Source organism: Adiantum capillus-veneris, chromosome 15 (genome assembly GCF_014529385.1).
Source record: "Adiantum capillus-veneris isolate H3 chromosome 15, ASM1452938v2, whole genome shotgun sequence".
Taxonomy (NCBI): domain Eukaryota; kingdom Viridiplantae; phylum Streptophyta; class Polypodiopsida; order Polypodiales; family Pteridaceae; genus Adiantum; species Adiantum capillus-veneris.
The window spans coordinates 18,038,807-18,110,895 of record NC_140945.1 but is presented as its reverse complement, the minus strand read 5'-3'; the positions used below and the strand labels follow the sequence as shown (position 1 = coordinate 18,110,895).

Genomic DNA, 72,089 nt, shown 5'->3' with positions numbered 1-72,089 from the left:
GTGTCAATTTCTGAAGTTACTCCACCACATATCAGCTTATGGTATGATTTGGCATACATGTCAATCAAAGCTTTGTCAAGTATTATGTTGATTTTCATCAGATCTTGAATCTTTTGCCTTGGTCGACTTCTTGTTTCCTTGGTTGATTTCTTGTATGATGCCACATTCCTTCCAAATGCAAGGATTAGTGATTAGGAGAGATGTTTGCCATTGCTTTTTTTTTTTTTTTAAAGACTAGGGCTTTCACTCTGGCCTTGCATATACCTTGAGATAAGTAGAGTCCAAGAGATAGCATTGCAAACATAAAGCTTACCAAGGACGTATGTGCTGTCAAAAGTATATCACATGCCACATGTGTCAATCAAAGCTTTACCAAAATTGGTCAAGCATTGTTCTCTTATCATTCCTTTGGTAATTAGCATCAAATTATATATAACTCTATATTCTAACTTCTTAAGTTTTACCATTTGCTAGTTTACAAGAAGCTCTTCAACATCTACAAAGCAACTTAACATTTGACTATAACACAAGGTATGTCATATTTAAGAATATTTTAAACACACATATAAAAACAGATTTTAATATTAATATTTTGATAACCACAATAAGATCAAAAAGATTTTCTTTCCAAATTAGAATATTAGTCTAAGCTCAATACAAATAATATACATATCGATATAAATATTATGAAATCTTAAGGTCACCAAATATACAAAATAATAATAAACAATACGTAATTGAAGATGAAAACAAATAAACTATTACCCATGAAGAAAGCATCCAAACTAAAACAAAAAGCAAAGCATACCAAGATTATAAGACATTTACGTAGAAAAACAAACTTACTTCCAACTTTTGACATTTTTAATTTAGATTTTGATTCATGGGTAAATATTTGTTCTAATTCGATAAAATCATATAAATATTGTTCCAATTGTGGAAACTTATTTTTTAAGTATGAAAAACAAAACTTTAAATATATAGAAAAAATAAATACCTATTTACGAAGATATGAATTATCTAATCCATATCTAACATCATTTCAAAATAACAAACAAGACAATATATAAATTTATAATTGCTCCAAATGTTTTCAAAACAACATTAGAGGAAAATATTGGGTAACTTATCACCCGACTTATATAAAAAAAATACTAACAATAAACGTACATGAAGTACAAATGCGTTCTACTTTAGATATCTCTTTAAATATCAGTAAAAAGATAACATCTATAGCCATAGGTAATATAGAACAAAGATCATTATTAGATAATCCTCTATTTTCATATCAAAATAGTAATGATTTATTAAATATTCTAACAAAAACCTCACATGACATAAACACACTATTGCTCTTTTTAGTAAATAATAATCCATTAGTAAAAAAATTATATACTATATATGAACAACCACAAAAAACTTTAGCAATTCCTATAATTCCTTCTAATGCAATTACTACTTTACTAAACAAACATGCATCATCTTCTCCTTATGCCTTAATGATAGTAGCACACAATACAAATTATGTAGGTATCTTAAATCAAGTAAACAACACACAACTAAAATCACAATACAAAATAGATAAGTTATCTCATGGTGGGGTTATGTATGAAAGATTAAATATAAAAAAAATCATTAACTTATATGCAAGTTTAGATGGAGTATCTAATTTAGAAGATATTACAATAGAGAAAGCCCTATTTCCATTTCTATTTCCATTAGGATATGGAGCTCATGATGGAGCTTTAAAATTTCATACATATCTAAAAATGAGAATAGCCTCATTCTTCTCAATATTCACTTTATACAAGCCATACTTATTGATGATGTACCAACTACGTCAAGCTTTGATAATAGCAAATTCAACAAATTTAACAATGCTACAATCAGATATAGATAAATTCAAACTAAAAAATCCACATGTATCTAAGCTAAATACCGTTATATCATAAAACACAATATCTCTTATTCAATTCCAGACTCTCCGTCATGGTATCATAAGAATTTAAAAGATTTATTATGCATGGTAGAGTCATTTGGTTTACCTAACTTCTTCTTAACCTTAACTTGTGATGAAGTATCCTCTAGTAGATGGGTAGAAATACAAGATTTAGAAAAAATTATCCAAAAGATAGACTTAAAACTCAATTGGACAGATTGTCCAGCCGAGTGCATGATGATTTTTCGCAAACGATTACATACATTTTTAAACAAATACATATTTATTCCTAATGGTCTAATACGATATGAGATACAAAATAGAGGTTCACCACATGCACATATAATGCTATGGGTAGATTCAAACGATATCGATCGAATATCTTTAGAGATAGATAGCCATATACCTTATTTACATACAATAAATAAATTTGATCCAACATCAATTGAATATAAATTGCATAACTTAGTTATCAAAAAACAAATACATAATTGTAGAGAATCTTGTAAAATAGAATTACAAAATAAAAAAATCAAATGTAAATATGGATTTCCATACGATATTCAAAGTAATCCTAAGCCAATTATTCATGAACAAACTCAATGATGGCTTTATTATAGACCAACATTAGAACAGAGAAATGTGGTCCCTTATCATGCAGGAGTATTATTGTTATGGCAAGCCCATATGAATATTCAAAAAGTAACCAATACAGGATTATCATATTACTTACTAAAATATGCATTGAAATCAGAACCTATAGAAAAAATAGATATCGATTTAGAAACAGCGAAAACATTAGGAAAAAATAATATTGATGATACAAAACTCGAACTAATATCTTCTTATGTATTAACAAAACCAATATCAGCAACCGAAGCAGCCATGGTGTGTTTAGAGATACCAATCATAAAAAAATCAAAAAAGGTAACTTATATAGATTGTTCACCTCCTAAAAAAAGACAAAAATATATACATAATTTTTTAGCCTCTATACTACATCCAATTGATCTATATACAGCAAGACCATTAGAATTGGAGAGCTTAACATTTTATTCATACTTTCGTCACTATAGAATTAACAAAATACTCAAGCATACAACAAAGAAGATATGTAAAATGCATGATTTATTTGGAAATGAAATACAAGAGTATAAACAATCAGTAAGATTTACCGATTTTCACCCTGTCCATCAAATGGAAGGTTTTGTTTTACTATTCTATCAAAACATATACATTCTTGTAATGAAAAATAATTAATCTCAATTAACAACACAGAAAAATCTTACTTTTTAGAATGTCAAATACGACAAATAATAAATAATGAACAAGACATAGAGAATCTAGTTGGAAATTATTCTCAATTACATCTATTAATCGATGAATCTAGACAACAAATTACAAATCAAATACTTCAAATGAATCCCATATATAATTTAGAAGAACATTTAACATCAAATGATTTTATAGAAAAACAGACCAATATTAAAACTGTAGGAGAGAATCAATATGATCCACTAATACATCTACAAGAGCTTAAACACATAGAAAATACAACTTTGACTAAAGAGCAAAAACTAATATACAATAAAAATTTTGAAAAATCGGGTGGGTTACATATAATAAATGGAACACCTGGATCTGGGAAAACGTTTCTAATTCAATATATCACATTTCAATGTATAACCAAAAACATAGAAGTCCTCCTTACAGCAACCACAGGAGTAGCAGCTACAAGACTTAGTCGATTAGCACGTACTTCACATTATTTTTTTGTTTACCTAATAAAAATCAATTATTTCGTTGTAATTTAGAACCAAATGATATTCGTTCAATTAAAATAAGATCTTCTGATGTAATTATAATTGATGAATTCTCAATGATGACATCACAAATATTACATACCATTATACTCCAAATTCCAGAAGCTTGTAATTTATCTATGCTAGAAATATTTAACACTAAAAAACTACTTCTATTTGGAGATATAGCGCAATTGCCTGCAATATGTAATTGTAAAAATAAAGACTTGATATGCCAAAAATGTGTAATAACAAATTTTATATTTTGGAAATTAGCTATACACCACATATTAAATACCTCAATCCGTCATTGTTCAGATCCGGACTTCATTGAATTCTTAAATATAATCAGACAAAGTAAACCATCTAAATCACAATTAGATAAATACTTAAAAGATACATTTATACAAGAGAAAGATTTAGAACAATATATAGATAAAGACACAACTATATTATGTACACATAATAAAGATGTCATATACTATAATAACTTCATATTATTAAAGATATTCAACCATTCCAATATATTCAATATAGATATTTCTACAACAGCACATCATATACCAGAACTACAACATTGGATAAATGATACAGAATTTCATACCCTATCCAAAGTAGCAATAGGGGCATTAGTAATGTTTACACAAAACATAGATCTAGCAATAGGTATAGCTAATGGAACTTTTGGGACAGTCATAGATATTAAATATATCAATATAACAAAACTTATAATATGTGTAAATCATACACAACAAAATGTAACTATTAGAATATCTAAATATCAAAAAAAGACATACAATGGAACATGGTATCATAAAACATCTTTTCCACTAACACTAGCATATGCAATGACTGGACATAAATCCAAGGAATGTACTATCTTTGGTAAGTCATTGTTAATAATTTGAAAATGTTTTTCTCATGGACTATTATATGTCATGGTGTCTCAATCGACTAATCGAAAGAACATAAAAATATTGAATTCAATGACAATCGATGATTTCTAAATACAAGTAATAAACCACTATATATATGAAGATTATTGACTTACAAAAGTATACTTCAAAGATTAAAACAAAGGTATGTTTAATTATTTTATATCAAACTTAACGTGCTATAATTTATTACTAGATTGATTAAAAAAACTATTAATAAATTCATTTTTATATTTTTCATATTGAAAGCTAAACAATATGGAGGTAAGCTTTTATCTCTAATCACATACTTCAATATTTATAACCTTAAATGTATAAATTGTGTTAAAATATATTAGGTCTTCAATTCTATCAAAGCTAAAGCAAAAGCCACAATAGACTTACAAGAAAAAGAACAAGAAGAGCAACAAAAATCAAAAAGGCAACATAGAGAAAACTTCTTCTTAAGAATCAAACAACTTAAATATGCAAATATCTCGGGACGTGATCCAATAAATTACATTTATGGCTGGCCATCTTATGATGAGCTAAAACAATATATGGACGCAGCCGACAATATGTTTCAAACATGGAAAAAAACACATACTACTAAAGAACTCCCCGCACATGGTAAATAATTCAACTTATGTTTTAAAAAAATTACTTCTATTATTCATAATTTCAAATATAATTAATTCAAATATAATTACTTTGCAGGTAGAACAATACAAATTCTTAAGATATTCAAAGAAGATTTACCAAATGAAGATATAATGCTTGAGCGATACGAAGCTCAAGCTTTACTAGATAAACACACGAATGGAATTTCAGCATATGCTATGAACTTATTGCATTTTGGCTACAACACTCCATTAGACTCTTTGAAAACTCTTGATAATAGACTAGCTTCAATCATTCTAAAAGAGTATGAGCAACTATACAACGTAAAAAACAAACAAGATCCAATCACTTTGGAGAGCATTACAGCATCACTAGATATGGAATTTACATGAAGACAATACGGCACTACTTGCAACTTCTTCATTACTATGAATCAAAGCAATGGTATAAAATCATAATTTCTTCTCTATTTATAAATTATTATATTCTTCAAACTAAACAAAAAATTACATACCATTGTTTATAGATATGGATATAGCTAATAAAGGAGAATCATCTTTGCAATCAACTTCAATACCTATAGATATTCTATCCACCAGTCAAGGTACAATTATTACTTCAAAAATTCACATTTTACTCAAATACCAACAGGTTCAATAATATTTTAAATAAATTATCAACATAGTCAAATAATACATTCTCACATCTCTCTCTCTCTCTCTCTCTCTCTCTCTCTCTCCACCCAAATGTGAATCCATTGTTTACTTTAAAATAACAATCTATATTTAAAAAAATTTAAATATATTTTAAATACCTTATATATTTATACTAAAACTCATAAAAGTTTATACAAAATCATTTTAAAAGAATCTAATTGTTTTTTTTACAAAAACAAAGTCTCCCCGAAAATCAACAACTCCAGAAAATAAAATAAGATTTTTCTTTATAAATTACAATGTATAATAAAATATATATATATTGGACAAACGACTAATCTAAAAAGAAGGATTTTACAACATAAAAAACAACCTACTAAATTGACGATAACTGACATTAGCAGATACAAGCCGTTCAACAAAAAGTTCACGATCAAAATTATAGATTCAACGACAATAAAGGACAAAGCAAATCACTTAGAAACACTTTATATTAAGAAATTTAGATCCATTACTCCAAATGGATACAATATTTTTTCCGGAAATCCTTCTTCTTTTAATAAATACTATTACCTAAAAAAAAGAGATCTTATATAATTTAAAGGGTTGTTATCTCTTTCCAACTCTCTCTCTCTCTCTCTCTCTCTCTCTCTCTCTCTCTCTCTCTCTAATACTAAAGCTGCCCTAAAGATACACAACAAAAATACTTCTAATAAACGTAAAGTGTTGATTTTAAAAATATTTATTAAAAAAAATACATTATAGATGTAATCTATTGCAAAAATATATACATTTCACATTAAATCTAACCCTACACAATAACTTCACACTCAACCATTAGCTAACTGCCCCATACTAGTTTCTTCCTGTATAGGAGTCACATATGCTCAGGGAGTGCACTATGTAATCACATTAATGTATAACGTGAGTTCAAAAGGAGGGGTTTTAAAATACAAAAAATTTAGGCAATTTAAGAGAGGTTTATTAAAATAAAGGGTCTTATATTCAATTCTGGAAAAAAAAATCCTAAAATAGGGGTCATTTATTCATTCAAACATGTTAAAAGAGGGGTTTTTTTAATACCCTGCGAACGTACATTATATAGGGGGTAGTGGATGGTGAACCCCTCAAGCACATATATATGAGGATGCTTGTTGCAGTTGTGTCACCATTGGGGATTTTGGAATCCACTTATAATGCACTTTATTCTTGTAGCGGTGACATTTGTTCTTAGGTCTTTGATTTGGATAATAATAAAACTATGCATTAATTAAAGTGTCGTGCATATCACATGCTGGGTTGTCCGGTTTTTTGTTGTCGACAACTTCTTGAAGCTCCAGTTGTTCTACGAAGTCATAGAACTTGTCTTCTTCTTCGTCTTTTGATTCGCAACATTCCTTTGTTTACTCTTCATTTTGAGAACTTGTTGATGCCTAGTTCTCTTCATTTTCCTAGATCACACTCACTGCAAAATAAGGAATGATATCTTAACCATCTTTATCAAAAACCTTCATTATTGGACCAGCTTGAATAGCACACACATCCAGAGTAGCCAAGATGTGCTCCCATTCTAGTGGCTCTAGTGCTTTGTAATGGAATTGGCCTATTTAACTTGAGAGTAGCGGAAATTAATGAGAGTACTTTTGAGAAATGACTTTGTGAGCATAGCAAGTGAACATAATTGAAGATAGAAATATAATCATAGCAATTAGTTAACTTGGCATGAACAATACTTTTGCAAGAGAGAGAATTTAAAGAACATGATAACAGTTGAGGACCGGATTTATGTGGAGCCGGTCCCCCCTCCAATAGGCATTTGTATTATGATTTCTCCCATTAAGAGAGACTTGTTACAATACAATCTTAGTGTTCCTTGTGACCTAGGTGATGCAATGACGATGGAAAGCTTCATGCATCACAAGCATAACATAAACTCGAAAGCTTTAACTATCCCAAGCCTCAGTCCCAAGACCTCAAACACCTTCAAAGGTGGAGAGAGCTAGCAAGAATGAGGGTAGGGAAGAGGAAGAAGAAAAATTTCATAGGAGAAAGAATTAGTTCCTCACTTATCATACTCTTCTTACTAGCATACATAATAGCATAGTAATGAAGATGGGGAAGATGACAAGCTTAAACATTGAAGCATGGCTTTTGGTTGGATTTGCACTCCATAGCCAAGAGTGTTGGTGTAGGCTCTCAACCTCTACTTTCTTGTAGAAGGAGAGGGAGCTCTTGCACTTTGCACATTGCATAATGAGAGTGTGTGAATGTGTGTGGGTGAGTATACCCCCTAAGCAACCCCCTAGCTTGCTTGGGTCGATCCCCCCTTGTAGCTCATGCTTGAAGTTCATTGGACCCCTCCAGGCCTAGCCAATCATAAGCAGGAGTCATATCAAGCAACAAGGGTAGCCTTGGGACAAGTGTCCCCCTTTCCCCTTTGAGAGAGAGGACTTGATAAATGCAAAATCAATTAATTAAATCTCCTAAATTATCATTGGACCCCTTGGGTGGCCAACCAATAGGCTTCAGGCACACCATGAGGGCAACATGAGGAGGAACTTGCTTAGTGTCCCTTATGCTTTCTTTGTACCAAGTAGGCCTTGTGTGAGTGTGTGGGTGTTCTCTCTCATCCCCCCTCTTGTAGGGCTCGCCCCCTCCTTGTAGGGGATTGGATTTGACTTTTTGACACCTCAAGCCCCTCATGCATAGGCCCAGTTCCCACCACAAGCTTGGCCCTTAAGCACTTTAAGCTTGGGTTGGGTTCTCACCTCAAGTACAGCCCTAGCATCTCAAGCATGTCAAGCACCTCAATCATCAAGCACCTTAGTCATCAAGCATGACAAGCAGGACAAGCACCTCGAGCTAGATTGGGTTCCCGCCTCAAGCTCAACCCTAGCTTACCTAAGGTCAAAGGACACAAAAAATCTTATAGTGGAGATGCAAGAGGACATTTCTCTACTAACATCACTCTAATAAGATTCTACAATAAGTTTTTGGTGGTAGAGTATGATGGTTGATGTTAGAGAATTTTCTAAAACTTGTGACATGTTTCAACGGATGAGAAGTTCGATAGCAGCTAATATGACACCCTTGACTCTAGTATTGACATTCGATGTATTCATGAAATGGGGACTAAACTTCATGGGTCCATTTAAGAAATTTACTCCCAAAAAGAATAGATATATCATAATGGCTACATGTTATGTCACCAAGTGGATGGACGAAAAGGCACTGCCAAATAATAGTGCTAAAGTCATTCGATGTGTTTCTTTATGAGAGCATCATTTGCAGATATGGTTGTCCTATTGAGATAGTTTTTTATCACGGCAATGATATTGTTCAAATACTGATGGAACTATTTTTAGTCAAGTATAGGAAATCAACATCATATTATCCTCGGTGCAATGGTCAACAAATCGAGATAGCAACAAGATGATTAAGACCATTCTAACAAAGATAGTGTAGAAGGAACCACATTAATGGATGTAAATCTCCCTATAGCACGTTATAGGCATAGAGAATTGCCTACAAAGTAACCACTAGAATGACACACTTCAAACTAATATATGGCGCAGAGGTAGTAGTCCCAATGGAGTTTGTCATCCCAAGCCTTAGACTGGCAATAGAGCACAACATGGAATTTAATGAAAATTTGAAGAAAAGGTTGGATGAGTTACTAAAGCTGGACAAGATCAAGCAAAGAGCAATGCTTGAGTAAGAGGAAGTTTAGCAGAGAAGGAAAACTTGCACGACAGTAAAATCAAAGTCAAAGAATTTAGAAAAGGGGATTTGATACTATATATCAATCAAAGCTAGGACCCAAAACCTAATTTGAAAATAGCATGGTCTAGACCCTAAGAAGTTGATAGTGTATTCTGTAATGGTACAATTAGGATAAGAAATTTATTACGACTACTTGTGAGGTCCCCACCCCATCAACATAACTACTCAACAACACGAGGGTACTTGGTAGGTCACTAGGACCTAATCAATGAAAAAGACCATAGTCAAGATAGATTCCATTCCAATGGATAGGCTCTCATACCTTCCGACAGAGTACATGGGGTTCAAAGTTGCCTCCTTTTGTGCTTCAAACTTACCAAATATTTGTTGACCTGTGAACGCTCTCCAAAGCTCACAAAATCAAAGAAAGTGAGTAGGGGTATGTTGGAGTTGATGGCCACTAAGCCTGGGAGGATGCAACCTACTCTGATACCAATTGATGAATTTATGGTTGTAGGAAAAGTGAGTAGGCGTATGTTGGAGCTGCTGGCCACTAAGCCTGGGAGGACGCAACCTGCTTTGATACCAATTGTTGGAAGTAGGGTTGTAGGAAAACACACACAGCTTGGAGAAGATGAAGGAAGCTCAAGGCACACAACAGAGAGTATATTACTTAGTGTGCAACGGAAATATTACATAGCCCTAGAGTGATGGGCGTATATACAATGTACGGGGGGAAAAAACCTCCTAGTGAGGGAAAAAATGCCTTGGTAGTCCTAAGTGTGTTCACACACATCACTACCACATGTATATGGTACACCACATGTAACCCCATGCTTAGATCCATTCTTTTCAAAACAGATGGGTCCATGCCAATGGGTCATTCTATGGACATGCATACACATCCACATACATGCCCATGATGCACATGCATATGTATACATACCTTTGAATTATGAATCAAATGTATTAGCTTTAGAATAAGGATTAATTGACTAAAGTGATCTTAGCTTATCAAAATTCAATTTTGAAAATTTCTTTTAAAAGAAAAACTTGAGGATGACAAGCTAATGCATCATAGATGCACACAATTTTTGAAGCAGCTAGCTATTTTTATGGAAATTCAAGAAGGTGGGGTAGATCTAGATGAGACAATCACATCTAGATAGATGCAAACACCTCAAAACATACTAATTTTGAAAAAAGTGACAAAGAAGTTAAAATTTCATTTTTAAAAGGATTGCATAAATATATACATCAATAGCTCATCAATGGTGGAAAAAAGCTACTAAAAATAGAAAATTTATGTATATGATCGAAATGGCCTGATAATTTTACTTTGCATGGAGACCCTCTCTCCTAGGGTAGTGGAAACCTTACATTCTCCCCAGCTTGAAGAATTGAGATGTCCTTATCTCAAAGGTAAATCTAGGTGATCTTTGTGGAGAGAAGTTTCGTCTTCCCATGTTGTGTCTTCTTTCAGAGCATCTTTCTACTCAACCAAGTGCTCAATGATGCTTCTATTTCTAAGCTTCCTTTGTCAAGTGTCAAGATTGCAAAGTCCCTCTCTCATTAGCTTGGTCTTTTATAGTTGTCTCTTCCTAATAACACCATGAGCTTGAGCCACATCTTCTCTTCCACGGCCTCTTTTTGCATTCCTTCATGCACGACGAATAGGTTGACCTCTACCATTTGGTGCTACAAGGATTGCATTTGCGATTGTTGCTATATTTCTTCTAGGGCACTGATTCTCGTAGTGACCTAACTCATTACACTCGTAGAAACAAACATCTAGATGTTGGGGTTGAGTTACTATAGTGGTGAGGTTGATAAGCTTGATTAGCAAGTCTAGGGTTCTAATTATCAAGATTGACTATCTGATTCCTAAAGTTGTTTGTCCCTTGATTCTTGACCATTTCTTTAGCCAAAGGTGTTGCCCATAAGAGAGCATTCTAGAGTGATATGGGTCTCATTGCTTCAAGATGGGTATCCAAGGGTTGATTTAATCCTTAACACTAGTTTGGTAACCTAACACGACATAAAAGTGTTCTTTCAGGGTTTTGGAAAAAAAGTCAATACTACTATCATATGTGTTTTAAGAAGTCTTTACATAAACTCAAAGCTAAGACCACACTTTAAGTGGCAAAAATAAGAAACACTCACAACTCTTGATTATATGTTCATGAGGAGATTTCAAAGCCAAAGGAGTGCTCAAATTGACCAAAAACAGCATATTTGCTAGGAGAACCCCATTTTACACAATATACAAACTTCTCTAACGATCAATTTTAGTTTTTCTATAAACAGCAAAGGGTTCTTGACCAATGTATTTGGTTATTGTAGGCTCAAAAAAATTTGTTTGGACATAGAATTAAGTATAAAACAATTGCATCTTCCTAATTGTGTTGATCTATCATCGGTGTGTCTATGCCTACATCTATCATTACCATTATAAATGCTTCCATCTTACATATTTTTTTCTTTACTTTTATATTCATGTAGAGAAAGTATCAAAAGCATCAAAACCTATCTTCATAAGACAATTTGGAACACACTTATGAAGTACAAAAACTGCACATATGAAAAAAACTGGCATCCACGATGTGGCCTTCTCTATCTCCTATAAACCTATTAAGCTCGTGTCAAATTGAGACTGTATCCTTATATTTGGACCTAAGATTCAAACGCACCATGTTGATTGAGTGAAATTTTGAAATTTGAAGATAGCATGAGCATAACTCAAAATGAGTCCCATTCTGGTAAAAAGCAAAGTCACTCCCACCTCTGTGTTGTTTGCTATTTAGGGTCTTAGGAGCCCCAAAACTTAAGAAAGAAAATTTACATAGTAATCACTTCATGACCACACTCAAAATTGCTTGATTATTTTAAAAACACATCCAAAAATATTCATCAAAATGTGATTTTTAGTAATAAATTAGCATAAAGAATTTTTCATAAATGGGCCATAGCTTCCAATACATAGTCTTTCTAGCTATTAGAAGCATGGTAACATCTGGAGAATTACCCATGCTATCTTTGTAGCACTTTAAAGGTTATTAACTTGTGTTTTAGGATGGTTTAATGCCATTGAAAAATGGCAAAAATAGCACATGTTTTTCAAATCAAGTTAGGTTTAAAAATGCTATTCAAACCAAACTCTAAATATGAGGTCTCTGATCACTAGCCCAAAAAAATTCCAAGTTTTTTTCAAGTCATAAGCTAGCTTTGTGGATATAAACCACTTCACAATTTACTTGGTATCTCAAGCAATAGTTCTTGGAAGTTGCTGAGCTAAAAGGACACAAAAGTGTTCAATGACATAAAAGTGTCATGTTACCAATCTATGTTAACAAAATCTAGCTACCTATTGTTCAATGGACATCTTGGGTGCATATCTTCGTAGGGTTACAAATTTGGAGTACTACTTGCCTATGGATAAGAATAGTTGTTTTAAAGAAAAGAACTCATTCATCTTGATGGCCCGATGAGCTGATGGAAGATATCACTCTGTAACTGATCTTTTAATATCCTCTCAAGACTGGGAAGATCCTAGGATACCCAAGTCCTTGCAATGCTTCTTCCACCATATCGTCGCATCACCAGTGAGGCAAAACATTACATACATAGTTTGATGGCTCGATGAGCTGATGGAAGATATCACTCTGTAACTGATCTTTTAATATCCTCTCAAGACTGGGAAGATCCTAGGATACCCAAGCCCTTGCAATGCTTCTTCCACCATATCGTCGCATCACCGGTGAGGCAAAACATTACGTACATAGTTTGATTTTTGGGTTGGGTCCCGGCAGCTTCAAAATAGTCTTCCATAGCCTCAATCCAAGCTTTCTGCATAATGCTCAATATGGGCTCCCTCGCCTTTCAATGTGGGAGGATGGGCTTGTTTTAGGAGAAGTTTTTTCTCATGTATAGTAGTGTACAATGCAATGGATGGTACCTATGCAACAATACACCTATCGACGGTTTGATATAAGACTCAAGACAATATGGTCAAGGAATTTAACTTTTAATGACTCAAGGCAAAACTTAAGACATGAATTGAAGACTAGAACAAAAGTATTTTATAATTGTCATAAAGTATTTACAAGAGTTTTCTTATCATATCAAGCTACAAGATTCTATGAGCAGGCTATCCATGTACATAGTAATACAGGCGATACTCGTTTGTGAGCACCACTTACAATCACTACCTCATCAATATGATAATCCTTATATACATCATTCTTAGGTTCATAAATCACAAGACTACTTTTGATTAAAGAAAAATTCATGATAAGTGGGAAAGTCTTCACTCGCTACGATGAAGCAACTTTGATAACTCTATTGTAGACCCACTCAATTTTAGTGACTACATGCTTATCGATAAGGAAGTTTCCACTCTTCTTCTTGGTGGTCACAAAATATTATAACTAAACCACTCACAACTCCTCTTCCCAACCTTCTTGAGATCCGTCTTGATGCATGCAATCCTTGAAGCATAAATGGATAGGGTTCCACTATGACCGCTCCAAGCCATCTCCCAACCTCTATCAATACTTGAGGAAGGCGGTGGAAAATCTTTTATCAACATGATCATTAAGTCCCGTCAAAATGTATATTCATGCGACTTGCAAGCCACAACATACATCAAATGACTTCTATTATTTGAAAATGGGATCCTCCTAGAACATCAGGTTTCACGTTAGGCTAACCTAGCTAACCCATACATAACATATTTCTTTATGTTGGGGTATAAAGCCCAATGTGGTCGCCCAGGTAAGTGGGCGGGCCGCCAGGTATGTACACATATTCTTTTGTAAAAACCTAATAAGAACTCACTATGCTCTACACATTACAGTAGAGCGAGTTCACCATATCGTCGTGCTCTTCTTCTCGCACTCTCTCTCGCGTCGCACTTCCGCTCGTACTCCTTCAACTGGTATCAGAGCTCAGATCGAGGCTCGGGGTAGCACTGCAGGAGGCTAGAGTCACCAGCTCAGATTGGAGTGAAATTCGACAAGCGAAGACATGGCCCCAAATCTCGTGGGTAAGCCCAAAGGGCTTGGTGTGCTCAGAATTTCATTCTGAGGTCATCTCGGTCACCGTTCGGCTTCGAACAAAGGTTTGCGCAGGCGATTTTCGACTACGTGGTCTCGGCGGGTGCAGATCCGACTCTGCAAATTTGGGGTTTTCGGCCTACGACTGCAGGTGCTGAGGATATCGACACTCCCAGAGTGTTGATTTGTGGCTGTCTACACATCGAAGGACGGCTCACAGTTCTTGGAGGCGTGTCACATACGACACGGGCGTATCTACACACAGACTGTAGGCGACATCCACTAGTTCATCAGGTAGCTTGTGTTTGCTGCTTGATATTCCAGATTTCATCCTGACATTGCAGGTACTTCCACATGGGATGTATTGTCAGAGATGATGTATGTCTGTTGAGGGTTTGCTGGCTGTGAGTCACGCAGCAAACAACCGCCGCAGCGGTTACAGCATACAGTGGGAAATTTGTGGATGTATGACTTTGTGGGAAGTCTATGTACTGTCAGATTTACTGCAGCCTTTGTTGAGGGTCGAGTGAGGTTTTATTGAGCTGGGGGATTCTCGAATGTTGAGATCCTTTCGGTGATACAGGTCTTGGAGCGATCCCTCGAGCACCCTTAGATAGGCAGCTAGGATGTATTGTCTATGAGTTAGACAGTTGGGATTGCATCTTTGCTTTACTGCCGTTGAGGCATTGTCGCAGCCTATGCTTATAGGACAGTGAGAGACAGTACAGGTGCAGGATAGGTTTACCCGCATCTTACAGTGTCAGAGAGACAGTGTTTTTTGAGCTGTTTTTTGGTCTGTTTTTTAGTACACCAAAGCCATTTTACAAAGGAGACTCTGCCGAAATTTATGCAGAATCTGAAGCTTTCTTGGTTCATTTGACAGGTTGATATTGGTTCAGAGGTCAGTTTACAGGGGAAACTCTGCCGAATTTTTCCCAGGAAAATAAACCACTGTGAAGCGTAGCTATGGCTGGATCACAGGACACTGCTCTTTACAATATCAAGAAGCTGGATGGAACCAATTTCCCATTGTGGAAGAAGCAGATTTGTCACGTGTTGGTACAAAAGAAGCAGATAAAACCTATAAAGCTCAAGGAGATAAAACCAGAAGATATGGACGAAGATAAATGGAGCGAAATGGATGAATTGGCACTTTCTACCATCATGCTGACTTTGGCAGAAAGCGTTTACTTCAATGTAGCAGACGAGATGTCGGCTTATCAAGCATGGTTAAAGCTCAGTGATCTTTATGAGAAGCAGAGTGCAGCTTCACAGGTATACTGGCTTAAGAAGCTTGTTGACTTGAAGATGAAAGAAGGGACACCTATGTCCAATCATCTGAATGAATTCAACACAATCTATAGTCAGTTGTCAACTCAAGGTGTCAAGTTTGATGAACCTGTTAGAGCTATGTTCCTGTTGATCACATTGCCGGAAAGTTGGGACACTTTTCGCACAGCTTTGAGTAATTCTGCACCTCCAGATGGTTTGAACATAGCAGGTGTAGAAGGAAGTCTGCTTACTGAAGAAACCAATAGAAAGACAATGGACAAAGGCAAAGGAACAGCCTTAGTTATCAGGGGAAGGACCAAAGAAAAGTACAAAGGTGGAAAGAAGAATCAGTCTCGTAGCAAGTCCCGCAGTGCTAAAGGCAAGAATGACATAGAATGCTACCATTGTGGCAAGAAGGGTCACATGAAAAGAGACTGCAGAGAATGGAAAGCAGAAAAAGGCAAAGAGAAAGCTGAAGACCATAGTGAGAAGAACAAGTCCTCAGTGAAGATTCAAGAAATAAATGTGACAAACACAGTTGCAGAGGATGACAGTCTAGTGTCAAGAGACATCTACTTCTTGAAGAATACAATGGACTCAGCTCTTCTTACAGCATCTGATGGAAATGCACTGAGTGACTGGATTATAGACTCAGGGGCATCACTTCATGTGTCTCCAAACAAGGAGTGGTTTACCTCTTATGTGACCACTAAAGATCATGTTCGGCTAGGCAATGGGCAGACATGTGAGATCTTAGGTGTTGGAGATGTTCAATTGAAGTTTCAGAATGGCTCTTCTTTCACGCTGAAGAATGTGAGACATGTTCCCGCAATTACAAAGAGCTTGATCAGCACAGGTTTACTTGATGATGCTGGCTACGTCACCACTTTTGGACAGAACATGTGGAAGATATCCAAGGGTTCTATGACAGTAGCACATGGAGTAAAGTCTGGAGGACTTTACATGATTTATGTATCAAATGTCTCTAAAAATGTAATCAATGTAACCGAGCAGCCGAACGTTTCTTTGTGGCATAGCCGGTTAGGACATATGTCCAAGAAGGGAATGGAAATCTTGTCTCGTTCTGGTTATTTGCCTGGCTTTTCATTTAATGATTTTGAATTCTGTGAACATTGTCTGTATGGTAAGCAAACACAGCACCCACATAAGCATAGAAGCAGTAGAAGAGATACACAGTTGGCACTTGTTCATAGTGATTTGTGTGGACCTATGCCTAACCTATCTCTAGGGGGAGCTTCTTACTTTATGACATTTATAGATGATTACTCGAGGAAAGTATGGGTTTACTTTCTCAAGCACAAGGATGAAGCGTTTAGTGTTTTCAAAACGTTTGTGACACTTGTGGAGAATCAGAGTGGCAAGAAGCTTAAATGCTTACGCACTGACAATGGTGGAGAGTATGTTTCAAAGGCCTTTCAGGACTTTTGTGAGTCAAAAGGTATAAAACGTGAACTTACTGCTCCTTACAATCCTCCTCAAAATGGTGTTGCTGAGAGGATGAATAGGACCATACAAGAGAAGGTCAGAAGTATGTTGTCTAATGCACAACTACCAAATGGGTTTTGGGTTGAAGCTGTATCAACAGCTGTTCATCTTGTAAATAGATCTCCTAGCAAGGTTTTGCAGAAGGATTCAGTGCCAAAGATGGTATGGTCAGGCAAAATTCCCTCATACAAGCATCTCAGAGTCTTTGGCTGTGAGGCATATACTCACGTTCCAAAGGAATTTAGGAACAAACTTGAGCCAAAGAGTAGAAAGTGCATCTTTCTAGGCTATGGTAATTCTGGTGAGATGGGGTACAGACTTTGGGATCCCGAATCCAGAAAGGTTGTCCGCAGCAATGATGTTCACTTTAATGAATCCAAATATCATTCTAAACCAGAGAGGGTTGAGGAGATTAGAAGAGTTGTCTTCCAAGAAGATGGACCTGCACGTGCAAGACAAAATGTCAGGGCTCAAGAGGAGCAAGGACTGGATAGAGTGGAACCACAGGTTGTGGCTGAGCCTGAGCCACCTATTGTGCGTAGATCTGGACGTGTCACGCGACCTCCTGATAGGTTTGTTCCATCTATGAACTATGTCATGTTGGCTGATTGCAATGAGCCTTCATGTTACAAGGAAGTAGTGCAAATGAAGGACTCCGGGAATTGGCAATTGGCCATGTAGTCAGAGATGACAGCTCTGCATAAAAACCAGACATGGAAGCTAGTTAAATTACCACGGGGCAAAAAGGCTCTACCCTGTAAATGGGTTTACAGGTATAAGATCACCGCTCATGATAGTCATCCAAAGTACAAAGCAAGGCTTGTTGCCAAGGGCTTTAAGCAAGAACAAGGTATTGACTTTGATGAAGTCTTCTCTCCGGTGGTCAAGATGACTACATTGAGATGCTTTCTTGCATTGGTTGCCATATTAGATTTGGTGTTGCACCAAATGGATGTCAAGACAACGTTCTTGCATGGTGATTTAGATGTGGAAATTTACGTGCAGCAGCCAGAAGGGTTTGTTGAGAAAGGCAAGGAAGATTGGGTATGCCAGTTGTTAAAGAGTCTTTATGGCTTAAAACAATCACCGAGGGCATGGTACCATAAATTCCACAAGTTTATGCTTTCTCAAGGCTACAAACGTAGTGAGTTCGATCATTGTCTATATACAAAGAAGGCTAAGGATGGTAGTTGGCTGATCCTTATTTTGTATGTGGATGACATGTTGATTGCTGGCAAGCACTTGGAAGAAATTTCAGCTTTGAAGTCAAAGATGGCAAAATCGTTTGACATGAAAGACATGGGTGAGGCAAGTCATATACTTGGTATGCGCATTGAGAGAGACAGATCAAAGAAGTTGATTTGGTTATCTCAAACAGAGTATATTGACAAAGTTTTGCAACGTTTCAATATGGAGAAGGGAAAGGCACTGAGTGTTCCATTGCCACCATATGTGAAACTTAGCAAACAAGATTGTCTTGTGTCTGAGGAAGAACAGGCTGAAATGGATAAGATTCGATATGCGTCTGCAGTGGGTAGTTTGATGTATGCAATGATTGCTACTCGCCCAGACATTGCATTTGCAGTGGGAGTAGTAAGTCGATATATGTCAAACCCAGGCAAGAAACATTGGGAGGCAGTGAAAGGAATATTGAGATACCTGAAAGCTACAAAGAGTATGCGTATATGCTATGGGAGTCAGGAGCTAAGTGTAAAGGGTTTTACAGACTCAGATTATGCAGGTGACTTAGACAACCGAAGGTCTACGTCAGGGTATGTCTTTACATTGGCTGGTGGAGCAGTATCATGGCGTTCTAGATTACAAGATTGTGTTACTCGGTCTGATATCGATCAAAATACAGTCATTAAATCAGGTGAAGATGGACTATTTTCCTCATTCTAATTGATCTCTCTTCCCCCTTATCTCATCTTTAGGTGAGCTTTACAGCATCAAAAAATTTAGTAATCAATTCTTTTAAGTAAAAGTTAAAGCTTAGGATAAAAAGTTAAACTAGTTAAATATAGTTTTTTTTAGGTTATGGAGTTTTGAGTTTAAAATTTATCTGCTCTGTGTGAAGTATATCTTACAATGGAAGGTAAATTAAGTAAAGTGGTTAATGATTGCTTGCCTTGTATAGAGGAAACTCGCACTTGGAAGTGATTTAGGATAGTTAAAGTTAGCAGTTATGAATGAAACTCCCCTAGTAGCTGACAAACCAGCAGGTAGTGCCAAGAGCCAACCTACCTCTCTTCTATCAGATATTCATGGTGCTTTCATGGAAGCAGTAGAGGACTTGCAGAAGCTTAAGATACCAGAGCAAGCACTGATCAAAAGAGAGAAGCCTACAATAGAGACTATCTTGAAACACACCTTTCAGCAAGTGTCACTGTACGACATGCTTCGACTTGATGCAATTTTCGAAATGACACCCTTTCCATCATCCAGTCTCTGTATCCTGGTACAGGGCCTAATGGCGGGCACCTACCTATGCAGCCCTTGGAGTCCTACATGATTTCAACTGCCTCCCTCACCGACTACAAAAGTCCTCGTCTCACTGTGTCTATTCTTGGGCATCAATTCTCAAGCGTATAGTGATGCTTTAGGTCTGCAGCCTACCCGCCCTGCTTCATTCACTGTTACATTGGTGGAGCAGAGGACAGTCTATCTAGTGGGCATTGTAGATAAGGTGCCTCTGAAGGTACAAGACTTCACATTTAGCTTCGATTTTGTGGTGGTCAGTCTTCCCTAGGTGGAGGGAGGATTTCCTTTGCTTATTGGTAGACCATGGTTGCGGCATACTAAGGCACTTCATGATTGGGGAAATGACGCCATGCCTGGCTCCCCCATGTAACCAATTCAACTCGAAGGAGGTCTGGATCCAGTGGTTCATCATAGCTCATTGTCAGTACAGTCCAACCTCGACCCCGGGTAGCCCATCCCACTTGATCGGTCTGATGAAGACGTGCTGCAGTGGTTGGAAGCTACCACATCGATACCGTGCTATGTGGTCTCTATTCAAGCCTCACTTGTGCCTGTAACACTCTCTCTCCCAGCTCCTCAGGCCGACACGAGTGTCCCAAGCCCTACAACAGAAAGTGTGCCAGTCATAGAAGCAAGTGTGTTAGTCCCTGATGACCATGATTCAATTGATCAAAAGCGTATGGCGGTGCGGTTGTCCTGTGAATAGCCATCAGCACAATGAAATAAGCGGGAGCCAACGATGCGCTCACAGTCCCATTGCAGATTGCGCTGCACTTCATTCGCGCCAATAAGCCAAAAGACTCTTTGCGTATTACACCTTTGAGACTGTTCTCTTGGCTGAAAAGTTGCTTTCAAAAAGTTGACAACATCGGCTGCACACTTCATACGCCAGCCATCTGGTTTCAATTCCTCATGCGTCAAATTTATCTTGATGAATGCCCCTGCCCCATCATGTTCACCTTTTCCATGGCCAGATGCAGAGAAGTTATGCATCATGTGCAAGCCTGTCATTTGATAGTACCTAGCCACAAAATAGTAAGGTCTACGGGCCTTGAATTGTGAAGCAGCACCATCTGACCAAAACCAATGTTGTTGCAGAGAATGTCCTCGTTCTTTCAGCCACTTGTCATGCAGCAAGAAACAATGTTGTACAAACAATGTGTCATGCTGCTTGTCATCCGATATGTAGAAGTGTAGCGTCTTCTATTCCACAAATGATTGACTCAAAAAGTCTTCAAGAGATGATGTCGACACTTGTAACATGTACAATCACACTGTAAGAACTCTTGAGAGTCAAACCACACTTATGGGAAGACATGGAGAAACATTTGGAGAAAAAAGGAATAAAGATTCCTTTTCAGACAAACCCTACGATAGAAGAAAACAAACTTGAAGGTCAACCCAAAGCCCAACTTGTGCCCATAAACAAGGTCGAAGATTACTGTGAAGGTGAGGAAGGTAATACAACCTTACCTGTCGAATATCAGGATCTAAAGACGATAGCTATCCTAGACAATGGAGCGGAAGTTGCGATTGCTACAAAGCAAATCTGGGAGAAATGGAGCTATCCAGCTCTCAGAAAGACGAGAATGAAACTGCAACTCGCAGATGGGTATGTAGAGAGACCATTGGGAGTCCTGGACCAAATAGTTGTAACTTCGTGTGGAATTAACTATGAGCACACCTTTGCCGTGGTAGATTTCGGAAAAACAAACAACTTTGACATTATTTTGGGGTGACCTTTTATGCGTCAACTCAAAATGATACAAGACTGGGGGTACGACCAAATTTACCTAAGGTGTGAGGAGCTAATAACGAAAATCAACATGAAAGATCACAGCTATAGAGACATTGCAAAAACACCAGTGCAAGAATTTGATTCAACCACAATGAATGGAAAAGAAATACCTGCGTGGTTACAAACGAAAGCACATGTCTAGATGTGTGGAGCATCTGATTGTGGAGACTTAATCAAAGAGGAATGTGTGTTGGAAAGGTCAGTAGAAGACGAGGCTTATCTCCCAGAACCTTTCCCTGAACATTTATTTGAGCCATTTGGGTGGACTCAAATATTGTCAACCTTGGATGTATGTGTTAACAAATGCATGCCTACAAAATTTTGTGACGATGAAGGATACGACCTAGTAACGTTGCAAATGGCTAGCGTCATCCTTGAGTAAGGATCAGATAGTGAGGAACAAGAAGAACCATACATGAGATTGAGTGTAAAAGAATAGTTGATGAGATATCTGTAATGGACGATAGAAATCGAACAGAGGAGGAATTCACAGACTCACTAAGCGATGACCTTCCATCACTGGGTGATGAAATCCAAATGATAGATGTTGATGACGAAAGATCAAGTGGATCAGAGACGGATAGGAAGTATATGTTGAGACCGGATAGGTTTTACGAGTTTCCTAACCAAAAACCTAGTCGTCAAGAGCGGTATAGATCAAAGAGAACAAGGAAATCAAGAGCGAATAAGCATAAACCCATGCCTCTTGTCAATGACAAAACAGGATATCTAAGGCTTGTAAAAGCTGACGATTGTGGCAAAGACAAGGTCACTGGCCGGTTTATCAAAATTAAACCATGGAAAAACAACAAGAAGAACAAGTGCAAAAAGCAAACGACTGAGACACATAAGGAGGGGGGAAACAGGGTCTAGAATGACCAAAACAGAGAGGAAAACAGAGTACAATAAGCTCAAAAAGACCCTCAAAGACATATGGACAATTGAAATAGAAACAAATGAGGACACGAATTCTGACAAGATGGATGTGCCGTCCCATTATAAAAAGTATACCATACAAGATAGAAAAATCATAGTGCAACAACCGATGAGAGAATTGAAGGAACCTGGTACATCATACGACGGTCTTGAAAAAGCCAAATGAATAGATCTAGCGGAGCCAAGAGAAGATCCAAAACCTGCATATATTGCCACGGATCTTACTGAAAAGAGGAAAAGCTTTTGATAGCTACTCTAAAACAGTATAGAGATGTGTTTGCGTGGTCATACAAAGATCTTAAGGGGGTGGATCCAAGTATCTGTCAACACACAATACCCCTTAAGAATGACTCCAAACCAAGCAGACAATGTCCTTATACTTACAATGAGACGTTTGCAAGGAAGATCAAGGAGGAGATAGATAAGCTGAAAGAGGTAGAGTTTATTTACAAAATTGAGCACACTGACTGGGTTTCACCGATTGTGGTGGTCCCGAAGAAAAATAGAAAGTTGAGATTATGCATCAATCTCAAGAAAGTAAACGCTGCTACAATTCGGGACAACTATCCCCTACCCATTACTGATCATGTAATAGAAAGAGTGGCAGGAAAAGAAGCTTACAATTTCTTAGATGGCTTTTCACGCTACAACCAACTCGCAATAAAGCCAGAGGATCAGCACAAGATGGCTTTTGCAACTGAATGGGGCATTTTTGCATTCAGGGTAATGGCTTTTGGCTTAACGAATGCACCAGCCACATTTCAGAGGCTGATGGGTCATGCTTTTAAAGAATATCTAAGATAGTTCTTAGAAATTTACATGGATGAGTTGTGTGTTCACTCTCTCGTAAGATTGAAGCACATAGAGCACTTGACCAAAGTGTTCAAAAAATGCAAATTGTATCGGATTTGCCTGAATCCAAAGAAATGTTTCTTCATGGTAAGACAAGGCAAAATATTGGGACATATAGTGTCCAAAAATGGTATTTCGACAGACATGGAGAAGATCAGCGTAATTGTTGATCTACCACGACCAGTAAAGGTAAAGGAGGTACAGGTATTTATGGTCCATTATGGATATTATCGTAGATTTATCTACTCATACGCTATAATTACGAAACCACTTTACGTGTTGATAACTAAATTTGAGTGGATAGATGAGTGCGAGAAAGCTTTTCAAACTTTGAAGCAAAGATTGATATTCGATCCAGTTTTGAAGGCTCCGGATTGGGAAAAGATATTTCACATCCACGTAGATGCATCAGCATATGCTATAGGATGCATACTTGCATAACCTGGAGAAAAGAACATGGATTTTCCAATCAGTTACTCTAGTAGACAACTAAACAGTGCATAGAAGAATTACACAACAACTGAAAGGGAGGGTTTGGGTATGATCTATGTTGTGAAAAAGTTTAGACATTACCTACTTTCCAATAAGTTTGTATTCTTCGTTGATCACCAAGCACTGTTGTACTTGGTAAACAAACCTTGCAATATGGGGCGGATTGTACAATGGTTCATCATACTGCTTGAGTTTGACTTCACGATTGTAGTCAAAAAAGGAACTACACACCAAAGAGCGGATCATTTATCTAGAATGGTGCATGGAGAAAACCCTGTAGGAGTTGATGATGATTTGCCATATGCATATCTCTTCAACATAGAAATGGTTCCAAGATGGAGTGAGGATGTAATTCCTTTGTTTACTATTGTGTCATTGAATTTGACAAGACAACCATCAACCATTGCAGCATCTAGATCATTGGTAATGCTGGCTGGAAAGCTATACAAACGGGGACCGGATCAAATCCTTAGGTTTTGTGTTGAATCAAGTGAACGGGACTTGTATCTAAACCAGTCTCATGTACAAACAACGTGGATTCACAATGGGCATGCACAGACGTATCAAAGATTGATGAGAATGGGTGTATATTGGCCAAAAATGCAACAAAGTGCTCATAAGCATATCAAATCATGTATTATCTGCACTTTTCAAAAGCCAATAGAACACGCAACTCTATTCAAATTATCTGTAGCACCCAGATGGAATAACTACGTTGTAGAATACCTCACCACCGGAGTACTGCCTGAAGGGATGAGTAGATCACGTATCAAAACGATCACGAAAGAGGCAGAAAACTATGTATTGATTGAGGACAATCTTTATAAGAGGGGAAAAAACAATCAATTGAGAATGTGTGCGACGGAAGAGGAATACGTTCCTATCTTGAAGCAAGCACATGGTGGACAAGCTGGAGGATATTTTTCAGCTGACAAAATGGCCAAAGCAATTCTTATTGTTGGCATATGGTGGCCTACACTATTCATGGATGCCAGAGAGTTCGTGAAACGATGTGATGATTGCCAAAGGACAAAGATTCCTAGAGCACGAGGTGACATGCCCTTGAGACCAATGATGGGGGCAAGAGCGTTTGCAAAATGGGGAATAGATTTTGTAGGACCAATTGCGCCTCCTGGATATAAAACGCACGCTCAATACATTATTGTAGCAACAGATTATCTAACAAAGTGGGTTGAAGCGAAAGCAACAACCAAAAATGATACAAAAACGACAGCGCAGTTTTTGTATGAGAACATTTTCACCAGGTATGGCTTACCAATAGAGATAGTGAGCGATAGAGGGACTCATTTCGTCAATGAAGTGATCGAATTCCTATTGGATGAATTCATGGTAATTCACAAGAAGTCAGCCCCCTATCATCCACAAGCTAACGGCCAAGCATAAAGTATGAACAAGATTTTGGTGACGATTCTCACAAAAATTGTTAGTGAATCGAGAGCCGACTGGGATCAGAAGCTGCATTCAGCTTTATGGGCATATAGAGTAGCGTACAAAACCTCAATCGGAACGACTCCGTTCAACATGGTTTATGGAATTCAAGTGATTTTTCCACTTGAATTTCTTATCCCCACACTTTGGGTAGCTAAAGAATTAGAATGGACGGGCCATGAATTATCCAATCAAATAGATATCTTGGAAAAATTGGATGAAACTAGATTGAGAGCAGTTGCATCAATCTATGTGCAAAAACGAAACATGAAATCATTCTTTGATCAACATGTTATCAGTAAGGAATTTGCTATGGGGGATTACGTCTTAATGTATACCCTGAAACAACATTCTCGGAAACTCAAAAAGCGAGGCAATGGACCCTATGTGATTCATGACATATTATCTAGCGGTGCCATTAAGCTTGCGACATTAGAGGGAGAGAAGATGCCTAATTGGATTAGTGGCTGCAGATTAAAGAAGTACAACCTACCACTAACCTCAAAGATGCTTGCCAAAATCCACGCTGCGAAGGAGCGCAAGAACAAAGCAAATGAGATAGAAGCTCAAGCACAGGAGGAGGCCAAAATCAGGATTTTAAAGGGGAAATAGAAATTACAACAACAAAGACTTTCTCAACCAGCAGACACGGCTCAAATTCCTCTTTCTATAATTCACACTAACGAGCAATGGGAAATAGGAATCGATGTTCACATCAATGTCAAACTTCCGACTGGCAGATATCAACGAGCATTGATTGACACAGGGGCAAGAGTCAATGTGGTCAACTTCTCCACTTACAAGATGCTTACCGATGAACCCCTAGTGCAATCCACACGAGATTTACAAACCGCAAACGGGGCAAAAATGCCAACATTGGGAATAGTAAACTTACCAATCAATATTGATGGAAATGATTGTCCTCATCAATTTCTCGTAATGAAAGACAAAGGAATTAGAGAATCACTATGTTTGGGAGTTCCATGGATGAGAACGTACAATGCAGTTACCAAATGGTCAGAATATGTACACACACAACTCTAACGCGGACATGACTCCATTCACCAAAACAGATCACTCGTGGCCGATTATCCCCATCGACAAAAAGCAATCAGCTCATCAGCCAAAAACACCGAAAACGGCTGTTCGAAAAGTATGGATAAAGAAAATTGTCGTGCAGAAAAACAGAGACAGATATGGCTGTCCAAGTCACAACTCCTGACGACAGCAACACCATATCAAAGACCTTTAGGAGCTAATCCAGAGTGGAAGTGGCAACCAAAGCTGGAGACAACCAAAAATTCAGCGACAAAGATCAAATGGAGACCAAAAAGTCAACCCAGGACGCCTGAACTAACAAAATGGCAATGGAAACCTAAGAAAATTCAGGAACCTACTTTAAAATCTGCAAATATGAAAAAACTGAATACAAATGGGTTCCAAAAATAGTTGCCATCAAAAAACCAACAATCAAGGAGAGAGCAATCAAACTGCAAGCTCTTCTGTTCCATAAACAGCTAGCCTCGCCATCCAAAGCCACTGAAAATTACATTCAATCCCCGCATCTTGCACAGCACTTTGTTTCCCATTGCATTGTCTCAAACATGAGGATAGGGGCACATTACACGGTCGTGCATAGACACAGATTTCAAAACCCATGCACACACACACAACCTTCGTCCGGGACGACTCAGTTTAGGAAGGGGGGAGTAATTGTTGAATCTAGCAGCAGTCAGGACCATTAAGGGGTCCAATGTGTATATATGTACATAATACGTGTGTGTGTTTTCATTTTTTAGAGTTCAATTTCGAACAAATTTGATCAAAATCTGGCATTTTTTAAGCGTTTTTATCATCCAACCAGCATAATAATGAGCTGTAATGACAAAATCTAGAGCATTGGGATGCTTCTAGTGAAAATATATGCTTAGGGGTGAGTATAATAATTTTTGGTTAATTTTTGCTAGTTAATAAGTATTTTCAATTTATTTCGCTTAATTTTCGTTAATAAAACTTCAAAAATTAAAAATATATCACCCACAGTGTCGGAATCAAGTTCTGGAAGCAAACGCTGAAGTATCATGATAGGGTTATCAAGCATGGAAGATATGAAGCTAATCTGAAGACATTGAATTTCAGCCTTAATGATCATGACCACATTTCCCCAGAATCGCATCAAACGGTGATACGACGCCAGAATGACGAACGGTTCGACCCACAGGTGGTATACAAATTATCTCGAGATCAAAGGTAAGGAAAATTAGCCCTATGTCACGAAAACCTCGGGAAGATATGGGTCAGGTACGCCAAAAATCTAGCTCATTGTTCAATTTCCATTCTGAGAGAGAAGAGGAGAGCATCTTCGTACCTTCGGAGCCGGCATTTCACACCAGATTTCACTAGTATGTTCCTTGTCGAGTAAAGATCAAGTGTATTACACATGCAAGCGCGAAACATTGCACAAACGCGCGCATTGACCATATCAAAGTTGGATTGAGTCGAATAGGTCAAGGGCCCTTAGAGGCATCATGAAAAAACTTTTTCAGGGACAGAACACATCAATGTGCTCCCCACAATGTCAGGAACAAAGCCATGTGATCAGATCTCAATTTGGTGGTGGTGCACCGATCGCGATCAGTATACCTCACTGACCAAATTTGACACAGAAATAGCAAAAAGCCTTCTCTCAACTTCGCCAACAACCTGCAGGTGTCAAAAATAAATTTGGGATCTATGGTACGATCGCGATCGGTGCCCCCAGTTTCAGATTTTAGAAATTTTGACAAGGCCCAGGCTTAGAACTCATGGAGGAGTACACTGTCTTGAATTTTCATAAGAAATGCACAAAGTTTGCTCATAGAATGGGCCAAAATTGTCAAACACACCCGAATTGGGAAATTTAACCTACAACTACCAAAATTCGACTGAAAATTATGACGGATGGTTTGAAAGGCATACCCGTCTGACTAGGAGTCAGCAGGGTAGTAGAAAACCCTGAATGGAGCTCAGAATCTCCTACAAGGACGGAGATGACCATTTCAGTCTCGAGTGATCACACAAGGGAAGAATTTGGCCGAACTAATGTTTAATTGTCAATTTAACCATTGAGAAATTTAACCTACAACTACCAAAATTCGACTGAAAATTATGACGGATGGTTTGAAAGGCATACCCGTCTGACTAGGAGTCAGCAGGGTAGTAGAAAACCCTGAATGGAGCTCAGAATCTCCTACAAGGACGGAGATGACCATTTCAGTCTCGAGTGATCACACAAGGGAAGAATTTGGCCGAACTAATGTCAAAGACTAAAAGGCAACTTAGAAATGCCCAATTATCCCATTGGTATCCAAAGAATGCCTGAAAAATACCCAAGTCTGGGAAATCTCCAAAGACGGGGTAAAAAGTGCTTGATCAAGTCAGAAACAGACAGCGAAGTGGGCTGATGATAGCAACACATCATGGAAGCAGTAAAAGCTCAAAAACTAACATCAACAACTCCAGGCTCCAACCAGAATTCATCAGGAAAACCCAATATGGTTAGACTTAGTAAAATAAGATCAAATAGTGAAAAATTGCTCTAATTTGTTCATTTTAAGTCCAAAACTTGAAAATAAATCATCAGTGGGCTAGGCAGGCATAGGAGACTAAAGCCATCTAGTTTTCACCCAAAAAAGCCCAGGTACTATGATCGCGATCGGTGTACCTCAGCATCAGATTTTGACCAAAACCTAACAGACCTCTTGTACACATCTTGTTCAAGTCACACATCAAGCTTCAAGCCAATTGGACATCAAAAACCCATGAAAAATCAAAGTCTAGTCCAAAACTCCCTTGTAATCCAAAATTGGGACTTATAAACTCAAAAGTGGTTCAAATAAAAGACAAAGTTGACCAAAATAACCCTCTAGCTATTAGCAAACCACTCATGTGATCAAATGTTATTTTGGTCATGGTACTACAATCCCGATCGGTGTACCTCAGGCTCAGATTTCAATTAGTCACAGCTCTAGTCTTCCTAGTCCCACTGGTGAAATATGGACAAGAATGGATGAGATTTGTTCAAGTTATGATCAGTTTTAACTTTTGAACTGCTTTTTACTAAAAGTCTAAATGCTACTGGTTGCGAAAGGAAAATCCTGACAGCTTGTGATTCTAATGACATAGAATGCCTCGCCAAAAGCAAGCAAGACAGTAGACGGTAGCACCATATGAAGTGGATGAGCTCTCTACGAACGAAAAAGCTCACATCTCGGATGAAACACTAGCTCAGATCCATGCTCACATTTTCATCGCGAAGTTTAGGGATGCTGATGGTGACATGGTAAAGACGACCATCATGCCATGGGAAATATGGAATCTCCACCGAAGGCCGGATGTCACCGAAGCCGTGCGAGCTATTCATTTGGAGCAGTTTTTCAGATTGCAGCCATGGGGAACAGACTACATGAGGGCCCACAAGCTCATGAGCTCGATACAGTATGATGGGCACCGAAAAGGATGGTTCAAAGGTGAAAGTAAAGATCACAAAAGACATCATCAATGAAGCTTTGCACTTCCTTCCAGGGCAACATGACTTGTTGGCAAAAGACCAAGTCACTGGACAACGAGAAGGTGTTTATCAAAGCAAAAGGAAACAAGTACAAGTACAGTGACATGATATACGGTGAGCTAGAGTTACCAATGAGATTGATCCCTCAACATTTCAGGGTACAAAAGCCTCCTTGCTACACCAAGCCGATCTTGCACATTGCAGTGGTTATGGCTCTAGCAACAGCTGAAAACAGAACCATCCGATGCGATTATGGTTCTTACATCTTGGAAAGCTTGGTCGAAGCAAATTTGAAGGGCTCGGTAAAAAACAAAAGCCACATGAGCGCAGGGCCAATGCTAACAAGAATAGCATACCAAGCTTTGGGAATGATTGAAGACCTGCCGGTGGCCAATTCTCAAGCGGCCTTGATTCAGAACGCAAAGCTGATTGCTCACTCAGTAAGGACGACCACTAGCGCAACATCATCGCGGTCGATCAAGGCATCCAACAAAAGCTCAAGTGATGAAGAAAAGGCAGACAAGGGAAACCCTCAAGGGTCAAAAGACAAAGGACCATTTGAATTTGAAGAAAGCGAGGAGGAAGACACCACCACACCACTCGGGAGAAGAGGAAGGGAAAGAAGTACAGTGCCGAGGTCCGAACTTCAAAAAGTATATACAGAGGCCCAAGAAAGAATTGAGGAAAGAAGGACAAAATTGCGGGCTGATAGAAAGGCAAGGGCTGCTGCAACACAACTAACAGAAAAACGAAGGTTCGAGAAGGAAAGACAAGTAAGAATAGAAGAGGCAGCTCGAATACGGGCTGAAAAACAAAGGTTAGCTGCGGAACAAAAGGCTGCAGAAGTGGAGGTTTCTTCTCAATCCACTGAAGAAACAAAGGAGAAAGAAGTGGTTGAAGACACGAACCAAGCAGAGCAACTAGAGAAAGCTCAAAGAGAGAAGAATGTGGAAGCACGACAGGCGGCGAAATTGACTCGCCAAAGAATAATAAAGCTTCTAAAGAAAATTTTTGTTTCATGCTTGGCTATTCATGTATATCATGGTTGAGCAAGAAGCAACCTACTGTGGCCACTTCGAGTTGTGAGGCTAAGTACAGGGTAGTCTTCACAGCTACGGTTGAGTGTGTATGGCTCAGACGCCTTATGGTTGATTTGGGTGTTGGACAGGACACTACCAACACTATCTACACTGACAATCAGAGCGCATTGGCAGTTGCGAGGAACCCAGTTTTTCATGCTCGCACAAAGCACATTGAGGTGCATTACCACTATGTCAAGGAGAGGCTCTCAGCAGGAGAGATCAGCTTGGCTTATGTGCCAACGGAGGACAACCTTGTAGATCTTTTCACAAAGGCATTGTCTCGTGAGAAGCTTGAAGCTTTCCGCAAAGCTTTGGGCTTACTCCCCTTTGTGGACTGATCATGCCCTCAGGGCATGGCACTTCCCTTTACTCATGTGCCAGCTCTCGTTCACCGCATCACTCCAGGGGCGATTTGTTACCATATACATGTGGTAGTGATGTGTGTGGACACACTAGGACTGCCAAGGCAATTTTTCCCTCTTTAGGAGGTTTTTTCCCCCGAGCATTGTATATACGCCCATCACTCTAGGGCTATCTATCTTTCCATTGCACACTAAGTAACACACTCTCTATTGTGTGCCTTGAGCTTCCTTCATCTTCTCCAAGCTGTGTGCATTTCTCTGCAACCCTAATTCCAACAATACTATATTTATACACACATACACATACATACATATAGACATATTAATTATATATATACATACATACACACACACATGTATGTATATGTATATGTATATATACACACACACACACACACATATCTATATTTATCTATACATACACACATATAGTGTGTGTGTGTGTGTGTGTGTATGTCTATGAGAGAGAGAGAGGGGGGGGATATATATATATATATATATATATATATATATATATATATATATATATAATATATATATATATATATATATATATATATAGAGAGAGAGAGAGAGAGAGAGAGAGAGAAGGAGAAAGCTTTTTTGGATTTTTGCTACTACAAGTAAAAATCTGTAAAAAAACTCCCTCAAAAAGTTTTCTTGATCCTCATCCCCTGACTTCTTTGAGACCAAAATTCATTATCTTGGTCACATTATATCCTTAGAGGGAACACAGATGGAACATGAGAAGGTGGAAGCTATTCTCAAGTGGCCAGCGCCAAGATTTCTTGATGAATTGCAAATTTTTTTTGGTATGTCGGGGGTTCTATCGACAATACATGAAGGACTATGCAAAGATCGTAGTCTTGTTGATAGACCACTTGAGGTCAAAAATTAAAAGTATAAGTTGGGGGAAAGACCAATATAAAAGCTTTGAAAAGCTTAAGATGGCTATAACAGTTGTACCTATAGTGACTATAGTTGATCCAAATGAGCAGTTTTTCTTGCAGACGGATGCAAGTAATGAGGCCGTTGGGGCCATACTTATACAAAGGGGATGCTTGCTTGCATTTGGGAGTAAAAATTTAGATTGTGCTCAACATAATTAGTCGACCCATGAGCGAGAGTTACTAGCGACTTAAAAAGTGGAGACACTATTTATATGGTGCCACTTTAAAGGTTAAGACAGACCATGGAAGTCTGAAATGTCTTTCAAGTCAAAATGAAGTGAAGGGAAGAAACGCTCAATGGGCGGAGATCCTACATGAGTTTGACCTTTGAATATGTTACCAAAGAGGTAAATATAATGTGGTGGTGGATGCACTTAGTCGCATGTCGCAAATTAATGAATTAAGCTTCACACTCTTCAAGAACGAGTTCTTGGATTCACTACGTGCACCATCTCATAGACACAACCACCCTTGTTGGGAATGTAGTGCTAGTCTGGAGAGATTGGCCATAGATGCGATGAGTAGCAGAGAGAGAGTTAGTTCGGAAACTAATCGAACCTTCGTGGTATAGTTTGGGATCGGAGAGCTCTGACATAGACCCTTCATCACCTTTGACAACTACGGCTTCAAAGGGGGGTGATAAATCTTGTCAGGGGAGAAGTACGCTAACTACTCCATTGACGACGGGTACTTACTCTGCAAGGGTAGAGTGCACGTACTAACTATGGGCAACTTTTGAGCGCACATTCTAAAAGAAAGTCATGATAGTCCAAGTGCGGGTCATCACGGGATTCAAAAGACCTATGCTCTAGTTAAAAGACAATTTTATTGGCTTAGTTTCTTTAGGGACATCCATACTTATATGTTGCAATGCAATATGAGTCAGGCCAATAAACATGAGCGTCTTGTTGGGGTGTAGGCCAGGTGGCCATGGGAAACCACCCTTGTACACTTGATTTCACCTAATCAATATAGGGAGAAAAAGAGAGAGGGTTGACAATTCTCTTTCTTCTCCACTAACCCAAACACAGGCTGTCTGTGTATCATCCCCTTCCCCATTCTCTTCGTCCCCTCTCTTGCACACACTCCGTACATGCGCTACACATGCTCAACAATTGGTATCAGAGCTCAGGGAGCTGGCAGGCATCCGCGGCTACACCATGCGTGTGCAGCCCATCTTGGGGAAAGGCGAGCACAAGGCATCACGTAAGTGAGCACAAATCACTGCAAAGCTTGGTGTATAAGCAGCCCAAGACATTGAGCAAAGGGGCAATTGAAGCCGAGCAGATTCAAGCTGAAATTGAGGGCTCAAAGGGCACATTTGAAGCTTGTCAGCAGTGCAGAATCGGGCAGGGGCAACCATTCAGAGGCTTGCTCGCTTGGAAATTGCGAGCAATGCAAAGCTTGAAAGCTCTCGAGGTAGGAACAAAGGAGACTGCTTGAAGCAATACAAGCAGGTCGGGCAAGGAGCACAAGCGTGATGGTCGCTTCAACACAGAATCGACCAATTGGGGCAACAACCAATTAAGCAAGGAGGGCTTAATTGCAAGCTTCGGAGCATAGAAGGGGAAATCAAAGCCATTGCAAGCTCAACAAGGAAAGCCTCAGACATAGAGGGCGCAATCGGGCAGCAGGCAAAGCCTTGGAGGTTTTGGGGCACACTCGGGCTGTGACATTGATTGGACAGTTGAGCAGAACCAGGGCTGCAACACCGATTTGAGCAATTGAAGGGGAGAAGTCGGCAGTTGTTAGAGGCAAGCATAGCAGCGAGGGAATACCTGAGCTTCATGGTGGTGTTTCCACACACACACACACACACACACACACACACACACACACACACACACACACACAGAGTCATCGACTCTAAAGCTGCAAGCAGTAATCGACAGAGAGCAATGAAATTGATTTTTTTTTTAATTTCAAACTTCATAGTGTGTGTGCAAGGGCTCATTCCCACCGAGCCTGCAACTAAATCCCCCGACCCCTCTCCTCGAGCTCGTGAAAAGAAAGACAATTTTTCATAAATTGCAGTTGTGTGAGAGAGAGAGAGAGAGCTTGATTAAGAGATTGGAAGATACTTTCTCGAACAAAAACAAAAAGGCGAGCTTGACACCGAGCTTGCGAGCGAGCCCAAGCAACACACAGAGCGAGTGAGTGAGTGAGAGACAAAGACCAGGGTCTCATCATCGACATCAGTGATTCTCCGATTTTGACATCGACTTCTTCGACATTGTCACCCGACTTCGACGTCCGCACACCGAGTCCGACGAGCTTGAGAGCGATCTTGACATATCGGCTTCGAGCATTAGCGTTTTACGGCTACTCGGCTAGCCACTTCCGCTCGGTAGCGGAAGGCGACATCGACATCGACATCGCTCATGCGCACCGGCTCGACACTGCTCATTCGGCGGATCTCCGACATCCGACCCAGACACCGGGCATTTCCCCAGACGAGCACATTCCCGTGATCGACGACCGTGCTTGCGACATGCGCGGATGAGGTACCTCTATCATAGAGGAGTGACACCTGGCATCGCCATCGAGCGCACCGATCGCACTATACGACACAGTTTACGGATACGACACCTTTGGCGGCTATTCGACTAGCATATTTTTGCCCGGCGGCAGAAATCGGCACATAGCGACACCGACATGCAGGTTACAGGTTACAGAGGGTTTTCAGCCCATTCACTCACAGATTCTCCAGGTTACCAGACACAACGCTTTCACAGGCGATTTGGCAGTCATTTTGACAGCAGATTCTCTACGGACAGATGCATTGACATATGCATTTTGTTTTGAGCACACATAGTGCTACTGAGCTCTTTTGAGAGCAGATATCCCCGCAGGGATCACTTTCACTGCATGCAGCAGTTCTTGGCTCCTGTTTGAGCGCGGTTTTACTCATGTACATTGAGTTGCAGACACTGCCCACTGTACTACGTGTGGAGCCATTTTTGGCTATTTTGGCAAAAAAAAATTCCCGCCCGTTTCTGAGACTTGGACCGGAAGAGCCCTTTCTCAGACTGTGGCTAGTCCATTTGTGTCTGCATTAGCCTTTGGAGGGTCAATAGCGTGAGGTTTTCTTTGAGTTGGGGTGTGCTCGAATGTTGAGACACCTTCGGTGATACAGGTAGCTGGAGTTCCCCTTTACGGTACCCTCGCCATAGGATATGTATCTGGACGGTTATTTATGCTTTTGACGCCGAGTTGGCAGTCACACAACAGTGGTTTTGTGTAGCAGATTGCAGTTAGCACATTTATGTGTAATTTGAGTTGAGTTTTGACTCCTCATACAAAGGAGACTATGCAAGATTTCCTTCCCGCGAGTCGTGACTTTCATTGTTGGCACTTTTGAGTCTATTTCGGTTGAGATTTTACTCCCGATACAAAGGTTACTTTGCCCAAATTTCTACAGCTTCTCGCCATAGTTTGGCACCTCTCAAACCCTCTTGTCAGCGATGGCTTCTTCTTCAGAAAAGGAGGAGTATTTCATTTGGAAGTTCGATGGTAGCAACTTCACCATGTGGAAAGATCGCATGAAAGATGTTTTGATAAACAAAGGCCTCTCAGAACCGTTGAAAGAGCGCGCAGAGGATGATGATTATACACAAGCTCAATGGGAGCTTTTGGATGCAAAAGCCATGGCTACGATACATCTACATCTAGCCGAGTCAGTCTTCTTCACTATCATAGGGAAGAAAACAACCAAGGAACTTTGGGATAGCTTATGTTCAGCATGGGAGAGCAAAAGTGCATCCAACAAAGTTTTTCTCATGAAAAAGCTTATGAAGCTCAACATGAAAGAAGGTAGCACAGTTTCCGGTCACTTAAATGAGTTTAACTCTTTGTTCAGTCAGCTGACATCTCAGGGCTTTAAGGAGTTTGACGATGAACTCAAGTCTATCTTCTTGTTATGCCCTCTACCCAGTTCATGGGATATATTTTGCACAGCCATTAGCAATTCAGCTCCGAATGGCAAGTTAGAGTTCAATGCTGTCACAGAGGTGTTGCTCACTAAAGAGATTCGTCGTAAATCTCTCGATGGTGCATGGAGATGCATATATGCCTGGCAGTTCAACAAAGGCAAGAGGCCGTGACAGGAACAAATACAAAAGCAAAAGTAGAGAGCGAAATCCTTGTAGTCCTAGCAGACACAGGAACCAAAGTAGAGACCGCAATGCCAGAAATGTCGAGTGTTACTATTGCCACAAGAAGGGTCATTACAAAAAGGATTGTCGCAGTTTCCTAAGAGATCAGAAAACATGCAAAAGGATAATTCGGGCAAAAGCAAAAGTACAATAAAGATTGAGGAGCTCAATATCATTGAATCTCCCATACCTACCACTGCAGTAGAGGATGCTCCTCCTCCAGTGATGCTCATTATGCCCACAAAGATTCATGCCGAGGTGACAACAGATGCCTCAGATGTTCTCATTTTCACTTTAGATCTCACTCTAGATGCTTTGGTTTCAGATGCATAATGACACGACTTTTGTGCTGCAGAATGTCAGACATGTGCCCAAGCTTACGAAAATCTTGCTTTCTATAGGGCAATTGGATGATCTTGGCTACACTACAGTTTTTGGTAATCGTTCTTGGATGATCCGCAAGAACAACCTTATCATGATGAAAGGTAATAAAAACAGATCCCTGTACTCTTTGTTTGTTTCGAGTGTCGATGAACACTTTTATCTATGTTGCCGAGCTGCGGTCTCCTGAGTGTGGCATAGCCGGCTAGGGCATATTAGCCAAAAGGGAATGAAAACACTTCAGCGTTTTGGCTACTTACCTGTGTTAGATTACATGGACTTTCCATTGTGTGAGCATTGTCTATATGGAAAACAGACTAGATTGACATCTTCGCCATTGAATAAGAAACTAGGCGAACCTCTAGACTTGGTGCACAGTGATTTGTGTGGCCCAATGCCACATAAAACTCTAGGGGGGACGAACTACTTTCTCATGTTCATAGATGATTCTACCAGAAAGGTGTGGGCGTATCTCCTTAAGCGTAAGGAAGAAGTCTTTTCGACATTTCAAAAATTCCTCGCCATGGTTGAGAACCAATCAGGAAAAAAGCTCAAAGCTTTTCGCACGGACAATGGTGGAGAATACGTCTCCACAGAGTTCAAGGATTTTTGCAATAGAAGAGGCATTCGGCGGCAGTTTACTACACCATACACACCTGCACAAAATGGGATAGCTGAAAGAATGAATCGTACGATTCAAGAGCGAGTTGTCTCTATGATGTCTATGGCGAAGCTTACTCCAAAGTTTTGGGGGGAAGCTGTTCTGACATCAATGCACATCATCAACATGTCACCTAGTTCTCCTTTGAATTTAAAAATTCCAGAGGAATTATGGACTAGCAAAAGGCCAAGCTATGAGCATTTACGTGTATTTGGATGTGAAGCATATGCACATGTGCCCAAAGAACTTCATCGAAAGTTAGATCCCATATTACACAAATGCATTTTTATTGGCTATGGTGCAAACAGAGAGATGGGATATCGTCTTTGGCACCCAGAATCAAACAGTCATTCGTAGCTCACGTGTGATTTTCAATGAATCAAAAATGCACAAGAAGCCCATCAAAGATTTTTAATACAGACGTGTTCGTTTTGAGGATGTAGCCTTCGAACCAACTCAGTTCAGTAGTATTGCACCCACTCCTCAAGTGCAAGATACTACTATTGCTGCGAAGAGAGCAGAGTCCAACATTTAGGCACTGAGATGCTCTGAGAGAGTATCACGTGCGCCCAAGCGGTTTGAGCCGGGTATACACCACATTTTGGTCACTGACAGTGGAGAGCCAACCTGCTACAAAGAAGCTATACAAATGGATGATAGCGTTAAGTGGGAGCAGGCTATGCAATCAGAATACAATTCGATTGTGGCTAATGAGACATGGGATTTCGTTGAATTACCAAAAGGCAAAAATGCTTTACCTTGCAAGTGGGTATACAAGAAGAAGTATACAACGGAAGATCCCGAGCATAGACACAAGGCTCGTCTAGTTGCCAAGGGTTTCAAGCAACAAAAAGGTGTGGATTTTGATGAGATTTTCTCTCTAGTAGTCAAGATGACTATACTTCGCACCGTGCTTGGCTTGGTTGCTATCCAGGACATGGAACTTGTCCAAATGGATGTGAACACAACATTTCTTCACGGGGATCTAGATGAAGATGTTTACATGAAACAACCAGAGGGATTCGTATGTGAAACCCAAAAACCAACGAGGACAGAATTGGTTTGTAGACTTAAAAAGGCACTCTATGGCCTCAAGCAAGGTTCAAAGCAATGGTATCAAAAATTCGACAAATTCATGCAGTCTCAGGGTTACATAAGAAGTCAAGAGGATCACTGCTTATACACAAAAAGATTGAACGATGGTTCTTTAATCATCTTGATCTTGTATGTAGATGATATGCTTATCGCAGGCAAATCAATTGATGAGATCAATCAGTTGAAAAAGATGCTAAGCACTCAATTTTCCATGAAGGATTTAGGAGATGCCAATCACTTTCTTGGTATGCCCATCAAGAGAGACAGGCAACGTGAAATTCTTGAATTATCTCAAGAAAAGCACATTCACAAAGTCTTGCAACGTTTTAGTATGCAGGGGGGGAAGTCATTGAGTACCCCAATGCAAGCATACTCCAAACTTAGCAAGGAAGACTCTCCCAAGACAGTGGTTGAGAAAGAGGAAATGGGGAAAGTACCATATTCTTCAGCAGTTGGCAGTTTGATGTACGCTATGGTAGCCACAAGACCAGACATTGCATATGCAGTGGGAGTGGTTAGTAGGTACATGGAAAACCCTGGCAAGAAGCATTGGGAACCAGTGAAGAAAATCCTCAGATATTTGAAAGGTACAACTAGCAAGTGTTTACGCTTCGAAAACACTGATGCATCTATTGTAGGTTACTCGGATGCGGATTATGCGGGTTGCGTGGATCGTAGAAGATCCACATCTGGCTATGTGTTCATGTTTGCTGGAGCAGCTATCTCTTGGAGATCATGTCTCCAAGATTGCACATCTTCATCTACCACTGAGGCAGAATATGTTGCTGCATCTGACTCCAGCAAGGAAGCCATATGGTTGGCTCGTCTAGTGGGAGATTTGGGCATTCACGAGGTTGCAATACTACATTGTGATAGTCAGAGTGCCATTGTTTTGGCAAAGAAAATCCGGTGTTTCACTCAAAGTCGAAACACATAGAGGTCATATACCATGTCATACGAGATGCATTGGCTGGCAAGCGTATCGAGCTTGTCAAGGTTTACACTGACGACAACCCCGCAGATGCTCTCACAAAGAGCCTAACCTCGGAGCGATTTACACACTGTATAGAACTTATGGGTGTAGGATGAAGCCTCGGCAATGCTTCATCAACTTTGTATAGACTAACTATACTAATGCCACTATTGGCCACCATGACCTTCAAGTGGGAGGTTGTTGGGGTGTAGGCCAGGTGGTCGTGGGAAACCACCCTTGTACACTTGATTTCACCTAAACAATATAGGGAGGAAAAGAGAGAGGGTTGACTCTTCTCTTTCTTCTCCACTAACCCAAACACAGGCTGTCTGTGTATCATCCCCTTCCCCGTTCTCTTCTTCCCCTCTCTTGCACACACTCCGTACACGCGCTACACACGCTCTAACATGTCTCAAGGTTGAGGAACCATTCCATCCTTTGGAGATTCCTCAAGGAAACATGGAGAAGCATTTTCATGGACTTCATTACCGCTTTACCCAAGACTAGTCGAGGTAATGACGTGGTGTGGGTGGTAGCGGACAGTTTAACCAAAATGGAAAAGTTTATTGTCACAAAGAAAATGGTTATAACACTTGATTTGGCATAACTCTTTATCGAACATCTCTATAAGCTATATGGCATGCCTGCAGCAGCAGAGATAATGTTAGATAGAGATAGAAAATGATGCTACTTTGAGTATGAGTACAGTGGATCATCCACAGTCTGATGGTCAAACCGATAGAGTTAACCAATTTCTAGAGGACATGTTGCATTCTTATGTAAGTAAGAAGCAATCTAATTGGGAAGAGTACTTTGTCCTTATTGGAGTTTGCGTATAACAACTTCAAACATTCAACAATTGAATTTACACCATTCAAGTTGGTTTCCAGCCAAGATCTCCTATGGCTGTAGATCTAGAGAAGAAGAAGATTCAATTTGTCAAGAATTTCCTTGAAGATATGAATGATATGCTGAAAGCAACAAAGGAAAGCATTCGTAGTGCACATGATCATGCTAAGACGTATGTTGATAAAGGACAAAGAAAAGTTACCTTTGTAGAGGTGACTTTGTATTTCTGAAGGTTCCTGCGAAGTCAGGAACCATGAAAATAGAAAAGTGTGAAAAAATTTCTCCTAGATACTGCGGTCCCTTTAAAGTCCTTAAAAAGATTAGGGATGTAACATATAAACTTGGGTTACCAGAGAGTTCTCAAGTTCACCTTGTATTCAACGTTAGTAAATTGAAGAAATCAGTTCACACGTTGGAGAATGTAGTTTCTCCAAAGATTTTGATCGACTTGATAGAGCCATAAAAATACCGCATGAATCATAGGGTATTGAAATAGACAAACTTGCCATAAAGTGTACTATGAGGTACTAGTTAAGTGGACACACTTAGATGAAGAAGCACCAACTTGGGAACGCCGTAGTACGATTGTCAAGATATTTTCCCATGTTGTTTTCAAGCACAAAAGCCTTTATTTGGGGGGGGGGGGGGGGGGGGGGGGTAATGTCACGTAAGCTATAATGCCAAATGGCATGAGCCATGGCCAGAGCGCCACGACAAAGTGCCATCTAGAGTTCAATGGGTGAGGACGTCCCGTGCTGGAGTGCACGGGCAGCCAGGCTAGCGTGGACGGTAGGCCACACACTATACGGCGTGGGAATGGGGAAGACTTTCCATTCTCCTCTTTGATTGGGTGATGAGCCACGGTTGTCACCCTCCTCGTGTACACTCGGAGTAGTGTGGAGGTTATGGGGACGTAATAGAAACAAATCAAGCATAAGTGATAAGAAGAGCGAGCATACGATATATTGACTTTGCGAGAGTTAAGAGGGACCATCCACATGCTTCTCTCATTGCAAGATTGCGTATGAAGTGGCAAGACAGATTTCTCAAAGGTTTTAGTAGTTGCAAAGACGTGTCCAACTAGGAATGCTAGGATGAGCAAATATGTTGCTCCCCAAAAGAACATTACAGGTGTACCATCAAGAAAAGTGGACAAATCATGAGACCCATGAACATTATTATTGGCAAAGGTATGAGTATAATTTGTCTCACCTTCTTATCCGAAATCCTAATTAATCAGCCTATAGATAACTGCAAAATGTTTCACCCATAGGTTAGAGAGTTTTACTTTAAGAATGGAGAAGCCACAACCTACATTTGGGGCATCAACCATTCTAACCACGAAGCACCGTTGAGTTGCTGTGAGTGGGGGGACTAAACACGGACACGACCACAACATACAGAGACACACCCAATCAGGCCCTTTTGGGGGGAAAAAAACTTGCATTTAAAAAAGAGGCGTATGAGGCAGACAGCTTATAATGCTCATCTATGTAATAAGCCTCATCTAATTAATATTATTGATAACATCCAAACCATGTATGCATGTAATAAGAGTGACTCTACATATAAAATGATCAAAATTAGCATCCTAGTGTTGGAGTTGCTGCTGCGTCAGATCTCGTCGGCAGTATTGAACTCCTTCTTGATCTGCGTTAGCACCTCGCTCACTCGGAGGCTCCCGTCTCCTCCTCATTATCTGCCATTGCGCCATCGCTGGCATTTGTAGGCAGACTCACAAATTGGGCAGAGTTGCTTGGGGCAGATCCGGCCCTTTTGCGCAATGGTGAATGTAGCTCTACGATTTATTCTCTTATACCCATTGCGTTTCATCAGTCCTCTAACTCTCTTCGCCATTGCAGGTGGTTCTGGCAGCTTCCATTGTTTCCAAACATGGCAAGGGTATACGCTTTTTATCCTTGTAACCTTCATTTCTTTTGAATGCGTTCTTCCTTTCTGGTCTTTGCTGAAGGCCATGCACGCTGATTGGTAGATCTGAATGCGAAGTGAATGTCCTTGGGGGAGTAAACTCACACGCATGGTTATGCAAGAGATCGAGCGGGAGATGCTAGTTGTGCATTGGCCTCCTGCGTCCAGTGGCGTTGGTTGTCTTTAGTGTGAAGCTTTTTCCACTTCAAGATTTTGACAATGCTGACACACAGGGAGTCTGGTTTCAAAGTTTTCTTGAAGAGAAACGATCATGTTTTCGAAGTCAAATTTGACAGCATCCCCTTTGTATACATTATGGGACACAAAAGATGGGACTTACCAAGGGATGCCTGGATTATGTGACTGTAGATCTAATTGCCCTTAGCATGTTATGCTACATGGCATAACAGCGTTGAACAGTGACAAGTTACCTGGTTGTATGTCAGTGATCTTGTTCCTTTGTTAGGTATACTTTTAAATGCTTGTGTTTATGGCTAGGCTAGATGAACTGGGCAGAGCTCAAAATCTATCTCAATTGACTAGGGATAAGTGCATATTGTGTGGCATTCACAGGCAGAGCTGGTTCCTTAGTTATGTGCTTCATACACAGGGCTAACAGAACTTTGAAGGGTTTAACATCTGTGGGTGATATTAGAGGAGGTTTCCATTTGCATGTTTCCGTACATTTTGCATTGCAAACTCTCTTGTTTGAGTTCCTCATGTACTCAAGGTTTTCCTTTGCGGATGCGAATGTTTCTCCTGGAAGACCACCATGGCCATCCTTTGCAAGGATATTGGAGACACTGAAAACTTTGCACGTCTGAGTACAATGCTTCAGAGGACACAAGGAAAACAGATTCCCCCCCCCCCCCCCCCCCCCCCCCCCCCCCCCCCCCCCCCCCTCCCTCCCTCCGGCCGCCAAACCCTCGCCCCGCCCTTCTAAAACAACACACACACACACCCAGCTGGCCGTGCCTGAGATTGAAAAAGATGAATCCACATTGCTACTTTTTTTCTTGTTCATTTTAAAATGTGGATTAGATGTATAACTAAAAATTGCATACAATGATCCAGCCAGTTTTGAGAATAAAGGTCAGGTTGGGGTGGGTTACAAGACATTGCTGGAAAGAGGGTTTTTGAGTCTTGAAAGGAGGAACATCCCATTGCCATTTACTAGTCTAGTCAGAATAATCCTTAGAAGAGTTTTCACCTTCAACTGTCTCAATAAAGAATTGTAGTACTTCTGTTCCATTTGGTAGCAAAGAAGTTTTCTCCTTCAAAGCTAGTTTTTTATTGTGGCATGTAAGGAGGAGAATAAGTAGACACATAAGTCATAAGACTGGGTGAAGCACCTCTCATACCAAGTGGGAGAGAGCCCCGTATTCTATATCTATAGAGAATAAGGTACCATGTGTATATAGCGGGCGGCCAGCCACTGACCCGGGGAAGGCATACTGCCTTTACTATTGAAGAGCACAACGTCATGTGGAATGCATGCATGTGGTGAGTAAGGAGGAGAATAAGATGACGTGAAAATGTCCCACCCGATACACAGTTTTTACTTCCATGGCTCTCCAGTAGTTATATTGGTAACCAAAACGTTGCTACCTGGCTATCTGTTAAGCGCACTGATTTATTAGTGCCGAATGGTGGGTGCAGAACTACTATCAGTTTATGTTCCCCCAAAAATACCCCTCGATGAAGTAGTAACTTCCTTATTTACTGCATAAGGCTCAAAGAAGTGTCTGATTTGACATTTTCAAGGATTTGCAAAATCTTCGGGATATATTATTTTATAAACATAGTGTATTCTTGTCTGTGGAACGTCTTTTTGGCATACTGAGTTAAACTTAAGAGCTTTTCCCTTTCCAAATGCATGCTAAGGTCATTTCTATTTGAATTTGGACTACACTTCTCTCATGTGAAATTTTAGCATGTCAAACAGACATTCCATGTATGTAATGCTTACTGTCATATCTTGAGCCTTGCTTATTGGAGTAATTGCTTTTGTTCCAGTTCTTGTTTCTCGGCAATTCGCCAACATTTCTCGAGTAAGAATTGAGGGGCTGCTTGCCGCTTTTCCTAAGCTGATTGTTGGTGAAAAGCAACATACTTACGTTGAGGCAGAAAATGTGCGTTATGTGTATCAACCCCTGGAGTCCCTGTATATACTACTGGTAACAAATAAACAGAGCAATATTCTGGAAGATCTTGAGACACTGAGACTGTTCTCTAAGATAGTATCCTTCTGTCAATTTGAGAAATAGCACTTTCAATTAGCTTTTGATTTCACGTCTTTGCAGGTTATGTGATGTGTTTTTTCTCTAAAATTTGTGCGATGAACTTGTGTTTACCTGCGGTATTGGGCACGGGAACTTTTAGACGTTTTTGAATTTTTATGATTCTGAGGTCCTTAATAGAATTGTAGATTCCTGAGTTTTGTCCAAGTCTGGAAGAGGAAGCAATTAGCAGCTTGGCATTTGAGCTTATTTTTGCCATTGATGAACTGATTTCCATGGGGCACAAGGACAGCGTGACGATTGCACAGGTTAAGCAATATCTAGAAATGGAGAGCCACGAGGAGAAGCTTCACAAGCTTGTTGTACAGAGCAAGATAGATGAGGCGAAAGATGTTATGATGCGAAAAGCAAGTGCCATAGACAAAAACAAGGTACTAAACCTTGCAATGAAGCAGAGTTGTTTAGTCTTTTGCCTTGGCCTGATATCCACTCATCATTTACTGTGCAGATGGAAAAGCTGAGGTCAGATAGCATGAATTATGTTCCAGCATCGGCAAATGGATCTGGAAGGTACAGCAATGGTTTTCAAGATGCGAAGTCATTTGGAAATGGGAGTTCTGATGGTGGTCTTAGGTTTGGATCATTAGACTCCATAGCTCCACCAAAGCCAGCAGGTATTAGAAGCCACATTTCATTGCTGATTTAAACAAAATTCTATGGTTCAGTAGTAAAAATATAGTGCATTCAGTTTCTTTTTTGTGTGTCTGTGCACGTGCGTGTGCATACGCTCGTGTTTGAATGTGCGAGTCAAAAGGTCCTTTCATTCAATCGTGTTGTTTATCATGCGAAGCTGCATATGCCCACTCACCCATGGCATATGCTCATATTTGAATGTGCGAGTGAAAAGTCCTTCCATTCAATCGTGTTGTTTATCATGTAAATCTGCATATGCCCACAGATGTCTGGTTTTGGCCAAATTGATGCTGAACTTTTCAGCATGTTGTTGTTGTTTATGTGTACAAATTTCTCAAGTAGTGTCTTTTTGTGCTTTTGATTATCCTGATTTCTCCAGCGAAAGGATTGTTTCATGATTCAGTTTTATCATGCTGAGCAATGGTTCTCTTGAAAATTAAAGAGAAATTTGAAATTTTCTTGGTGAATTGATTGATAACTGGCAGCAAGAGGCTCTACTCCTCTCTCAACTCCTAGTAATGGAGGCATGAAGCTAGGCAAAGGACAAGGGACTAAGCAGTTGCTTGAGTCTTTGAAGGCTGAAGGAGAGGTTATTTTGGAAGAGGTCCAATCACTTCCTGGTCCTCTAAGGACTGTTGCCTCTCCAACAGAACCAGTTGCTATATCGATTGAGGAGAAGCTTACTGTAACGCTCAAAAAAGATGGAGGTCTAGAGAATTTTGAGCTGCAAGGGACGATGACTTTAATTGTCCAGGACAATGAACATGCTCAGATTTGCCTTCAGGTGCCATTTCTTTTCCAGATAATTTCATGTGAAGCTTGACATTTATCTTGGATTGAGTCTGAGAGGCCGCTGGTTGTAAATTTCTCTTGACTGTTAGCACCGTTAATTGTTATGTGGATTCTACCTGTTAGCTTTTACTGCTAGGCTTCATTATGGCTGAGTTTGCGCTGCATCTCTAGAGTTATTAGAGAAACTTTGTACGCAGATGTTTGTACTGATGTATGCTTTTGTGTGTGTGTGTGTGTGTGGGGTGTGTGTGTGTGTGTGAGCATATATTGGTACCTAGTCCTACTATTGGGCACTGACGAAGTTAGTGGACATGTAGTAGTATTTAGTCAATACTATGCATGATGGAGCTGATGGTCATGCTGTCTTATGGGTGACTACCATGAGTCTAGAGACCTTGCAGTTTTCTGTAAAGGTAAATTTGGGCTTATCCTGGATTCATCTAGGTGTATTTCTATGTTTATACATATAATATGTGTATATGTGGTAGAATGCGTGTTGTCCTTCACTCTGACATCCAGGCTGAGTTTTGTTGGTACATGCTTTCTGAATGCTGGTTATTATTCATGCTTTATAGGTCGAAACTGGTGCCAATGACAAAGTACAGTTGAAGACTCACCCTAGAATTGATAAAGATCGTTTTTTGAAAGAAAAGATCCTCGGTTTGAAGAATGCTGGCGCATCTTTTCCCATCGGTACACCTTTGGAGGTGCTGAAGTGGCGCCTTCAAAGCCAAGATGAGTCGTTGGTTCCATTAAACAGTAAGATCCTTGGTGATCTTTGTACATGAGTACCTGTGGGTGTTCCTCTTTTAATCTGTATGTTCCCGTATTGTTCAGTAAACTGCTGGCCATCTGTATCTCGTAATGAGTGCCTGGTCAACATTGAGTATGAAGCCTCGAGGGCCTTTGAGCTGAAAAACGTTATTGTTAGTATCCCCTTACCTGCCCTCAGGGACGCTCCGACTGTGAATCAAGTGGACGGAGATTGGCGGTTCGTTTGTCGATATTTTGCACTCATTTATTCCAGTTTACCTTGTTCTTTGACATGATGGGTTTTACATCGCCTCTGGTTCCCACTTTTGCAACAGGTATGATTCCAGAAAGTCAATTTTAGAGTGGAACATCCTTTTAATAGACAACAGCAATCGAAGGTTTGCTGTGATGATTTTCTTCGCCTTATCATTCATGCTAGAAACTCATGGGCTTTATCGGGTGTACTTGAGATAAGTTAACTTTATCACACACATGGTTTGTCAATTGTTGAGGGAGTAATGCTGTATATTTTTTTGTTTGTAGTGGCTCCATGGAGTTTGTTGTACCCACTTCAGATCCGAGCGCCTTCTTTCCTATTGATGTCAAGTTCTGTGCATCCAAATTTTTCTGTAATGTGAAGGTAAAGACGTCCTACTTTATAAATGGAGAAGGTTATGCATCGAAGGGTCGAGGGTGGCAGAGAGGTCCTCTGATTGGGTGTGTGCCGGCAAGGAACTGAGTCCGAGGTCGGGTGCTTGGAGGGTTATTTTCAAGAAGGTAGGCCAGTGTGCTGGCAAGGGACTCTATTTGAGGCTGGGTGTTCGGAGGGCTGTTTTCACACTGGCCCCACCCTCTGAGAATAACCCTCCCTGCACCGGACCTAGGACACAGCTCTCGCACCCCGGCTGGACCCTTATAGTCGTAAGCTTCGCCATCTAACATTTTTTCACCTTGCTAATAGCTGCTTTTGAATGCATAACAGCTGTCAGGTGTATGCGATGCACAGAATGGTACTAATACAAGACACAACAGTGAAACACAGCTTGTCGTTGACAGCTATCAGGTTGTGTAATGTGGCGGCTCAGAACACAGATGCCATTTTTCTGGCTGCTGAAACCCAGATTTGCAATGTTGATCCTGGCCTGTAAGCTTTGTGCATTTTTTGTGGGCAACCATGTGTTCATACCTGGAGGGTCCATGAATACTTGCCTCAGCCTGCCTACCGAGAAAATGCCACAAAGCTAGGAAGTTTATTCCATGATTTTTGTATGTGCGTTAATTTCTCTATGAATCTATCGTATTGATTACTTGATTGTCAGAGGTATATTGGGAGCTCGTCATCTCTTTCGTCCATGAGGGCATGTTGGGAATGACACTGTTTTGTCAGAGGTTTATTGGCATCTTCGTAGCACATAAAAGCTTCCTTGCATTGGAGGGGCTATGAGGCTGTGAAGAATTCGAAATAAGCTTGTAGTTGCTCACAGTTGTGCAAAACCTGTCCATTTTTTTTTAGTAAACAAATCGTGGGATGGAGTCTCTCGCATGGCGTGCCTTGTGTATGCGTGTGCATCTGTTTGTCTTTGAGAGAGAGAGAGAGAGAGAGAGAGAGAGAGAGAGAGAGAGGAAGAATTTATAACCTCATTGGAAACAATCCTAAGAGACCTTCAGGATCTATCCAATGAGTATTGAATTCTAGACCTCTTGAGAGAGAGAGAGAGAGAGAGAGAGAGAGAGATTCTTTTTCCCACCTCCCCCTTTGGTTGCATGGAGAGGTCATCACCTAGTTAAACTTACCATAAATGTGTAGCTAGGGGACACGAGTCATGGAGGAGATAGGGTGCTAACAAAGATCATCGTCAAGTGGAGGTCTTAATCGTCCTACGAATGGCTGCTGTTTGAAAGGATGGGCCTGATGCCATGACGAGGCATTGTAAGTACTGCTCGTAGAAGGGCGTCATCGGGCTCATCATGAACTCATCTACGTAAGTTATTTGTGGTATTGCCTCTACTACCTACATGCTATGCCCATGCCCCTAAACTCCTCTTTTGGACTGGAAACCTGTACCTTGAATGAGAGGAGTGGTTATAGTGTAAAAAACCATCAGTTCTAAGCTCTCTCCTCATGATGAGATGTAAGAAAGAATTGTTTTAGTTAGTACATTTTGATGTATGGGGTCAAATGGAGGTTGTGTTCTTGATGCAAGCTTTGTCATGCTCATTGATGACCATAGAAGGAAAGTATCGGTGTAGTTCATAAAGGAGTTATTACATTCTTATGTAGGTGGTCCTATTAAGTACATGTCTTTGATAAAGGCTTTAATCACGTTCATTGACGACCATTCAAGAAAAGTATGGGTGGAGAAAAGCAAGGTTTACTCAATTTTAGATTAGAATGTACATGGCTCCAAGAAATTGGCAAGTAGAATGGGAGCACATGAGGGCTACTCTCTTTGGTTTCAACCTTTTGGTTTTTATTGTCAAGATCTGAAGAAAGGGAAGCAATTAATTACCCTAAATTGGACATTTGTATATTGGAGCAATGCACAGATGTGTTGGTCCCTGAGCTAGATGTGGCTTGCTTCACATGGTCCGCATGATGCAAATTCGATCGGTTGAAGGCTCGGGCAGCTACCGATTTACTTTCTTGACTTGTCTTTTTTTATTAGTACTTTCCTCATCATAAGGGAAGTCGTGTCTTTTTTTATCAGTACTTTCCTCATAGGAAAAGTCTTGTATTAGTACTTTCCTCTTAAGGGAAGTCTCGTCTTTTATTATCAATATTTTCATGGTAAGGAAAGTCTTGTCTACTAGTTTAGAATCTGGGGCTGTGTCACTAGCCTATTTCTCTCTTTTTTAATTAGGTATCTTTTTTCCTAATATGCCATACTCGGTAGCTTTCTCACTCAGTGTTTGGATGAAAACTGAAACTTCTCTTTGCAAGTTTGGCCTACTATGACTTAGTTTCAAAGCCCTTTCCATTATGGTTATGGTTCTTGTAAAATTTTTACTTCTTTTTTAAAACCGTCAAACTCACCTATTTACTTGTCTTTTAGACGGTGTCCTTTTATCAAGGCTTGGAACTATCAATTAAATCTCACTCTAAAGCTTCCCTTTTGGTAGTATGATGCATTTAAGACCCTAAAGCATCAACAATCATTGTGTCCTCATCAAGCAAGTCTAATGCGTCGCAGGTGCACATTGTTTCCTTTGAAAATGGGTCAAGAAACTTGGCTATATTGGGATGTATTGGTAAAGAGTGGCAAGGATGGGATTGCTTCTCTCATAGATACCATTGCAAATATCCCAATTATTCCGATTCTTCCTCCTACCAGCGCTCTGTTTAGTAGAGATGTTGCAATATTTGAGGAAGTTTAAGTGTTTTAAAGGGACTTGTGTTCTCTTAGCCAGACGACACTCTTGGAAATGGTACCAAAGGTATCTAGAGTCTTCTCCATTCTACATATGCGAGGGATTGAGGTGGAATCACTTGGTGTTGAGCATGATCTTTGGTTACTCCCCAATAGAGAGTTTTTGGCAACCATCTCCATTGAAAATTTGGTATTTATGGCTAATCAATCGGCTACAACTATGGAAAAATCTTGGTTTAAAATCCTTGAAGGATGCAGTGTTTGGACAAGGGCGGACTTATTAAGACTCCATTCAATATCAGCTTCTTGAATCCAAAATAATGTGGCTCTAATGCTAGTCTCTATGTCAAAACCAAAGCTTTGATGGAGTTTAGCAAGAATAATGGTGAATACTATGCCAAATCAGTTTGGAATATAATCAGGCCTTACCTCAAATGTCCTCATAGATTCCTTAACCCAAAGGCCTCACATGAATTTAGTATTTCATGGTTTGACCACATAGTGTGGTTTGCTCTCAACAACCTGGTTGTAATCTTCCTAGAGAAGCCAACCTTGTTTCATCTTAATCTCTTTTGCTCTTAGTTAGGGGGAGATGCAAGGGAATTGGTTTTAACGGAGATTTTTTTCTTAATGCAATCGTGAACCCTCATTGGTGGATATGCTTAAGGAACTTGGCACGAATGAGCCAAAGATGCTCTTAATTGTACATAGTATAAAGGGATCATGACGGTCTTGGGATTACTTAAAGCCTAATTTTGAGGATGATGGATCACCTTCTTAGAAGCCTCCTATTTCCCCTATTCCTCATGTACTTCTTTTCTTACACCACCTTCAGCGGAATCTAGTCTAGGAAGAGGCAAATCTAAATGTCTTACTCGAGGGAGACGCCATGGTTTACTTGTTAAACATCTATTGGAAATGTGACTGTGCAAATTTCATTGAATGAGATGGGGAGGATGGTTCTACAAGGCAAAGACATGGATTGTACAAGATTTTTCAATCATTGTCACTTTATTAATAGATTATTTGAGTTTCTTTTCACCTAAATCAATTTTAATAGAATGCTTTGACTTAGTTATTGGTGATCACTCCACCCCTTTCTTCCCCTAGGTCATCATCTCTCTTTTACAACCATGAACACTTCTATTTTTGCACTTGCACCCGCACACACATGCACACGTGCGCGCGTGCGCACACACACACACACACCTACCCTTGTGTAGGATATACTATGGTGTATAATATATATTTTTTAGTTTACTTTGTTCATTCATTGTGATTCTGGTGTTGGTTCTCTTTTTTAGTTATTGTTAGTCTTTTGCTATTATTTCATAGTATTTCATCCGTAGGCCTCAGCACGAGCCCAACCACCTCCATGCAGGCCCATGCAAAAGCCCCAAACCACAAACAGAACTGAACAGACATTGCCATACCTCAGATCCTGTCAAATATCCGCACAACAAGTACACGAACCAGGCCAGGCGAGCTGGATTCTCCCCCTACTGAGGGAGGGGTTGCCGCCAAACCCCAAGTCTATGGCCGAGCAGATTGCCTACGTCAGGAGGCAAAGAGTGACCAGGCTCCTCACACTTGAGGAGAACCCCCACCCGTCTGCATCGGAGATCCTCCCCACACATGCGATGATGCCTCCAGGCTAGGAGACCCCTAGCAATCTCCCACTACTCCCATCCCCTGCAACAGCTGCCCGCGAGCCCCCCCAAGCTCATGCAAACGTGCGTAGAGTTGATTTTAAAGTGGTGGTGATTTGGTCGCAATGTAAGCCAATTGTGGTGCTTACATGAAACTTTAACAAGGTTGAGGAACTCTTAATGAGGGTTTTCATTGTTGAGTGCAATATGAAAGGATCACATTTGCATCCAAATTGAGGCAAAAAGGGGGATTTTTGGGAAGGGGGATGCGAAAATTGGGGGAATCTCTTGAGAGTTTCCACGTGGTGCTTGAATGACCCCATATGCAAAGGAAGGGGCTCGGATGGTGGTTTCTATCTATAAGAAGGGAAGGGAGCTATGAGAGTCACAAGGGGAGAGCTCCCTCTTAAGGAGCTCTTGATCATAGTGGCACCATCGGTGCTATTATATAATGTCATCTAGTGTCGTAGCATATTGTTGGTGGTTGGTTGGTGGCTTCAAGAGCTACAGGTGGGCTAGCCACTTGAAGGCCTCCCCTGAAGGGTTTTTTTTGAGGTACACATTGAACATTAATGCTGCTGTGGCTAGGAACTTGGGATGCTTTCATGTGTAAGGGGCTTGAGGGAGAGCTCAAGGATGGATAAAAATTCAAAAAAATCCACTACTACTAATTTTGGGAGGGAAGTTGGTTTTTGGACGAGAGATTTGTGGCAGTTTTTGAGGGTGCAAGAGAAGAAGAAAATCGATTGTCTTTTTGGTGGGTACATGCAAAGAAGAGAACGGTGGGCATCCTTGTGTGGACTTCAAGGAGAGGAAGAGAGGAGAAACATATATTTTTTGAGGATTTGAGTTGGTGGGGTGGGATGGAACACATGATTTTTTCTTTGTCGTCTTCCTCTAGAGGCTATGATAGGATTCTTTTGCTTGATTGGATCCGAATATTGATTTAGGTGATTTTGTTTAGTAATTATTCTCAAGTAAACGGACTGCAACAAATTATGCAATAGCTTGTGATATTTTATACTTATATCATCAACAAATGCTAAATCAAATACTAATAGGGATGCAGGAACACATGGATTAGTCATCCATTCTGGAACGATGTCGTAGGGTAAGATAGGGATCCTCTACCCGCTAGAAAAAGGACTAACGAATAGGCTTTATCTTCTCTGCCCCATAGTCGAGGACGACTATGATTTCAAGAGAGAGGTAATGTCATAATAACTAATATCCAATCCTCCTAAACGATTTTTTCATGTTAAACTGATAATTTAATATGGGGAAGTACCAGGGGAGAAAAAGCTAGAATATTGGTTAAGCTAGCAAACCGGCCACAGTAGGGATCCACAAGAGGGAAAATAGGGATCCAAAGGGGGGGCCATCTGCAAAAGAGCAATGTGCAACAATGGGCTTTAAAGACCCTAAGGTTCAGCCCATTAAGACTTCCAAAATGCTAAGTGTAAAGTGTGAGCTTTGTCCTAAGGTGTGAGTCAAGGAGAGGAGAGTGGATTTATCCCACATACTGTGGAGCAAGGCTGTAGAGCTACTTAAAGCTCATTTCTTGAATCAATAAACAACAACTTCATTTTGCACTACATGCTTGACTATGGTGAGCTTGTGCTAAGCTAAGTCAATACTCAAGATTGTGTTTATGAGTCCAAGCTAATCTATCTTGGAACCTAATTCACTTGAGTGATAACCTTGCTTACACACACTCACACACTTGCACCATGTTTCTCTTTCATCCACCATAGCTAGCACGATCCAAATCCTAACATTTGGTATCAGAGCCATGGTGTGCTAGCTAGGATTTTCATTATGCATTAGTGTGTGTTAATCATTAGCATCTCCATTAGATGGATTAGAATTTCATTATCACGGCCCATTAACATTCTTCATGACTAGTTGTATCTCACTAATTAAGCCTTAATCTAGTTGTGTGTGGGCATGTCCTTGGCACACCCAAGAGGCCACTACCCTCCATGGCTAGATATGTTTGATTAGGGAGAAGATTAGCATCCAATTTTTTTGCATTTCTAAGTCAATTTTGTGTCAATTTTCTAGTGACTTGCACCTCCAATTAATCTCTCCATTTTCGCAATTACCTAACAACATTAACCTCATCTCGAAGTACTCGACGCAAGCTCTCCATAGAGCCTTCAAGCCCTGCAATCTGAGCTCAAAAGCATCTCAAACTTCATCTTCAAGATTGCCTATATTTAGGTGTGTGTGTGAGTTTGTGTGGGAGAAGCCCTGCAGAACCGAACTTGAACTATTTTATTTTTGGCTTATTACCCATGTGGAGCCCAATGGGCCCCTTGGCTTAGCTCGAGCACTTTAATTAGTGTGGCCTTGAAGGTCGTGGGTTCAACGAGGGGGCGCAAGGCCAGCGGACTTCAAGCTAGCGGTGAACTCCACTTTATTTTACAGGTGGGTCCGCCACTGGCCGGCTGCCTACCAGCTTTTGTCGCGTCCGATCGCCCGACCGGCGCTTGCCCGGGAGACCTGTCTTGTCGCGCCCGATCGGCCGCAAGTGACTGCCCCTCAGCGTTCGGCTACGTGTGCTCAAGCATTCCCTAAGGAATTTTCGGGTCCGCCCCTACGGCCCCCCCCTTCCCACGGCACTGCCTCAAGGGTGAAGCCCGCCTTGAGCACGGGTTCCCGCGCTGCTCTCGACTCTAAGGTAAATAAAGCTTCAAGGCTTTTGTGAGCCACTCTTCCCACGCTTGCTGTGGTCCAGCTCATGCCCTTGGCCTTGCCCATTGCCCTTAAGAACCCCATCCCCGTGCTCCTCCCGACCTCAAAAGCTCCAAGGCAAGCACACCAAAGCCTCAAGCCTCCAAGCACCTCCAAGAGGTCCAAAGCTTCCAATCTCAAGGCACTGTTCCCACCAAAGCTACATCAAAGTTTTTGCAAAGCCTCTACACCGGCATTCAAAGGCGGCTTCTTCGAGCATACAAAGATTTTAAAAAGGGGAGCTCCAAAGGCATCCAAAGCCAACTTCGAAGGTAGATTCCAATCATCAAAGAAGAACTCAAGGCTGTGAAGGGTGGCTTCACCTCGAGTGAAGAGGTACTTCACATTTTACTAAGAAGACATTAAAATTGGAATCTTGCAGCCCAGCACAACAAAATTCTTGCAATGTATGTAATTATATTTGTCTAAATGGATGACATTGCGTGCTTTTGTAATGGGATAGACATTGGCATTGGAGAGTCTCCAAATTGCTAAAATCTCCCCATGTGTGAAGAATTTGTGACAAATTGTATGAGAAATTCCGCATGCTTGGGCTCTCGGAGTATAACCAAGATGGAAGAGAGCATTAATTTTTGCATCAACCTTTTCATAGGATATTTTAGCATATTGTTGCATGTTATTATGACGCATGGAATAAAGCCTGATTGTACCACAAAAAAGGGGACAGAAGTACTCATTCGAGGGGAGGATACGAAGTTAGACCATGAAGCAGTTAAAAGCAACAGTAGAAGCAACGAAGACAAGAGACCTGACAGAGGATCAGCTCACATAGTAGAAGACAAAAAGGACAAAGACGAAGGTAGCGTTTGGGAAGACCCATTATGAAGATACACACTCTCTACTTGTAGGGGAGGATTTTTTCCTGTGTGGATACCAACTTATCATCCTGTGTGGACATCACCATCCTTTGTGGATCTTTCTTGTGTAAATTTTACCATCCTGTGTGGATATCACCATCCTTTGTGGACTTTACTTTCCTGTGTGGATATCACCATCCTGTGTGGATTTTGTTAGCCCGTGTAGATCATGCATCTTCAGTACCTTGTCTTAGTCCAAACCTCAAGGGGAGGATTGTAAAGTGTGAGCTTTGTCCTAAGGTGTGAGTCAAGGAGAGGAGAGTGGATTTATCCCACATACTGTGGAGCAAGGCTGTAGAGCTACTTAAAGCTCAATTCTTGAATCAATAAACAACAACTTCATTTTGCACTACATGCTTGTCTATGGTGAGCTTGTGCTAAGCTAAGTCAATACTCAAGATTGTGTTTATGAGTCCAAGCTAATCTATCTTGGAACCTAATTCACTTGAGTGATAACCTTGCTTACACACACTCACACACTTGCACCATGTTTCTCTTTCATCCACCATAGCTAGCATGATCCAGATCCTAACACTAAGGTTCCAAAATTCAAAGGTTGTGTCCAAAGGTCAAACACTAGGGAAATTGGATGCTTAGTGTGTGTACCAAAAAGTCTTCAAAATTCCTACAAAGGAGGGGGCGAGCCTTGTAAGTAGGGGATGAGAGATACACACACACACACACACACACACACACACACACACACACACACACACACACACACACACACACACACACACACACACACTCACAAGATTCCTTTACGCAAAGGGAATGAGGGACACATGTCAGCTCCCTAACCCAGATACCCACAAGGTGCACTCAAATCCTACTAAATGGCCATGGAGGTGGACCGATGAGAATTAGGCTAGAGTAAATCTAGTTTATTTCATTTAAAAACACTTGATAAAAGAACCAATAAGAATTAAGCTCTCTAGAAGGCTATTGGACAGTCTCCCAAGGGGTCCAATGAGCATTCAGCAGTCCAATGGCTTGCCTGATTCCTATTGGCCAAAAGACAAAGGGGTCCAATGAGAGTTTAGCTACATTATTTAATCACCTAAAGCTCTCACAAAAGGGGAAAGAGGGACACATGTCCAAAGGCTATCTCTTATGCTACTTAATCTTACTGGCTAAGCCTGACAGGGGCCAATGGGGTGCCGGCAAGAGTAATTTGCAAGAGGGGTCGACCAAGAGAGAGAGGGGACTGAATTTGTCAAGTCATTATTCCACACACTCACACTAGCTCATGTGTGAAGAAAGAAGACTCTCTCTCTCTCTCTCTCTCTCTCTCTCTCTCTCTCTCTCTCTCTCCCCTTCTCAAGCTTTAATGGAAAGCTTATCACCTACTCCAAGCTTGTGAGAAGGGAGGCCTACACCAACAACTCTTGGCTTTGTGATGCAAATCCAACCAAGAGCCAAGCTTCAATGCATGCTCATCTCCTCTACCATGCTAATTACTAAGCTATGCTATGCTAATATGAGTGATTATGTGAGGAGATATACATCTTTCTCGTAAGACGACTACTCCTTCCTCTCAATCTACTCTTATACCCCGCCAGCTCTCACCATCTTCGAAGGTGTGTGAGGTCTTGGGTCTGAAACCGTGAGGGAATTGATGTTGTGTTTTAAAGTGTTTGCTAGTGCTTGAAGCTTCCATCTTCATTGCACTAGCTAGTTATTGAAGGAACACAAAGAATTGTATTGTAGAATGTCTCCCTTGATGGGGGAAACCTATAATACAAAGCCTTTTGGAGGGGGGACCGGCTCCATATAAATCGGTCCTCAACTGTTGTCAATAGCTTAATTTCTCTCTCTTTTGAAGTATTGTTCATGCCTGTCTAACTAGATGTTATGATTTTTGTTGCTCTCTCCATCCAAGCACTCTTGCTATGCTCATTAGGAATCTATTCTAATGAAATTCTCACTATGTCTATGCTATTTTCCGCTACACACAAGTTACTAGGCCATTAAATGTTACAAGGAACATGTCTACTTCCATAGCTTTCTAAGTCTTTAATGCCTTTCTTTCCATCCATTTAGTGCAGTAACCCATTCCTACTACCAAGCAATCATTTTCATCTAATTAAACAAGGGTTTGAATAGTCCTAAAACATTGGTATCTCTTTGTAATCCTCTTGACTCTTGCTTTCCTAGAAAATTACCAATTTTACATCTAAAACTTGGTGCATTATCCCTTCACTTGGACTTACACCATTTGATGCAACATTTGCTACATTAGGGTCTGGATAGCACTCAAAATTTTCTTCTTCCACAGCCTAATGATTCCTTCTTGGCTTCATCAATCACTTTTCCTCTTTCTTGGTCATTTTGGTGTTTCCATGGGTACAATTTTCTCCACTTTCCTTGATGCTTCTATTCTTTACACTTGATATTAGCATTATGTCTTGTTGTTTGTAGCAATGACAACCCCTCATTCTATAATGTTTGTCTTCTAGAACTTTGAGATGTTGGACGGTACCAACTTTACTACTAAGGAGATGGAGGTCACAATGATGTTGATGTATTTTGACTTGTGGGATTGGCTTGTTGATGCTACCAACACCATTTGTCCCACCAATTTTTCATCCTCTTCATTAGCCGCTTCTCAATCCTTGGCCCTTGCTTCTACTTTTACCGTTATTGCCCTACTTCCAAGGAGGGCAAGCAACAAGCAAGCTCATCTACTGCTACCATTAATCCCTTAGTACTCCATCTTGCTGATCAAGTACTTCATCATCAACTATTCAGGCTTTAATTGAGCACTAGATATAGAACACTTGCCAAGTATTCTCCTTCTTAGTCATGAATTGCATGGACATTGTTTTATTGGCTCTATTGTCTTACACCATTGCATATGAGGCATGAAAACCCTGTGCAACATGTATGAGGCGAGGAACTCTCAAAGGATCCTTGTATTGAAGAAGAATTTGATGGATCTTACACCCTCCTCATTCCCTTGTGTCCAAGAATTTATTTCCTGCATGTAGATTGATTTGTGATGAGCTTCTAGCTTGTGGCAAGGTGATCTTTTCAAAAGACATGGCTATGTTTGTTGGTAATAATCCTTGATATTTACGATTGTCTATTCCAATCCATTATTTCCTCTCTCCATCCTACTGTTTTCCCATTGCCATCATCGAGAGGAGCTCTAACCATCAATGGCACCTTAGATGGCCTTGTGCTTGCAAGATATAACCACCACCAAGGCTACTATATTTGATTCTTCTTTGAATTTTGTGGCCAAGGGGATTCATGGAACTCAATCAAGATATTTTTATCAATCTACAAAATGTGACATTGATGCTACATATTGTGCAACAAAAGGTTATTTACACAGCCAAATGTTCCAACACACGGTGTGACTGCAAGAAGAATGTAGATAATACGTATTTTGTACATACAGACAATTTCCTCTTTGGCACAAATGCTCTCACCATCATGATCCCTCAACATGTTAATGGTATTATCCTATAGCCACTTCATCTAACCTTCTTCCCTCCTATGGTAGGTATCATATGACTTGGAGCATTGTTGGCATTCTGCCTAGACAACTATCTCCTTTGGTCAATGCATACTACTTCAAGAGGTCCTCATGTCATACTCTCTCTCTCTATATGTGTGTGTGCGCGCGCGTGCGCACGCCCCCGCGTGCATGCGATGTTTTTATCAACAATTTCTCAACATCTGTTGTTGAGGGGAGATGTTGGAATATATATGCATCATCTAGATGCTTGCACCTCCTTAAGGCTCTTCCACCACATATGTGTTGGGCCTTGGTTGTGGGTTGTCCACCCATACACTAGCTAGAAGGGATATCGTGCACATTAGGGCTTGTACACTTTTGCTAACTTTTCTTTAAAAGTGATTTGAAAAAATTGTATTATGGACCTAGAAAACTTTTTAGGCCATAAACTTGTTCCATTATCTTGCCAAACCATCATCATTGAAAACATGTAGTTATACCCATGAGTCAAAAGCTACATCAAGGCATCATTTAATGACTAGTGTAAGGCTGCACTAGTTTATCTTTCTGTGGATTCTGTGAGTATCAAAAGGCCATCGCTCCTGATGGCCTTCTGATTCAAGTGGCATTGTAGGTATTTTATAATTTGTTATTCATTTATAATAATTTTTCAAGTTTACAAAATCCAAGTTAAACATTGACTTTCCTTTAAAAGTGATTTGAAAAATTGTATTATGTACCTAGAAGAACTAGTTTTTCTATTTTTTCAGGGCATAAACGTGTCCCATTATCTTGCCCTCATCATTGAAAGCATGTAATGATTTAGTTATACCCATAAGTCAAAAGCTTCATCAAGGCATCATTTAATGACCATTGTAAAGCTATATGTGAGTATGCTTTTTTTCCATAAGTCCATAATTATAGAGGGTCAAAAGTCCCATCAAGAACGATGAGAAGTTCTGATCCAGCAAAGAGCACAAAGTTGTCTTATCATATTTTAAAATTTCTTACTTTCCCAAGCTAAGCATCATCTTGGGGGTTCAAGGATTTTATCACTCATAAGATCAAGCTGGACCAATATGGTACAAAAATACCATAAGTTCCATATATCTACGACAATACCAAAGGAGAATTAAGATTCAAGAGTCAACAAATGACTTTTGAAATCACAACATCACTTAATAAACATTATATATAGCTATATACCAGGTAAGTTAGTATGCTTATATCATTTTTCCATGAAATCCATAATCTTAGATGGTCAAGAAACCCAAGAAACCATCCAAAAGTAAGAGAATTTAAGCTCCAGTACTAAGCCAAGAGCGTATTTTTTACAAATTTTCATAAATTCTACTTCTAGAAAGCAAAGCAAGGCACTATCTTGGGTCAGTAATTTCATCACTATGCTGAAAAATATCAAAAGTGCCATGTATACCAGCCAAAAGAGGAGAAGTATGAACCAATGATCATATATAAACATCTAAATTTTTCCATGAACCAAAAAGATTTCTAAATTGAAGTGACATCTATACAACATTCAAAGTTTATTCCATCAATTTATATGTGTTGTTTCTAGTCAAAAAATCCAAAAAATGTTTCCATATTCTTCAGACTATTTCTTAGCAAGACGCCATCTTCCAAAATACTAATCAATTTTTCCATTTACCCTACCATCAGTTATTCAATCATATCAACAATCATAGGCTACAAGTATCAAGATTCTGAGATAATCAAGGCCAACAAGCCTACATTCATAAGTTTTGCTTGATTGTTTTAAATCATAAGTATCAACCAATCATTATCCCAAAAACCTAGCAAGAAACTAATATCAAGGAAATATCAATATCAAAATGGAATCCGAACCCCATTTAAAAAAGGATCATCAAAACTGTATTACTAGGCAAGCAAGCACAACAAAAGCTAGTGCCAAAAAATCATCAGATTTTTCAAAAGCATACTATTTCCAAAGTTACAAGGAGGGAGTAGAGAAACCATCACTAACTAGGCATCAGATAGCTACCCAACCTAGGATCACACAGGCTATCCACCTCAAATGTATTTTAGCAATTCATAAATCTAAGTATAGATCACAACTAAAGAAGCACAAAATTAATGCATGTAACAGATCAAGATACAGCTTATAACAAAGAGTGTTCTCTTAACAAGTTCTCAACATTCAACCACAAGTTTTGTGTAAGTGTTTTAAAGTATAGAAGAAAAACCTAATTCTTAATTAGTCAATAACCCATTTATGTTGTTCAAGAAGCATTTAAAAACTGCCAGTATAGTCAATCTATGCACCGAATATGCAGTGACTTTCACAATGGCAAATATCACAAGAACTGTGATAGCAAGTTAATTATCATCAAAGGTGAAAAAAGAAGAACCTGAGAATGAGCCGTTTGTTCCATGGTGACAAAGTTAGAAAATTCGACATCATAACCCTCTCACACACACTCTCCTTTTCTTTGAACAAAAGCACAACAGTACCACAATATTAAGAGCAATAATAATTATCCAAGCTCCCACTCAACTCAACCAAGGGGAAGGGTCCCACATGTTTCCATTACTCACTAGATAGAGTAACTATCAGCTCCATCATGTCATGGCCGAGAGACGAGTAAAGGAACATTCACAAAATGAGTGCAATATATGGAAAAGGGTCAAGGGAAAAACCCACAAGATAATAAAACTATCACCTTCTTTATGCCTGACATAAACCAACAGACTTCTAGACCCATATTTAGTCACATTAAGAGAGTCATTAAACATAAAGATTCCACATAGAAAATTATTCCATTAGTATTAGTGAAGATGATGTCAATTGTGAATCAACCAAAGTTCCATGCACGTAATCATTCTCAAAAAATAAAACCATCAGTTCTAATAAGTAGAGCATAAGCAAGGGCAATAGCCAAAGCAGGGAAAACCTTCATAAGGTTATGCTACAAAATAATATACCCATCAACTCCATCCTATACAACAGAGCCAAATTCTTCCATTGAGACCAAAGCAAGGTAAATACTCCAAGTAATTACCATAGGACAATATAACCATTAGCTCTATCAAGCATATCAAAAGACAACTACAATAACTGCCGGATAGCATGCAAAAGAAACTTCTTAAAAAAAGTGTAATATTGGGCTAAGAAAACTTAGCAGATTGTAGCTAGATGTAGCATTCAAAGCCAAGTAAACTGATCAAGCGACTCGGTTAGGAGGAGGTGAAAAGCCAAATGCTTTAAAATCAAAGACACCACATGTCCTAAAACGATCAAAACATCAAAAGTCCCCATCAACCTCTAAGGTAAAAAGTGCAAGGTAATCACCCACAAGACACTATAATAATCAATTTACATAAGCATAGCATAAGCCATATTCACCCCATAGTCTATCCACAAGGTATCAAGCATAGGTATATGTGTAAGCCCCAAGTGGAGGAAAAAAAGTCTAGATTCACCATTGAGAAAAGTGAAAGGTACATCCTTTTAGTAATCATCCTCATGACAATATAACCATCAACTCCAACAAGCTTATCATAATCAAGATTCTCCTATTGACAAAAGTACATGTAACTATACATGGTGTTTACTCACAAAACCAAAGGAGAGCATAAATAAGCCATCTTCTCAAGCATTATGTGCAGTCATGTCCAAGCTAGGTCAGGCGAGGCAAAAATGTTTTTGCATTAGCTAGCAAGTGAGTCCTAGTTTAACAGAGGTAAACCAACATAGTGTGTGTGTGTCAAGGATGAAGCAATTAAAGCCAAGTATAGTGACCAAGTGTGTGTGTGTGTGTGCACGTGCTATGTTTTTATCAATAATTCTCAGTATTTGTTGTTGAGGGGATATGTTGAAATATACGTGCACCATCTATATGCTTGCACCCTCTTTAAGGCTCTTCCACCTCATGTGCATTGGGCCTTGGTTGTGGGTTGTCCACCCGTACACCAGCTAGCAGCGATAATGTGCACATTAGGGCTTGTACACCTTTGCCCATGTCATGGTTGCTTTGGCCAATTTTCTCCTTTTTACGGAGATGGATTATTTTAGCCGTTGACATGCTACAGGGTTATGCATGATCAGCCTCCCACGTTTACCCACATACATGGGATTCGGGGGTCTGTAGTTTTTTTGAGCTTGCCAGTCTTCCCTCATCCATCTCATGTACATTCTCTTTGTCTAACCTCCTCCCGACCATTGCACTCACTCTCACATAAATGAATGCATTCAAAATAGTTTTGGATATTTATGTGAGATATTTGGGATCCATGAAAGTATCCTAACTGTATAAAGGAGAATCTTTCCAAGATTTTAACAAAAGACGTCGATAATAAATTTGTGTTATGTTACACCCAAAGGAGGAGGCAAGAGAAGGTCTACATTGTCATTATCACCTTGGAAGAGTAGAAATTGTGCTAGGATTAACATTATTAATTTGGGGGTACTACGTGTGGAGGTTTCTTGTTCATCCTAAGAAGAACACATGCACTAAATTTCGGTTAGAAAGAAGGAGACCCTTTGCTTTCCTCAACATATGGGGTAATGGGAGCGGTGGAGGTGCCTTCCATATCCTTGTGAGATTCAAATGCACTATAATTCTTGAAAACTTAAGAAATATACTAGCTTTTATTCTTCTTTACTCTCAAAAAATTACATTTCTCAAATGGACCTATTATCGTTGCATCGCATGCTCACAGAACCGCATAAATCCTCCATTTTTGCTTGTTCTCTTCCCTTGCTAGAAGCTACATTTAGAAATCCCCAAAATAGCTTTCCAATCACAAATTTGTCTTACATGAGACAAGACATTTTGAGATCCGTGGAGCTTGCCACCTCTTGCGACTCACCCAAGACAAACCACTCAAAATCTCAATTCTAGGAATCTCTAATGCTAAAATGAGTGATTTCTCAAACCTAAAATGGACCTACATGTTAATCCTCAAGAGATATACACACCCTACTCTATTCTACTATACTTAAATGCACTCTCAATCCCTTAGTATCCCTACTACAACTCTCAATTCCAATCCTCTTTACCAATTTGGAGCCATATCTAGTCTTATTGGGATACATTTATGTGGCAAAGAAAGATGGATTTTTGAATCAAACATTTTCAATAGAGTAGAGGAAAATCAATGGCTTGGAGAAGTGAGACATTGGTTTACGCTTGGGAAGCTAGAGCCTTCTTGACACCGTTGAGCTTGGAGCACCATTTTTTAGAACCTACCGCTTGAAACTCTATGAGCTAAATTTGAAAGTAGAAGCTTTCCTATTTGTAGATTCCTTTTCAAAATTATCAAGGATTTCTTCAGGAGCTAGGAAAGACAAAAGGAATACACAACCTTATCATAACCTTGATTATTTTAGTAGGGCCACTTGTTGTTGGCAACCACTTATAGAATCCGGTGCATCTTAAAGCCAAATTGTCTAATGTCATATTTCTCTGCTTGAAGATCCTAGTAATGTTGGTTGGCTCACATGTTCCAGTTTTGATTCCAAGTATTGGAGAAAGTGGGTGAGATTTGTATATATCAAGGTGGTTCCCAATTTACCTTCAAATTGTCGCCCCATTCCATGTGATAGAGAAGACAATTGGTTTAACCCAATGATTCACAAGATTCATTTAATATATTGATAGCCTGTAATTATGAGGGCATTTTAATAGTATATATTTACATTACAAATCAAGAAACATCTACATAGGTGTCTACAAGAAGATTTAAAAGTCATGATGGGTGTGTGCCTCTTCATTTTACCGATGCGCATGAGCTCCGGGGAATAAACGGGACCAAGGGTTAAGATATAGGCATGTGCTTATAGATCTATCTTAACACAGAGCCAATGGTAAAGGGGCCCAAATGATCGATGGCCTATCAAAGAGAAAGGCTAACCAATGTAGAATAAAGACCTTAGGGTAAGCTTCATTAAACACCTCCAATAGTTACAGTGTAAAAGTCCTTTGACCTTAGGTAAGCTAGGACTGTGCTTGAGGTGGGAACCCGGCCCAAGCTTAAGGTGCTTGTTGTGCTTGATGACTAAGGTGCTTGAGGTGCCTGATGATTGATATGCTTGATATGCTTCAGGTTCTTGATGATTGAGATGTTTGAGGTGCTTTTCATGCTTGAGATATGCTAGGGTTTTACTATAGGTGAGAACCTAGCCCAAGATTGAAGTGCTTAAGGGCCAAGCTTGTGGTAGGAACTGGGCCTAAGCTTGAGGGGCTTGAGGTGTCAAAAATTCAAGATTCAATCCCTACAAGGAGAGGGCGAGCCCTACAAGAGGGGAAATGAGAGAGAACACCCACACACTCGCACAAGGCATGCTTGGTACAAAGAAAGCAATAGGAACACTTGTCAAGTTCCTCCTCATGTTGCTTGCATGGTGTGCCTGAAGCCTATTGGTTGGCCACCCAAGGGGTCCAATGATGATTTAGGAGATTTAGCATTGATTTTACATTTATCAAGGCCTCTCTCTCAAAGGGGAAAGGGGGACACGTCCCAAGGCTACCCTTGTTGCTTGGAATGACTCCTGCTTATGATCGGCTAGGCTTGGAGGGGTCCAATGAGCTTCAAGCATGAGCTACAAGGGGGGGGGGGGGGTCGACCAAAGCAGGCTAGGGGGTTTCTTAGGGGTTATACTCTCCCACACACACTCATACACACTCTCTCATTGTGCATTGTGAAAAGTGCAAGAGCTCCCTCTCCTTCTCCAAGAAAGCAAAGGTTATGATTCTACACCAACACTCTTGGCTATGGAGTGCAAATTCAACCAAGGGCCGTGCTTCAATGCTTAAGCTTGCCATCTTCTCCATCTCCATTACTATGCTATTATGTATGCTAGCAAGAAGAGTGATGATAAGTGAGGAACTAGTTCTTTCTCCTATGAAATGTTTCTTATTCCTCTTCCGTACCCTCATTCCCTGCTAGCCCTCTCCACCTTCAAAGGTGTTTGAGTCTTGGGATAGTTAATGATTTCTTCAAAGTTTATGTTATGCTCATGATGCATGAAGCTTTCCATCTTCATTTCATCACCTAGGTCACAAGGAACACAAATATTGTATTGTAACAAGCCTCCCTTAATGGGAGAAATCATAATACAAATGCCTATTGGAGGGGGGACCGCAACTCCACATAAATCCGGTCCTCAACTACTGTCATGTTCTCTAACTTCTCTCTCTTGCAAAAGTATTGTTCATGACAAGTTACTAATTGTTATGCGGTGAGAATCCTGGAAGGAGCTCAATACGATGGTCATCATCCCCTCATTTTGGAGGTAAGTTCATAGGAATATCATCGATGAACACATCTTGGAATCCTTTTAGAAAATTAGACAAGTCTAACTCTTCTTGATTCCTACCATTTACATTTGATGAAACATTAGGATCTTTTAGAGACTCTTTGACAAAAGTCATATGTGCATAAACTAAGCTCTTCATTGACTTATCAAAAGCAGGAGGATTTACAAGTGGAATAGTGTGACCACGCTCACTAGCATCTATATACATATTCTTTCCCATGTAGGTGAAGTAGATTCTCCTTCATGGAACTTCATATTGGCAGCCATGCAATCAAACCATGGTGCCCCTAGGATAGAATCCTCATGTTGGAGAGGAGAGATGAAGAAGTCTTCTTTGTTGACATAGCTTTGGACATGAAGCCTCAACTTCCCAATCAAGGGAGTAATGGAGACTTGCTGTCCCTTGAAAGCTACGTCAGCTGTTACCATATTTCCCATCTCAAAATCTTGAATGCCCAACTTGGTGGCCAGCTCCATTGATATGAAGTTGTGAGTAGAGCCAGGGTCAAACAATATGATGACATCATGCTCTCTTACCTTTCCCCAAGCTTAGGAAAGTGATAATCCTTTTCAATGAGCATCCTCTTTTGGAGCTTTGATGGTGGAAGCCCTAGGAGTCTCATTGCAAGTATTCTTCTTGGGGCAATAACGATAGCCATGTCCTTGCTCCCCACACTGGAAACACTTATGGTCCTTGCGAAAATCTTCAACCTCTTCAGGAGAGAGTTTCTTTTTGCCTTTTTAAACTCCCTTCTCCTTGGACCGATTGTTGTTGCTGTTGTTGGAAGTGCCTTGGGAAGAATTTTGAACATTGGTTTTCCCCTTTGCGTCATTTTTGTCTTTGTTTTCCATGGGCTTGACATTTTTTCTAGCCCCTTGATGGAAATTGATGCGTGAAGCAACCATGGTGTGATGGATTACTTCACTAATAGTACCAAGCCATTGAGAGTTGACGTATTCGGTCATCTCTTCAGGTAATCCCACACAAAATTGTTTCCTTTGCTTGGCAAAGTCTATATTTTGAAAGATAGTAGCCTTGAGATGTAAATCCCAAAACTTGTCAACATACTTGTGGATCGACTCATGAGAGAGAGGCTTCAAGCGCTACACCATTCGGTAAGCACTTTGTCCTTTGCATCGCTTGCAATGAATTGCTTCATGATGGAAACTCATAGAGTTTTCCATGTCTTGGGGCTTCGTCGTTGCCACAAAGGCTAGCCAACCATTGACGAGCTGATTTTTGAAAGTGCATAGCTACATGGTGTAGCTTGGAAGACTCTGTGAAGCCCTTGTCTCCAAAGGCCGCATCAAATTGCTGGATGAAGCCAACACTTTGTTGGTAGCACCAAAGGTGCCATCTTAGGTGAGAAAAGAGATGCTCTTTCCACCCTCCTTGAACTTCTTTAGCTTTTTGACCTTTGCCACATAGGGAATGATTTGCAATGTCCTCCCCTCTTGTATTCTCTAGGAGAATAGCCATAGCTTTCATCATAAGAGGAGGAAGGTGAAGAATAAGGAGAAGAGTGTGACCTCTTCCTAGCCCTTTTCTTCCTTTGTTTCCTCTTCTCTCTTTTGGAATGACGAGGAGAGGGACTATGTGTTGATCTTTTCCTCTTGGGAGGAGTGGGTGATCGTCTAGACCACCGTCTTTGTGGAGCCACATCTTCAGAGGAACTTAAACTTTCATTGTTTTCTTGCTCTTTGGATTCTTCCTCTTGTATGGGAAGTGTCTTCTTTTGGGGGTCTCTTCAAGAGGCCTCCTAAGCTCTCTCTCCTCTTGGAGAGGAAGGGAAATTCCATAAGCTCAAAGTTGTTGAGTAACTTTGGCTTGCAAAGCAGGGTTTCCCATAGCTTGATGTAACCTAGTAATGAGATAATTGACAAACATGGGGGCATCATCATTAAAACCTTCATGTGAAAAATCAAGTTATCAATGTTCATTCTAATCTCTTGATTATTGTCAGCCATGTTAACAAAATTTGTGTACGTACTTAGTGTATGCTTTGGCAATTCAGAACTTTAGTTGCTGCTCCTCTTAGCCTTTGAAAATTGGCTCTTAAGTATCTACACCCACGACTCAAAGTGGTTAATTATAGAGAGTAGTGGAGTAGGTCTAACATAGCACAGTTGCTGAGGGTTAGCTCCATTTGGACTTCTTATGGCTCAATAATGGTAAAGTCATAGGCAAGTCTAAAAACACTCCATTATTAAGTCCAAATCTCCCAAGGTGTGCACCATATCCCACATAGTGGTCTCAACAAAACCAATAATAGATCCCAGTTCCACTTACCCTAATATAATTAACAACATCAACCATTTATAGGCTACTTAAGGACCTCTCTTCTTAAGCAAGAAAAGAGAAACCAAATGCTCTGATACCAATGTAATGGAATTGGCCTATTTAACTTGAGAGTAGCGGAAATTAATGAGAGTACTTTTGGGAAATGACTTTGTGAGCATAGCGAGTGAACATAATTGAAGATAGCAACATAATCATGGACCGGATTTATGTGGAGCTGGTTCCCCCTCCAATAGGCATTTGTATTATGATTTCTCCCATTAAGAGAGACTTGTTACAATACAATATTTGTGTTCCTTGTGACGTAGGTGATGCAATGAGGATGGAAAGATTCACGCATCACCAGCATAACATAAACTTGAAGAAAGCTTTAACTATCTCCACCCTCAGTCCCAAGACCTCAAACACCTTCGAAGGTGGAGAGAGCTAGCAGAGAATGAGGGTAGGGAAGAGGAAGAAGAAACATTTCATAGGAGAAAGAATTAGTTCCTCACTTATCATACTCTTCTTGCTAGCATACATAATACCATAGTAATGAAGATGGAGAAATTGGCAAGCTTAACCATTGAAGCATGGATCTTGGTTGGATTTGCACTCCATAGCCAAGAGTGCTGGTTTAGGCTCTCAACCTCTACTTGCTTGGAGAAGGAGAGGGAGCTCTTGCACTTTTCACATTGCATAATGAGAGTGTGTGTGAGTGTGTGTGGTGAGTATACCCCCTAAGCAACCCCCTAGCTTGCTTGGGTCGACCCCCCCTTGCAGCTCATGCTTGAAGCTCATTGAACCCCTCCAGGCCTAGCCAATCATAAGCAAGAGTCATACCAAGCAACAAGGGTAGCCTTGGGACAAGTGTCCCCCTTTCCCCTTTGAGAGAGAGGACTTGATAAATGCAAAATCAATTAACTAAATCTCCTAAATTATCATTAGACCCCTTGGGTGGCCAACTAGTAGGCTTAAGGGACACCATGAGGGCAACATGGTGAGGAACTTGCCAAGTGTCTCTTATGATTTCTTTGTACCAAGTAGGCCTTGTGTGAGTGTGTGGGTGTCCTCTCTCATCCCCCCTTTTGTAGGAATCACCCCCTCCTTGTAGGGATTGGATTTGACTTTTTGACACCTCAAGCCCTTCATACATAGGCCCAGTTCCCACCACAAGCTTGGCGCTTAAGCACTTAAAGCTTGGACTGGGTTCTCACCTCAAGTACAACCCTAGCATCTCCAGCATGTCAAGCACCTCAAGCACCTCAATCATCAAGCACCTCAAGCATCTCAAGCACCTCAAGCACCTTAGACATCAAGCATGACAAGCAGGACAAGCACCTCGAGCTGGGTCTGGTTCCCGCCTCAAGCTCAACCCTAGCTTACCTAAGGTCAAAGGACTTTTACACACATTATTGGAGGTCTTCAATGAAGCTAACCCTAAGGTCTCATGCTCCATTGATTAGCCTTGCTCTTTCATAGACCATCTCTCATTTGGGGCCCTTTACCATTGGCCCCGTGTTGAAATAGATCTATAAGCACATATCTATATCTTAACCCTTGTTCCCGTTTATTCTCCCACATTAAGTCATCAATTTAATTTACGAAAATCATTTGGGCTGGTTATATATTAGGTTGTATGACATGCTTCTTCAAAAATGGTTATGGGATATAACCCTTATCTTTGATCTCCCTTTCTAAGATACATTCCTCTTGCTTTAAGCTTTTGTATTGCAAAGCTCCACACATCCACAGTTCTTTAGGCTTACCTAGCCATGCTAGAAGTTTTGATTGTGCTACCCTAGTGGAATCAAACTCCTCAACCAGTGTTCTTGTCACATCCCTATAGTGGTTTCCATGTGTCTTAGGTACATATGGTCGTAACTTAATCTTGGACCATTTTCAGGTTTGCATGAATAGTCTTCCCAATATTATGTTGTAATTTTTCTTCTTGACAAAATCAACAATAGTAAAGGTATGCTCATACTCAATGCCACAAGAAGTGAGAACTACTTTTTCTAGCAGTCTTATGGGCTTTTCCATGTGTATGTCTGAGAGTTGTAGTTTCATATGCATGGCTCTCAAGGCATGTGTTCCCCATGTTTTCCAAATCTCTTTGGTAGCGATGGAAACTCCAACTCCATTGTCTAAAATTTCCATGGTTTTTACACCTTAGAATTCCACAGGAAGAGTGGTGTTCCTATCTTCTCCCTCATATTACTCGCCTACCTTGTTTAATGGCACTAGCCTAGTGTTTAGTTGAGGCATTTCATGATCTTTGATCCCTTCCTAAATTTGAGTCATTGGGTTTTTTTACTCCAAAACTCTCTAAGAATTTTCCCACAGTTGTCCTCGTGTTTGGTCGTATTTTGAGCAACTTGGCTAATGTTATCGTACAAGTAATTAGGGTAGATAGAATATCTATTAACCCTTTAGAGTCAATGACTTTGTTAGAAGACAATCTTTGTGATGGGACTACAATAACATTTGACTCGGACTCGTGCTCTCCCGTATAGGAGGGTAGTGTTATTAGCAAATGGGGTTGGTTGTCCATAGATTGTACAGATCCTTTGTCTCCCCAATATGATTGCATTTCTAGACTCATTTGAGATCCAGTCTCAATTTCCTCTTTTGATGGAAGAAACACTCCTCTTCCATCACTGGTCTTGTTTACTCATCTGCTTAGATCACTCGCTTCATTGGCCTCTCTGACTTGTTTCCACAGTTTGTCAAGACATTCTATTTCTTTACAACCCTTAGGTATAGCTAGGTGAAATCCCCCAAAAGAGTTACCGTGGTATTCAACAATATCCTTGGTTATAATGATGGGTCCTTGAGCTTTGGTCTGTGATTGTGATTGGGATCTAGCTCTTTTTGTTCTTGGTTTGGTGGGATTACTAGTGTAAGTGGGACAAGGATCACATCCTCAGGTTTTCCAGCTGGTGGTTCTAGTAAAGCATGAACTGTTTGAATCATTTTCTGACGCATTTCAAGCCTTTTCTTTTTTAGTTCCTTATAGGGATATGTCATCCACCTCTATTCTTGGGTTTGGTTGTTTTTGGGACGTATTTCATAGGCTTTTAAGAGGTCATCTAATGGCTCATTAACCTTCTCGACCAACAATGGTCCTCCTAACTTGTGACTAGCACTTCTCAGTTTCTCTTTAGTGGATGGTTCTTCTAGAGGTTGAGGTTTTTGTGTAAGAGGAGGTGCAACCCTTTCCGCATGTTGTCTTATCTTCTTTGTATCTTGGGTAAGCTCCTCAGCTAGGGATTTTTTCTCTAGTTCCCTACGCGCTTTCATCCTAGCCTTTCTAGCTTTTCAACTATTTGTTTGCTCTTGGTTTTTTGACTAGTTTCATCTGTCTTTGGTTCACCCACCTTTGGAATCGCGTCAATTTCCATTTTCTCTGTCTCTGGGTTCTCATTATCTTGCTTTTGAGCTCGTGACTCTCGTAAC

General features: G+C 40.1%; 1 protein-coding gene across 2 annotated transcripts; it reads left to right on the top strand.

Moving 5' to 3' along the window:
• Positions 1–42,139: 42,139 nt before the first annotated feature.
• LOC147440346 (coatomer subunit delta-like) lies at positions 42,140–48,293 on the top strand. 2 transcript variants are annotated; one of them, XM_086530118.1, is made up of 11 exons: positions 42,140–42,337; positions 42,414–42,453; positions 44,497–44,720; positions 44,909–45,151; positions 45,229–45,394; positions 45,899–46,197; positions 46,781–46,964; positions 47,043–47,196; positions 47,294–47,356; positions 47,502–47,598; positions 47,941–48,293. In XM_086530118.1, exons 1-11 carry the CDS (start codon positions 42,335–42,337, stop codon positions 48,028–48,030), a joined length of 1,563 nt encoding a protein of 520 aa, XP_086386244.1. In that variant the 5' UTR covers positions 42,140–42,334; the 3' UTR covers positions 48,031–48,293. The 2 variants fall into 2 exon arrangements, with proteins under 2 accessions (XP_086386244.1, XP_086386245.1); XM_086530119.1 differs by lacking the exons at positions 42,140–42,337; positions 42,414–42,453 and having other exon boundaries at positions 44,562–44,720.
• The last annotated feature ends 23,796 nt before the right edge of the window (positions 48,294–72,089 follow it).

Bases quoted from the DNA above. Each gene is read 5' to 3' on its own strand.
- LOC147440346 (XM_086530118.1), top strand. The intron at 46,965-47,042 runs GTAAGATCCTTG...CGTATTGTTCAG, and splicing joins GTCGTTGGTTCCATTAAACA to TAAACTGCTGGCCATCTGTA. The intron at 47,357-47,501 runs GTTTGCTGTGAT...TTTTGTTTGTAG, and splicing joins ATAGACAACAGCAATCGAAG to TGGCTCCATGGAGTTTGTTG.